Source organism: Protobothrops mucrosquamatus, unplaced genomic scaffold, assembly GCF_001527695.2.
Source record: "Protobothrops mucrosquamatus isolate PMUCROS unplaced genomic scaffold, P.Mucros_1.0 scaffold45, whole genome shotgun sequence".
Classification (NCBI taxonomy): Eukaryota; Metazoa; Chordata; class Lepidosauria; order Squamata; family Viperidae; genus Protobothrops; species Protobothrops mucrosquamatus.
The window spans coordinates 5,960,795-6,032,049 of record NW_015386427.1 but is presented as its reverse complement, the minus strand read 5'-3'; the positions used below and the strand labels follow the sequence as shown (position 1 = coordinate 6,032,049).

The following is a 71,255-nucleotide window of genomic DNA, read 5'->3' as shown; positions in this document are numbered from 1 at the left end:
CAGCTATACAACCAAAAAACACCTGGCAGGTTCTGTTGCAACTACTGCAAAGTAGATGATAAGCTACATTTGCTACATTTCTCCTAGTTGGATTTTTCATGACTATGCAAGATATCCAAACAGGATATAACTATCAGCTTTCCACTGCAAGTATAGTATCCTGTCTTGGATCTGCAAAGCAATCCAAAGAGTACACTATTTCTGAAAGCATCCCACTTACTGCTCGCCCCAATAGGTTTATAAACAGCACTGTGTGCTTGTTTCCTACTGTGACAATTTTATATTTATTTTATAAATAAAATTCATTTTATATTTATATTTATTTTATATCTTTATGGATATGATAAAACTAAAATATTGGTGTTTACAGAAAGACCAAAGACAGAATGGGCACTGTTTAGAGCAAGTAAATTGTTTTAAGTACTTAGAATAATCTTTCATGATTCAGGGATCAAGCATGCCTATAGAAATTATGGGACACAAAATATATCTATATCCACATCTGCTGTCTAGGCGTTTTACCATTCTTGGACTGCCTCATTTGTTTCTGCTGCAGAAAAACTCCTTTCAGCAAAGAGTTGTGGCATCTGTTTCATAGAGAATGAAGAATTTATGCCAACTTCTCAAAAGACAGGTTGAATTTGTTCAACCCATCTTTCAGAAATATTGTTCATACGCCCTTGACAACTTTCTGGTGCAGTTCATCATATGGAAGCATTATTACTTAAAGATGAAATCAGCATATGGACTAACATTGTTGAATTTAATTTAAAACTTGCCATTTTTCTTGTGGTCTTAGCACCATCTGTATTCCAAAGAACATTATAAAAACCATAAAAGCAGCAAAACAAAGGCACTCACTTTGTCCATCTTGTGAAAAGGATATTTTCCGGCAGGATTTTAAATGATGACCTGAGGACCAAAGTTCTTTGTTTCCACCTTCCAAACAGGAATATGAGTATCTGTAATTATGATTTTAAAATGGAAAGAGAAGCATCAAGAGTCTGTTCAAATAATTCCTGTATCCAATAATGCCTACCTTTATCCAATACAAATATACCCAACCATTTTCTCTCTTGCTACTATTCATACACACATACCTTGTTTACACTGCATACATATCTCTCTCCTACATCTGCCATAAACACACATAGCTATCCCACTTTCAGTAACATCCATCTTTAAGACAGGGTTCCCTAACCCCCAGGCTGCAGCCCACTAGTGGCCCACGGCCCATTTGGAACCTTGCTGCATGAATAGTGGGCAAGTGCGCATGTGTGCATGCAGCTCCATTTGCACAAGTAGCGAGCACTCGTACTCATGTGCAAAGCTCCATTTGTCCGAGCAGCAGGTGCGTGTACCTGTTGCTCATGCAAATGGAGCTGCACACGTGCACCTACGACTCACATGGAACCATCCCGTCTCCCTCCACCCTTGCCAGGCCAAGCTGGAAAGGTTGAGGACTGCTGCTTTAAGAGACATACAGACACACAGATAATGGATCTCTCTACCCACACAATCCCTATTTATAACACATACACAAATAATCTTTTAATATAGACTGTCAGGGCCCACTTCAAAACCTCATCCCAAGAAAGCAGGACTCTTGGAACAGTTTCATTCCACAAGGAACTTTTATTAGGAGAAGCTGACAGCAGGCATAGAAGGCAGGCTCTGAGGGTTTCCTGCTCAAATCAATAGGTTAAAGGAGTCCCAAGTAAACCCCACCCCAATAGTTCATCCGGTCAGTTTGAATGGGCCAATCCCCAGGTGTTAAGTCCGCTGTGGGAAAGGAGCTGATAACGGTCAGTTCCCATGCTTGTGAAGATGTTGTTGGGTCTTCGCACCTTCCCTTCCACAGCGAGAGATAAGCTGAGGCACATTGCTTTCTCACCCCAAGATAACATCAAGAGAGAGACAGTTCAAAGAGCAAGTTGGTAGAAACAGTGGAAATGATACATTGTAGCAGAGCAGAGAAACATACCACAGAGCCTTCCCCCCTCCCNCTCTCTCTCTCTCTCTCTCTCTCTCTCTCTCTCTCTCTCTCTCTCTCTCTCTCTCTCTCTCTCTCACCATCTCTCTTTACTACAGACAGGGATATCCTCCCCATCTCTCACACATAAGCAGAAATACACAGAAATTCTTTCTAGCACATAACATATTGTGGATGGTCCTGATACAAACAGATCTCCCTCATTTCAACCATACCCAGCACTTCTACCTGCATCTTCTCTCTCTCTCAGCCACACTTGGATCAAAACTCTTTTAATTGCTTACAATCCCCTCTCACAACTCTGGCCTCTTCACAAAAATACACCCCCTCTCTAAGAAAGACATGAATCTGCTGTCCATCCACCCAAATACCCCAAAGCCCTTAGTCAAGTCATACAGATGCCTTTCTTGTGCTTTCTTCCCTCTGCAGGCAATTACCTTTGTCAGCTACAGATAGATGCACAGCCTCAGTCTCTTAATTGTACACAAAGCTTCTCTTCCTCTCTCTCACTTATGCACAGAACTCTATCAATCACAGACACTGTTTCTTAAGCAGGCCTAGGCTATAATGCCTGGTCTCATCCACACAGAGATTCCCACCCACACATACACAGCACTCTTTTACCCTCAACTACTATTTTTTAGCCACATACCATCTCTAGCTCATATCTGCTCTCCCAAAACTCTCCTTAATGTGTCTCTGGTTCCTCTTTTGATAAGAGGGCATGGTTCTCAACCACAAAGAGCCACTCTCCTGTAAGGAGCATATACTCTTTCAACATACAGATACTTTCTTTCTCTCTTAAATCACTCAGCAGAACACACACACACACACACACACACACACACACACACACACACACACCAAAAGAAGAACAGTCTCCCTTCTCCAAATGACCAACCTGTCCGCTTTCTTAACTACATGTATACAATTACCCCTTCTTGCTCAAATGATTATACAAACACACACACATCAACAACTGCATATTCTTTCTCCAACACCTTATTTGTCCTTTTGGTATAATTTCTGCTAGAGACTATAGCATCTTCTAAAGTCAGCCACCCATAACAGTAAATAGGATAGATTCTGTACTAGCTCCATGATGTCTGGAAGAAGCCATAAGATTTTGTAGGTCTCAAGTGAGGAAATGGTTTTAGCTTTACAAATATTTCCTGTTGCTACCCATTACAGAGATACTCTTAAACAGATACTTCTTCTCACATGTTCTTTTTCTATACATTTTTTATATATAAAAGGATGGATACCCTCTCTTAGACATATACAGATAGCCTCTTTCAATCTGTAACCATACATGCATAAATACTCTTTTTCTCTTAGCTGCATAAAATCTAGCAATGGAAACACACATTTCTTGTCTTTCTTAAACATTTACATAAATCCATTGCACTGAACTACTGATGCACTACAATCTACATATACCTGACCCAATAAGAAGGCTCCACCAGTAAATTTCTCTGAGACTTTGAACTCACACGTAGACATCACCATCAACATCTCCAATAGCTATGATGTCCTGGGATGGGTGGAAGTCAATGGTATTTGCTGCTGCCTCAAAGAAAATGTCTTCAGGAGTATCATGAAGTCTAGGCTCCAGTCCAGGTTCTTTCTCATCTGAATGTACCTGGATGGAGTAGACAATAAGATGTAGTAATCAAATTTTCATAGTAGCTTTATAGTCTCTTACTAATGTAATTAACTAGAATCAAAAGTTGGAATTAAGATTGTTGGGAGAAATATCAACAACCTAAGATATGCAGATGATACCACTCTAATGGCAGAAAGTGAAGAGGAACTAAAGAGCCTCTTGATGCGGGTGAAGAAGGAGAGTGCAAAAGTTGGCTTGAAACTCAACATTAAGAAAACCAAGATCATGGCAACCGGCCCTCTTAATTCCTGGCAAATAGATGGGGAAGAAATGGAGGTAGTGACAGATTTTATCTTCCTGGGCTCCAAGATCACCACAGATGGGGACTGCAGCCAAGAAATTAAAAGACGCTTGCTCCTGGGGAGGAAAGCTATGGCAAATCTAGACAGCATACTAAAAAGCAGAGACATCACCCTGCCAACAAAAGTACGTATAGTCAAAGCCATGGTTTTCCCAGTTGCAATGTATGGCTGTGAAAGCTGGACCATAAGAAAGGCTGAACGCAAAAGAATTGAGGCCTTTGAACTATGGTGCTGGAGAAGAGTCCTGCGAGTCCCCTGGACTGCAAGGCGATCAAACCGGTCAGTTCTAGAGGAGATCAACCCTGACTGCTCTTTAGAAGGCCAGATCCTGAAGTTGAAACTCAGGTACTTTGGCCACCTAATGAGAAGGAAGGACTCACTGGAAAAGAGCCTAATGCTGGGAAAGATTCAGGGCAATAGAAGAAATGGACGACAGAGAATGAGGTGACTGGATGAAGTCACTGAAGCAGTAGGCAGGAGCTTAAATGGACTCCAGAAGATGGTAAAGGACAGGAAGGCCTGGAGGAACGTTGTCCATGGGGTCGCGATGGGTCGGACATGACTTCACAACTAACAACAACAATATATTATATATTAATGTTTATTTATTCAATTAATATCCAGCTTTCTTTAGAAGTTAAATTGTTTTCCATTTTCTCCCACAAGAGGAATCCTGTCAATTCAAGTCCCACCTGATTGGATTGAATTAATTGAACTTTATTTGGCCAAGTGTGATTCAACACACAAGGAATTTGTGTCCGATACAGAAGCACTCAGTGTACATGCAAAACAATAGAATCATCATCATCATCAACATCCCAATAAAAGGGGGGAGAAATGAAGATAATAAGAAAGATAAATAATACTACAAGACTACATAGGTAAATATACATAGGCCTTAAACAGTACTGTAAGAATTAGGTATTTAGCAGAGTGATGGCAGAGGGAGGGAAACTATCCCTGTGTCTAATTGTTTTGGCCTGCACAGCACTGTCCCGAGGGGAGGAGTTGAAACGGTTTATGTCCAGGGTGTGAGGAGTCTGCAGATTATCTCCTGACCCGTGCAATATACAAGTCTTCTATGGAAGATAGGATGGTTGCAATCATTCTTTCTACAGTGTTAGCTAACCATTGGACTCTGTCCTGTTTGGTGCTGTACAAACCAGACAGCTATAGAAGTATAAATTTAAGTCCAATTTCTTAACTTCTAGACCAACTGGCTTTTGAATCTTTCCATCCTCTTCTTTTCAATATGTCATGAGCCACTATCACTGATTTAGCAACTTTTTATTAATGTACTCATATGGTTATTTTCCAGAACCATCACTACATTACATACAATATCATCCTATCCACCATAAACCCACACAGAGAGAATAGAGACGGCAATCAATATGTGAGAACAGTTCAGCTGATTTACCTGTATCTCATAATTTTTACTATCAAATGCTCCTAGAACTATGCAACGTTTGAGTTCTTTATACAAATAAAGGACATTCAATAAATTTATACATACATGCAAGCAGGCATGCATACATACCGGGAAGGAGGGATACAGCTAGAGCAGGGGTAGGCAATCTTGGCTCTTTTATGACTCGTGGACTTCAACTCCCAGAATTCCTGAGCCAGCCAAGCTGGCTCAGGAATTCTGGGAGTTGAAGTCCACGAGTCATAAAAGAGCCAAGATTGCCTACCCCTGAGGCCAGAGTAAGGAAGTCCGAAGAGGGAGCCAGTTTCTGTTTGCCTGGCTCAAGCTCTTCCGGTGCCAGCCTTTCTCTGTAACCGGCTTTGAGTGCCGGGCGCTCCCCATCTTCACTACCCCATAAAACTATACTTGGAACTGGGACTCGGGACAAAGGGGTAATCTACGTCCCATAAAAGACGGCAAAACAGCAAAATAACTAATCACTTTCAGTAACTCTATGCCAGCCCCGTGATAGCCTCTAACACTACATTGCTACCCCACCAAAGCTCCCGCACAGACCCCTCCTGGGTCGCCTAAGCCTACATTTCCAGATCGCTGCTTAATGACACAGGAAGCCGCGCAGACACCTTTCCCCGGCAAAGGGAAGTCAACATGAGGACAAGCGAGCGCCAAGGGTCGTGTGTACTCACAGTGTCAGGCGCAGCCATTTTCACTACAGCATTCTGCTTCGGGGCACAAGCGTGTTGGGAACTGCGGACGCCTGCGCAGCAAAAGGATAGGCGGAGCGAGCACTTTTCCTCTGGTAAGCCAAGGAGATTGAAAAGAGAAAGTGGCGTGCTGATTGTTGAACTGCAGGTTGGCTTTCTGTTGTAGTTATTTTGTATACCGAAGTAGCCATGCAGCATGCACTGTCGATATTGTTTTCTGGGCAGCAGGGATCCAACCGTCAGTAAAGTAAGAAACGACCAAAAGCTGAAAGGAGGATTTTTATTTAATCCTCTAATACCAACCTTATCAAGAATGTTGACTACTAAGGCTTTGATCTTTCCTTGCTCGGAGCAAAGGACTTTAAAAAACAAAAAGAAACTAATGTTCCTGGAGAAAGAAAATGGGAGCTTTTCCTCATATCTGTGGTTTGTAAAGCTCCTTCATTCTCACCCGACAAAGACTGAAATTCAAAGGCAAATATTTATTGCTGAGTCTCAACCAAATGCCACATTTAGAAAGATTCTAATTGATTTGTATAGCTCACATACAGATTGCATCTCTAAAGTCTAACACTTAAAAATCATGGGTTTCTCCCACAAGAGGAATCCTTTCAACCCAGCTCCAATATCATGACATGATACTGATTTGTCAACAAATTTTGACACCAAGGTACAAGTATGGACTTTCATATTATCAAATGCAAAAAAAATCAAAATAAAAAAAAATCCCTTGCTCCACCTCCCAGATAAATTACACATATTTGTACTGCCACTGAGTGCAGGCTATATACATGGGATTTTACAAGTTGTTTTAGCTAAAACAAAAGAATTCCTATTTGCTAATTTTCTTATCTTGACAATGTAAAAACTTTGATTATGGAAATGTAGGAAGTTTATAAAATGCAAAACCACAGACAATGCCTAACAAGAAGAATTTAAACTGTGGCGAGCAATTTATACTGCATGCCATACATCCTTCACTGGAAACAAAGTAGACTGAAGGAGATGGGAGTTTCAAAGTTCAGAAATGATTAGCCCATATGTCCATCTTGACATATGCACATATGTAGTCTTCTATGAAAGCATTACTGTATTGACAGTTTCCTCTTTCAGGCAATTTCTTAAAATTTCAAGCACTTTTTCTAAATAAAAGCCAGAGTTGGGGTTTTTTTTAACTGATCCATCATACCTTTTGTTAACTAGCCACTGTCAAATCAGATCCTATTAATTTTCTTTAGAAGTTTTTTGTGAAACAAAGGAAAACAGGAAGGAAACATCTGAATATAGCCCAGTTGTGTAGCAAAATGATTAATATGAAATGTTTAATATGAAAGTGAAGGTACTGTATAGGCCAGTGGTTCTCAACCTTTTTAATGCCGCGACCCCAACCGGTCGTAAGTCGAGGACTAAACCGGTCGTAAGTCGAGGACTAAACCGGTCGTAAGTCGAGGACTACCCAACCGGTCGTAAGTCGAGGACTTTCCCTGCCCGGGAGCGGCGCACATGCGTGGTTCCGCCCCCTGCGCCGGCCGAGGCGTAGCTGGCAAGCGGCAGAGACGGAGCAGGCCGACCACCAGCTGGCCCAGCCCAAGGGAGGTAAGGCACCTGCCGGAAAAGGGGAAAAAAATGGCAGACAGCCTTGCTTGGCGACCCCCGTGAAATGGTTGATCGACCCCAAATTGGGTCGCGACCCATAGGTTGAGAACCGCTGGTATAGGCTTTATTATAAAACAAAGAGGATAAAATGCCTGCCAGAGGTTTGAACTGGTATCAGATTGTTATGAATTAGTACAAAAGTAAGAATTTATAGACTGGAGAGAGCTAGTTTATATACTGTAGAATTGAACTGTGAAAATGAAAAAAAAACACGAGTTTGGTAAGAATTGTGTAACATACTGCAATTTCAGAACAGGAACTGGTAACAGCTAGTATTGCTGTGACTTTTACAAGGTTGGTAACTTAGTTAAAAAAAGGGTACTGTATATGAAAACCAAGTTTAAGTAAAGCCATGATGGGTGGCATCACAAACACTTATCTATAGGACTATCTGGTGACAACAATGGCATATGGAAGATGGCCATTTGGAATGTGAGAGGTGTATATGGAGTGTGTGAATTAATGAATGAAATGTAAGAAATAAAAGTAGATATTTGTGAAAGTAAGAAAAAAGAAATGGTTACTATGAACATTTATGAAAGTACATATATTTTTGTTCTGATGATCCACCCACATTAGTATATAAAAATATAAAATATATAATCAGGGATACATTTTTGATGACTAATGACAACATATCAGAACAATAAACATAAGACTTCCATACTTGCACCTAATTACGGCACAAATCTGAAAAGCTTGGGTTTGTATTGCGATGTTGTAGCACACACATTTAATCATTTTTGTCACTGTAGTTTATACTAGGCACCTATGACTCTTCTGCTGATAATAAAGAATCAGTGATTAGTTTTTGGCAAAATTGTGCAACATTCTGAATGAATGTGATATGGGTTATGAAATGAAGGAGCACAGTAATAGTGATTGGGCCTTTCTGAGAACCAAGAATGAATGAGAACAATGGAGTATCTGCTTAAAAGAAAAAAAATGTTATAAAAATTACAGCTATTATAATAGTCGGTTTTTTTAGAACTTTCTTGTCTTACAGTTTTATCCCTGAGCATACATTTTGCATTTTATAGATTCTCCCTAGAGAATCCAGCTGATCAACTCTAAAAACCATTATGAGTGCAGTAAGAAAAGTATTAGGCGATGCTTCTGATACCTTGACAGAAGGTTTGATTTTTGTCAAAATTCCCCTGCATTTCCATCATTCCAAGCTTCAAAGCATATTTGGGAGATGTTGGGACTGGTAATTTTTTAAAGTCATGGACAAGTAAGCAGTATCAATACTGATCAGATTATTGCCAGTTAAGATTTTAAAACTTTTCAGTTGTATTCACAATGTAAATTTGAGTTGTTTAAAATAGCAAATGAGTGATATATTCAATTTAAAGATGATTTCACAATTTTGTTCAAATATTTTAGCTGTATTAGTCATAAAGAATATTAAATGTATTTCTTAGAGTATTGAATTATATACCAACATGTATAATATATCAGTATATGATGAACTATGGATTTATCAAGCATGGGTTGTAGCAAAAAAGATCATTCTTTTACAATGGATTTTATAATAAATTTATTACCTTGAATCGATAGTTTTACAAAATGGCTCCTTATTGCATTGTAGATTAATCAATAAAACTGTATAATGCTGTATTTAAATGCTGAGTTTTTAAAACATTATGTTTTGCCCCTCGCTACATCTTTTGTATCTTTTCTTTCTAAACTTTATAGTGTATAATCATAAAAAAGAAGCTCCACTCACTAAGCCTGCCTGACTTGTCACTGCAGAGAAGATATAGTAATTGCTGCTGTCCATACCAGGAAACAGATAGTTTCTATTAATGAGAAATTAGAAAAATATTGCTTAGACTAATATTCAGAACACAACTAATTAATAGATTTGGAATCTTTATAAATTTCCCATCCATATCCCAAATAGATGGTACACAATTATGCCGTTGCTGTGTTTAAATCCCAAAGCTTGGTATCTGAGTCTTCTTTTTTTCAATCCCTTTGTTTGGTACCATATAATTAAAATTCTGCTTTGAAAACATAAAGCTGGCTAAATTACTATTTAGCAATGACCAAATTTGTAGATGGGTCATGAGGTAGAATGGATATACAGTTGATTCTTTCTATTTCTCCTCTAAATATTTAGCTAACCATTGCTTCTTTTCTTGCGATGCACAATGATAATTAGACTTTGACTAAATGCTTCAGTACTGTCCCATTATAGATGATATAACTGAGTCAGAAAAACTCATTTCATTCGCTTAACAAAATAATCTAGTAAAGATACATTCAGAACTGACTTAATCATATCCAAATGTTTATCAAATACATCAATAAAGTCCACTAGATTGTGGTCTAAAATTGTAACAGCATCTATGTCACATGCTTTAACTGTAGACATGAAAGAATAATGATTAAAAGATTGCCAAATTCTGTTTTAATTCATATATATTATGAACATATTACGAATCTAAACGATATAAATTGGGTGATAGTGTTATGAACTATTCCTATTAGCTTTAATGACTTAATTGTGGCAATTTTAATTCATTTAATATTTGTATTTTATTGTTATTTCTTTTAACTCTGGAAGCTTTACAGTATCCAAATATACAGTTAAAACAATTTAAAAATATGAAGCATGACATGGCAACCCAGACTATAAACGACAGTACTAATAAAATATTAAAGTGCTCCAGAGGAACAGAGCCAAGTCTTAAGGGCATTCTGAAATCCAAGAGGAAAGGGTGCTATCTGTGTCCGTGAGGATGCTGTTCCAGAGGGCAGTGTCAGTGGCAGAGAAGGCATACTGTACTTCCTTGGTCCCACAAGGTGACAATATTTAATTGAGGAAGCTTGGTGCACACCCACTCTGTACAAGACAGGCAGAAACTATCGAAATAGTAAGTAACAATGAAGACAAAGGATTTTTCCTAATAGGCAGAATATGCTATGTAAGTTCACATCAGGATGTATTTCAATAATAGCAAATACTACTAACAAGACCATTCATATTACTTTCTGTATAAAGAAAACCTCCCCCTCCCCCCCCCCAATCTTACCTGCCCCATATTGCCATGTATTCAAGGAATACAATAAGAATTCTGTAACATTAACATTTTAGCAGTTTTTATTGCAGTACAAATCCAAAGTGCAAGCCCTTGGGGAACATGAGCTGCAGAGAAGGAAAAAAGCATCTAAAAAGTTTCGTTGCAATCAGGAGCTGCCCTTCATATTCATATGTAAGCAGGAAGCAAGGTGGGCTTGTTCCAGTGACTAGTCCATCAGAATCAAATCTCCACTAGAGCTGAGCTTTTGAAATACAACTGAAGGAATCAAAGCCTCCTGGCAGCGTCAGTATTTTGGTCTCTTCACCTCAACCCTGAAATTATAGACATTTATATAAAATACTGTAATATGGGGCACTTTAGCAGAAACCACGCACAGAAAAAAACATAACAGTACTAAAAACAAACCATATCTAAGAGCAAAAAATGCAGAAGGTAAAGTAATTAACATTCTTCAGACCACACATGTATCTCCTGCCACAAATGAGTAGCAGCACTTTGCTGAATACATATAAGATAACACATAAGACATAGAGATGGCTCCAAGAGTACTTTTCATATCACGTTAACGTTTCATGTGCAATTATACTAACCCATCAGCCTCCATCTTCTTTCTTTTTTCAATGATCTGTAAAGAGAATACAATCACTGTATTGTGGATATGACATTAAAGCATTTGGGTTTTTTGGAGTGCCTAACTTTCAAGCAAAAGATTGTGTGAATAGCACAAAAATTAAATAGATCAGCACATATGAAAAAGTTTAGATTGCTCCCACAATATAAAGAGAACATTTAGGCATCAGAATTTTGATCATAAACTAGATATTAAAAGGTGTCACAATCTGATTGGAAGTCGACACGGAAATGAAAGGACCTAAAATATAGCATATTTCTATGCATGAAACTGAATGAAATAGCAGAACACAATCCTTTCCAAATCTTAAAACCTGTAAGGCGTGTGTACAAAACCGTAAAGAAAACTACTACCCAAGGTGGACAAAACAAATGTTACTAAATAAATGTAGCTTAAGATGCTTACTGCACTAATCTTTTTCCACTGCCGATCCAATTCAGCTTTGTCATTGGTCTCTTTGAAACGACGTGTTTTACGGCCTTCAGACATCTTGATTCCGTATTGGAACGCTGCTCTAAAATAAGAGGAACAAGTACAGATGGGGAATTTGTGATTCAGCTAGTCTGATGCAAAAAACTGAGATCTAAGTTCTGTTATATGAGGCATCTTATGAGGCATTCTGCAAAATGTAGTAGGAATTTAATTATAATAATTTTAATTTAATTTAATTGACTTAATATGTCTGCCCGTTCCAGAAACCTCTGGGTGGGCTATAAAATCCATATAAAGAGTAAAACAGTTAAAAACTACATAAATAGGCAGCCGAGACTGAAACAATAGAACAACAAACAGTGCAAGACAAATAATATGACATGGGTATAACTAATATATTGTACCATGTTAACCCTCAGCCTGGGGACAGAGACAGGTCTTAAGGGTTTTCTGGAATCCTATTACTTATAAATAATATACCCTATATAATACCATCTATCTTCCTACTCTTAAAAACAACTTGCAAACTCACTTGGGTAGAGCCTCTTTGTTATTCATGTACTCGCTATATTCTTCTTGTGTGTCGAAGTCCCAACGACCCAGAGGTCCTTTTTTGTTTCCCTTGGGGAAGGAGAAAAAGACAAATGAAGTAGAATTATGTAGTAAAAAGAACTGTACCACTTTAAGCTGAAAGTAAATGAAACTGTTTTTGAATGCTCCATATATTAGCATACTCAATCTCTAACTTTGCTGCTGAAAAAGTAAACAAAAAATATTAGCTTCCAAGAATAAAGTTTCTAGACTATCCATTATGCTACTTTTCTCCTTTTTGCAGTGGGTATGAACACACATTATACAGAAGAAAGCATTAAAATATTTTATCTCACATAGTAAAATCCATTATAGCACCTTATTCAACTGCAAGTAAAGCTAGAAAATTAAAGCTGCCAGGTTCCTATGAAAAATTTCAATATATATACTAGACAAACCCTGATCCATTGGGTCAGCTTTTCAGATCTATTTCCTTATCAGATTCCTCAATGCTTTCTGCAATGGCAGAGCTTCTAATGTACTGCCTTCACTAGGGGAAAAAAACTTAAATATTTAGGGAGCTATTCAGAGATGTATCTGCTTTGAAAATAGCCCATGTTGAACTGTACAGCACAATTGACCATAGGAGGTGGTTTATGACGTTTTGTATTATGTCATAAAATTTGCAAAATTTCAGTTGCATGAGAGTAAGGATTTTGAATTTTGAGTGCAATCTATAAGTTAGTCCATTTGAGGTATCTCCTATGATGTACTATTTTGCCCAGTTAAAGTTTACACACAAACATGGAGAGTTTTAATAGTATACAGATTCCAAATGACTCATTATGAAATTATTACAACATACAAAAATACTTATTTTAAAGTTATCAATGGTATACCTGATCCATTTTACTATAATCTACTTCTTCATCACTATCCACAGCCATGGCATCCATTCTAAGATAAACACAAAATTGGCAGTAACTGTATCTACAATCCCATTCAAAATTATAGTTTGAAACATAGCAGTAACAAATCTGGAATTCTCTGCTTAGTTTATAGATTCTATAGTATACATGATAAAATCTAAAACTGAAAAATTGGACTTCAGTCACCATCTATAGAAATAGATTATTTCAAAAAAGTTATATTTTCCTAGTCCACTACTCTGCTACTCAGTTGAGTAGAAAATATATTTGTGTGTGTATGTGTGTGTGCACAGGCTGATAGTTGCAGGACCATTTTGAATATCTTCAAACTATTTAACTTCAGATTCTGCTAATGTTTTAGTGTAAAGCCAAACTTTTTCCAAGTTTGTGCATATGACAATGACTTAGCCCTATCAACTTCTGGCCCTGACATTTTAAATAAATAAATGTTTTTTGTCAAAATTATTTGCCAAGAAAATGTGCATGGTCCTTGAGCCAAAAAGGTTTCATATTCCTGGTCTGAATGTTTTTTTTTAATTTAAAATTTATGTCCCACTATTCCAAAATTTAGATAACTTTCTGATGTTAAGTTCTGTTCCTATATCAGTAGTCCTCTGAATGATGAATAAATAATATTCTTACGTTGCAGGGTAGCATTCAGCATAGCTGTTTAGCATTCCAAAGAAGTCACCCAACTGCTTTTTATCTTCAGTTTTTTTTAATGTATTAAAGGATAAGGAACAAAAGTAGTCTGAAAGGGACAAGACTGTCTCTACCTAATAAGCAAGCACCATGAATCCGTATGGGGAGACCAAGCAGAATACTGAAAAGGTCTTAAGCTGTTCAGATCAATATTTTCTTTCTTACAAGCTTTTGTAACAATCATACCAATTTCATTGGAGTCAAGTATCTCTTCCAGTCACTCCACTGGAAACAATAGGTAGTTCTCAACATAATGGAGCCCGGAATGTCTATCTTAAGTCATAACAGTTGTAAGTCAAGGTACCCTTAAGACTGGCCCAATTTTATGACTTTTTTCACAGCAGTTATTAAGTGGATACTGTGGTTGTTAAGCAAATCACTATGTACCTATGGGTGTTTTCTGCTGGAAACTGGACGAAAAGGCATAAAACGTCGTAAATTGTGGTCACATGACTGTAGAACACTGTGACCAGCCACAAAGGTGTGCTGGTTGCCAAGTGCCTAAAATGCAATCGTGTGACCATGGAGGGTATGCCACAGTCAGAACTTTGGAACTGGGTTATACGTAGCTTTGCCAGGGGAGGGGGTGTCTGTCATTTATTAAACGGCCACTAAGTCATTAAGCAAGGACTATTTCTATATATTTCCATAGAACATATATATAATGGCAGTCCTTAACTTAAACAACATTCATACAATGATAATTCAAAATTATCATTTTGAAGGGACTTGCAATTGTGCCCAAACCTATGGCTGTTGCAGCATCCCTGCAGTCACGTGATCAAAATTTGGATGTGTGGCAACCCACCTACACTTACAAACGCATGGGCACTGTAACTCCCCCCTCCCATGTATGTCCCCCAATACCTGCCCTACGCCTCATGGTACAATTCTGACATAGAGGTTAGGGCCTTCAGCAGTCTCAGCCAGCTGTCTCCACTCTTAGACCTCAATTTCAGCCCCAATGCTGCCTCTACCATCAAGAAATGCTATCTCAAGCCCCATACTGCAGCCACCATCATCCAGCACCAATCGGCCCCATGATGTGGGAAATGAAAAAGTCAGAGAAACTTCTGAAGTATTACAAGAATGGCTACTGCCTTTTTCTATGCTGGCATTCTGGGGGAAAACAGCAGGGGGAAAACAACTGAAGGTGAGTAGCGTGCAGAATGGCAGGCCAGTGTGGGGCTTGAGACAGTATTTCTCAACAGCAGCGACAACACTGTGGCTGAAGCTGAAATTCGGGGGTGGCGGCAGCAGGCCAAGATTGCTGAAGACCCTACGACTCTAGTTCAGGACCAATACTGGCGCTGTTACTGAATGCTGCATTGTAAGGCTGGCCTGGGCTGGCTGAAACTTCCTGGAGTGGTTGTGGTTTTGTACTGCACTGTAGCACCTGCCCAAACTAACATATGGCCTGCACAGGCCTTCTAGGGCCTCCCCCGCTCCTGAGGCACCCTTGTATTCCTTATCTGGGACTCCTCCATTTAACAACTTGCAAGATTGCTTATTTACTACAACCTGGAGTGCCAGGATTGCAGTCATTGAGCAAAGCAGTCATGTACGGTCTCCCTTAACAACTACTTCAGTGAAAAACCGAGATTCTGGTTCCAAATGTCACCTTAAGTCTTGGTATTATTTTGGGGCTTTCCCAAGATACAAAAGCAAAGTATTTTCTTTAAATGAAGATTTGAATTTCTGGATAAGATAAATGCTTTACCAAAAACCCTATAGCAGCTGCTAAACGCTATACAGAATCCCTCATTCAGTATACAGATGTAAAGGATATGGTTCTGTCCCTTCCCAGCCAGTAGAACCAGCAAACTTTTCATTGATTGATTTAATCAACTCTTTGGCTGAGCCAGGTCCTGAAAAAAAGAAGAAAGAAATTACTGACCAGCCTGACAGAAATAATACTATATTCCAGCTGAATCTTATTGAAAACTAAGAGGAGATCATAGGAGATCCTCTTGATTGGGTGCCATTACTGTATTGAGATTGGAACCACTAAACCAGGAGGCTACTCCAAAACTTAAGGGATATAAAAAAGCCATTGTTGGCTTATTGTGATATGTAAACCAGCCTTTAAATTTACCACAAATAAGGAGATAATCATACAAAAAAACCAAAATATACGTTTTTAAAAATCTTTCTAGCATGGCTAATCATCAAGCTAAAAAAAAAAATTCCAGTCATACTGTATTAGGTTTTCTAAATATTCAATGGAGATAAATCTCTAGTGATATTGAATGACTGAGATAAAAGTTATTTCTTACATCTACAATTGCACAGATATTTTGTTTAGCAATCATATTTTTCCTGCTTGCAGCCAGTTTTTTAAATCAAGTTTAACATAAGAACTTACCTTTGTCTATATCATTAGGCTAAATGGAGAAAAGAAAACGAACACATTACTCTCAAAATAAACAATCAAAATGAAAGCTAGTTACTTAACATGATAAGCTATGTTTGATTAGTTTAAAAGATGCATATAGTGCAGAATTTTGTCCCCACGTGCCAAATATTGATAAGAAGCCAAAAGTTCATGTACCTTTGCAACTAGCATCTGAGAACTACTTGAGAATAGAGTAAAATACTACAAGACCATTATTTCTACAATTTTACTGGCAATTTTGCACAAATATTCAATTAAATTCACTGTTTCCATTTAATTATTGTAGCCTCATTAAGGTTACAAAAGATTTCAAAATTGTTTTATAATGGTAAAACATAGTCCTGATGAAGAGCCACCAAAAACACAGTATCTGTGATGGAATGTCACCTGCAAGAGCAGTGGGGGAGTGTTTTGGCAACAGAGAGCTTTCCCACATAGAGGACAGGATTAAGAAACTGCACAATCCCACACTGGATGGGGAAGGGGGCGGGGGGGGGAAGAGCTTAGGGTAACCACACCCTAGAATCTCTTAGGATACATCTAGTAAGGTAGAAAGTTATAGTTTTAGTTTGACAAGATCCTGTCCATTAGGTGTAAGCAAGTAAAGCAGGGCTTTTCAACCTTTTCACCCATTGTACCACTTTTAGGATATTGCAATATCTGAGTACCACCAGTCGCCTAGCAAGGGGTCAAAAACTTGATGACACATTAAAAAAAAAAGGAAAAAGGTGATAAAGTACACGTAGTCCTTGACTTACAACAGTTCGCTTAGTGACTGTTCAAAGTTACAATGGCACTGAAAAAAGTACCCCCCAAGCCACAGCCAAGCAAGACACCTGCCTGCCCACCTGGCGGCGCTCTTCCTCCTATCCGAGGTTTTCATTGTTGTGAGCATTTCCGTTGAGGATTGGCAGCGAGAGTGGGGTGGGAGTGTTTGGTTTTTATTCCCCCCGTCTGCTGGGTGGTTGCAGCAGGTTTTGGTCACTTCACATGACCCTGGGACACTGTGACCGTCATAAATATGAATCAGTTGCCAAGCATCTGAATGTAAATCACAAGACCCTGGAGATGCTTCAACATTCCAGCTGATCGGCGCTTCTTCTGAGCTCAGCAGAAGCACCAGGATCAGTGCTGCTTTCCAGCTGATTGGTGCTTCTTCAGGGCTCAGCAAAAGCACCAGGATCAGCGCTGAGCTCCAGCTGGAGCCTGGCGCTGATCCTGACGCTCCCACTGAGCCCTGACAGTCCTGAAGAAGCACCAATCAGCTGGAAAGCGGCACTGATCCTGGCGTTTCCGCTGAGCCCTGACAGCCCTGCAGCTCCAGCCATCTCTCGCTCAGGCTTGTGCGGTGCTGCCACTGGTTCAGCTCATTCCCCTCGCCCGCTACCACTTTTCTAGGATGGTCGCGTACCACTTGCCAGGTGCCAATGTACCATAGGTGGTGCCCGTACCACTGGTTGAAAAGCCCTGAAGTAAAGAACTAAACTTAATTGAATTTTGGGCCTGACAAAGTCTTAATTTTATGGGACAGAGAGATGTGTGCTTACCTCATCATCAGCTTTGGGTTTCTCAAAGTAGCTGTGCCTCTTTTTCTCCTCTTCACGTTCCCTTTCTCTCTCCCGTTCACGATCTCGTTCATGTTCCCTGTCTCTCTCTCTCTCCCGTTCTCGGTCCCGTTCCCTGTATCTCTCTCGTTCCTTTTCTCGTGGCACTTTTGCCGCAGTCGGTACATAATCACCAATATCTTCAAAAATACTTTTCATCAGACAAGCACATATTAAAAAGGCAAAAGATAAAAAAAAAACACCTAAGTCTCAGAAAATGGCATAAAAATCTTGCCTGGAGAATTACTTATCACAAGTTATTCTTTTTTATTAAACACTTTTGCTCCCAAGGTGTAATATCTTCCTTTTTAAACAATTCAGCCCCTGCATCCTGAAGGGGAAGCCAAATTAGTTCACTTGTCTGTTCTTTCCAAACTGAAGACCATGCAAGAATGCAGCAGCCTCCTGAATATAGTTCCAAATACAATGAGAAGGATCCAGCCCTGAAGGATAAGCACTTGACATAGCCATATACTTACTTCATGTCTGCCTCTGGGGGTTTTTTCTCATCCAGTTTCCCTACAAATAGCAAATCAGAATACACTTACTTCTGTACCCATGGGATATTATTTTTTTAGGAAATAAACATATGGTTTTGCAAATGTCTGTAGTATTTCATCAATGGTGCATTTTTATATGATATGGTACCCAACTTATGTTAATCTTTTCACTCTTTGATCATGCAAGTGTCTATTCTTCAGATTGAAAAAGAAATAATCTCCATCTTAAACACATTTTTCATACTAATGTGAAACATCAACCTTTAGGGCAATGTAGAATCTACGTTTTGTACTCCGTTACCATTCTGACATTAATCAAATGTTAACAAAATGTTCATTTTTTAATGCTGTTCATCATGGAAAATGAGATATGCAAGTCTGAATTCTAAAAACATATGCTTACCTTTATCCTTTTTCTTGAGCTTTTTATTACGAGTGCCTTGCCTCAGATAGGAAAGAATCTGAGTCAGTTTACTAATTACAATATCATTTGTAGTCAGTGTGGTCTGGGCCTAGAAGAATAAATCACAGGAATCACTACCCTGATAGCTCATATATGACTGCCTTGCTCATAAAGCAACCACAGCAATTAGGTCAATTACCTCCATGGTTGGGCAATCAGCCTTACTTCTAATCAAGGTTGTGGGAATATCTGTGTCAGCATACTCATCATCAAGATCCACCACATAAGCCATTCGCCCTGGCAGAAAGAGCTCATTCCGCTCATATGCCTTGTTCCTGAATAGCATCCGATAGATGTTACGGCCTAGCAAAAAAGAGGATTCATGAATATGCCACTATTCACACAATATTATATTAAGCTAAACAAACCACAGTATGATTTATGATATTGTAAGAACTAGAACCAAGATACTGCAGCCATTTCTCCAATCAGCCATTCTTCAAACCACATAAAACCAAGACTAGAAAAAAGTATCTACTTTCATCCTCAGGTTATTTAAGAACACATAAAGTCAGAATAAACTTGCTCCGAGTACATGTTCATAACATCTTATTCTAGGTCAGTGGTGGCGAACCTATGGCACGTGTGCCAGAGGCGGCACTCAGAGCCCTCTCTGTGGGCACGTGCGCCATCGCCCCAGCTCTGCCTCCCCCTGCGTCCCCCTCACCAGCAGCCCCCCCAGAGGAGAGTCGTCCCAGGCCGCGGCCCGTGTGGAGCAGCGCAGCCAAGGACATGGCAGCCGGGCAGCAGGGACAAGACTCCGCCCTTGAGCCCTGTAATGCGCAGATGATGCTGCGGGGTGTGGGCGGAGGGCATGGCCACCATGGCACTACAGAGCCACCTGGGTAATCTGCAGCGGGCCATGGAGGCAGTAGGTCTCCCTGTGGATGGGTGCGATGGAGGCGGGGCGGGGAGGATTTTGGGCACTCGGTCTCTAAAAGGTTCGCCATCAGTGTTCTAGGTAAAGAATATGTAAACTGTTGGACAGACTGAGATGATCTAAGTTCACTCTCAAACACAGTAGTTCACTGGGTGACTCTGGATGAGTCACTCTCACAGGCTTGTTGTTGGACAGAAAAAAATGGAAAGAAGGCATTATATATGTTACCACATGCACCTGGGGGGGGGGATAGAATGTAAATCTATTAAATAAATAAAATGTTTGAACAACCTTACCCAAGCGAGTCTTGAATTCAATTTTATTTTCAGGATCTTCATCCTTCCTAGAAAGGAAGCAATGAAATACATGAGAGTAGTGGGGCTACTATTTTTTCAGTCTAAAAGTTCATCGGTCAGAACTCTCTTATCTCTACTTACTTAGTTTCTTTTGGGGGCTTTTCCATTAGGTCTTCTTCTTCTTTTTCTTTGCTGGCAATCTCCGCCCGTACCTGACCAGAAATACATTTTCTTCAAAATGGTATGATTTTATGAATATAGACTCCCAATAGATTAGATAAAATAGGAACAAATTGCTGGCTCCCAACAGCTCTTCACCACTGTCTGCAGATCTGAATCCACTGTTTTCCACTAGCACCCAGCTGGTCAGCCACCATTGTTTTTCCACTGTTATGAGCAGCAGGGAAAAAAACTTCATAACTTAACAGGAAGTTTAAAATATCTCCCTGCATAATAGCCTTGTTCAAGAGCAAGTATTTACTTACTGTTATTAGCAACCAAGAAAAAGTACTCTTCCCTGCCTCAGGATTGCTAAGGCATGGAAGGTTAAGGAGAGGGGGAGAAATAAATAGTGGCAAATGGGAAAAAAGGTTACTTTAGATGTTTAATGCAGGTATTTCGTACATGAAATGTATGCATTCTATGCAAAATATGCAATTGATATAATATACTTTCGTAGCAACCACTGAAAAACAGTGACTTGAAAGCCCTGAACAAATTCTCAGATTTTTCTTGATTTCAAACAATTTCTGCAATGATATAATTGGGAAGAGGAGACATTACAACCCAAGATAGGAAAAATTACAAAAAAATAACTTAGATGGAATATTTTTAGGTACAGCAGCAGCACAAATAAGGGCAAGAACTTCCTTAACATGCACTGTTGCATTATCTGGCTCACCTTTTGCAACAAAGCAAAATCCAGACCCTTCACCAAGTGGGTGTGTTCCATGTCACCACCCAAGAATTTGGACTCCTGAATCAATTGCCGCCTCTTTTCTGCTGCTGATTTATCCCTAGTACAACAAAAACAAATGTTTTAAGATAAGCACTGCTCTGTACTCCAAGTCAGAATGGCAGTAACTGTGACTGTACTCACGCCTCTGCAGTGGGTCCTACTGCCCTGTAATTGGCAGTTGTACTGATTAGTTCTGTTTCTTCATAATCTTTGTTGACACCATCGCGTCTTTCTTTGGCACGGTCTCTGTATTTCTCGGCCAATTCCCTCTCTCGCTCAATTTCTTGTTGGCGTAGTTTTGCATAATAGCTGACATTTTAAAAAAGAAAAAAAAGCCAAAATATATTAAGCAAATAAACCACAATATTCTAAGAATACTTTTTTAACACCAGTAATACTGATTGCCACTTTCCTTTGTTTCATCCTTAACCTAGGCCAGGGGTGTCAAACTCACAACGTCATGTGACATGTCGTGACATATCGTGACTTTTTTGCCATTGCCGACAATGGGGTGGGCATGGTTTCGCTATGATGCATCCGGCCCGCAGGCCGGCAGTTTGACACCCCTGACCTAGGCCTACATTATTCATACAGAGAAATAACATATATATTGTCTGATTCGTGCTTATATTAAGTACTAAAAGATATGCAAAACGATTAGCTCCATTTATCCAGCAATATGATTCTTCCTCCAGTTCAAAAATACATCAACTCTTTTGGAAACTTCAGGAACCAGTCCCTATTACCTTTTTTTCTTTCTCCTGCGAGCGGCTGGATCTTCATCTTCATTGTACTCTCTTGGCATTCTAAAAAGAACAAGAAAATGTTCATAATATCCTATGATTAAACTGCAATAAAATTTAAACTCTAATTTCAAAAAAATATTAGCAATAATGAAGTTTTACTCTTTATTCACCTCAGAGGGAACCAACCCTAAATCCCTTCAAGAAAAATGCTTTCAAAATAATAACATCATGTAGGCAGTTTGTAGAAAGTAATAAATTTTACTTTTCAGGATTGGTACATGGATAAAATGTACAAAACATTTTGTGAATTTTGCAAGTTCTATTTATTCAAATAGCCTAGTCTTGATTTTAGCATTTATTGTGGGTCTGTATTTCAATTATTTCAGTATACAAGTTAAACATGTATTTGTTTTATAGATAACATGAAATTAAGTTAGAACTAATACAAGATAGTTATGCATCAGCTAAAATGTATTTGGTAAATATATTTTTGATAAAAAATACAAAAATTGCATGCTTACTCATGATGGCGAGATTTTGAAGGCGGTGCAGATGTTGGTGTTGCCCGCGGAGTCATAAGAAGCTTACGAAAGTCTTCATTGGTCAATTTAGACCTATCACAAAAACAATTGCTTACAAAAACGCATAAAAACAGAATAAGTATAAGTATCATTATTCATTAAATTTGTATGCCAGCTGACTCCAAATGACTCTGAAAAAGTTAGAAAAATTAAAGCATTTGAAATACTGCAAAAATGTGCAATTTGTAGTACATAATTTATTAAGAAAAATTAAACGCCCCTATATAATATTCAATTAGTATACCCATGTATTGTACATACGGTAGATTTGCCACAATCCCTGCTAGTGAGAAAATTACTTTGTGATGTCTCATGATTTGCCCACTGATTATAGCATGAAAATTGGTCAGAAAAACGAGAAAGATATAGAAAAAAATCAGAATGTTATAGTTCCATTGCACCCTTATTGTTTGCTTGGTCAGGTGGTATTTTATTTAATTATCAAAAGTACACTGGTCTGCAATACTGAAAGCTCTATCTTAAAGTAAAATTAAAAGCTCTACTCACTGGTGAAAAGAATGAGAATCGTCCACATCATGGCCATCTGGGGCTAAAGGGTTGGAGAACGGCTCACCTAGAAAAAGAATTATAAGTAAACATAATATATCTGAAAGATAAATATGCATTTCACTTAAACAACCTTTTGTGACATTTTACTGCAGAAGTAAAATATCTGCAAAGAAATAATATCAAGAAATACCTGATATATAACTGATTTTCAGCTAGTTCCAAAGTGGTACTTTAACAGCGTGGGAAAATTAAGAGATTCAAGAAAGTACTTGTCCAGAACAGTATTAGTTTTCTTGTAGTCTACAGACCATTCTGTGAAACCCAGCAGGAAGATACAGCGATGACAGAAACTATTTCTTCTTTATCTTAATTTTTCCAAATTTCAACGTTCACAAATATAAACTCCTCTCCTCAATTGAATTTTTCTTTACAATACTTTGGTCTTTTTATTTTGTACATAATAATTCATTATCTGTAGGAATATTAATATCTGTGTCTCGGAATTTGTACCAGAAATGTTTCAATTTTTCCCCATTATTTTCTATGCAAGTAAAATCAAGGGACTAGCACAAAGTAATATGATCATTTGCAATACCTATAGTTATTGGGAATCACTTCAGGATTCCTTGAAGACAGAAGAAACAAGGAGAGATTCCCAAAAGTCATGTGTGTAAATCCCACAGAACCACAAGATATACATGCTTAAGAATCTGGCCATGTTTATAAAAATCAAGAGGTAAATTAAAATATAAAAGAGTAAAAAAAAATTCCCATCAAACACAAAACTTTGATTTTCACCAGTCCCTAAAAATGTAAAATAATAAGAATTAGAAACTGAGAGCAGCGAGAACTGCATTTGCACAGTATTAAAAAAAATGAAGAAACGCCATCGGAAGAAGACATAATCAGGAAAATTTTAGATTGTGCAGAAATGGATAGGCTCACGCTGAAAATGAAAAGGAAAGAAGATACAAAATATTTCCAAACATGGGATAATTTCTATAAATAGCTGGAAAAATGGAGTAGAGAGTAGAAATGGAAGTTGTATTACTATTAATGTTAAATATGTGAACCCAGACAACACGTTGTTTATTAAGCACTAAAGATTTGTAATTATAAAAACTTAATAAAAATATTTATATAAAAAAGAATTAGAAACTGACGATGGTGATCATATTCAATTCTGAAATTGTAATTGAACAGGCAATACTTCATGTAAGTAACTCTTGCTTTTCCCTTCATTTTTCTCCTCAGATTTCCCCACTGAAAATTAGCATTTTTATATCTAATATAGTACAGCACAGGGCAAAATACAGAATATGTAATTTAGGAAAAAATCTGGCATGTTTTACAAAAATTTAGCAAACAAATCACAAATAAATAACAATCCATCATCGGAGTACTGTATTCTTTGCCCATCTGACTCCATAAAGCAGGGGTAGGCAAACTTGGCCCTTTTATGACTTGTGGACTTCAACTCCCAGAAATCCTTAGCCTGGCACGCTGGCTGAGGAATTCTGGGAGTTGAAGTCCACAAGTCATAAAAGGGCCAAGTTTGAAGACCCCTGCTATAAAGCTCTCTTCCAAGCTGCAATTAAAATCGAAAAGCACCCGCTCTGTGATCGTCCATTCTTTTCAGGGAGAGGGTCCATCGTTCATTAGGGATTGTTTTACTGTATCCATCAAAAGGGAGCCAAGGAAAAAGACCCCCCTCCCAGCCTCCCCTCCCCCGCCACTCAGGAATAAAACAGGGAAGGGGCGGCAGACTGTCCCAGATCCCTCCGAACATTTATTCGCTGGCCCTTCATTTGACAAGGGAGGCCAAGCAACAAGAAGCCCGAGGGCATTTCACCGACTCCTTCTCATCCCCCGCAGGTTTTAAGGTGACACTCACTGTCTCGTTCCGGCATTGTCGCTTCTCTTGATATAAACGGATCCGGCTGAAGTGACAAACAACAATCCACCGAACTCTGCCTCTTTCCCACAAGGCACCGCGCAGGGAAGGCCCCTTAAACCCCCTAGTGCACTGCGCGGCAACTTCCTGGGAGCTTAGAGATAAGATATAGTTCAATTATAGACTTGTCGAGATAGGCTATTTCCGGGTTGAGTTTCAGAATTAAGTTAGCCTTTCTTTCAATGATCTCTCATTAAAAATATTTGGTTGCTTATAAAAATGTTGGTCTCGCTGTGCTGCCGCCTTTGTTTCTTCATAGATCAGCCGTTCCATCGCTGCTCTTCTAATTTTTCGCTGATTTCTATGCGTAGAAGAAATCCCTAGATCGAAGTACCTCAGAAAGTTCAGAGAAGAGCAACAAAGATGCTAAGGGGTCTGGAGGCTGAACCTTTCCAGGAACGATAGGTAAGGTATATCTTCTAGTATCTAACGAAGAGAAGCAGTAGAGGCGACATGATAGCTGTCTCTTCAAGTATTTGAGGAGGTGTCACAGAGAAGAGGGGTTCAACTTATTCTCGAAAGCACTTGAGAGTAGGACAAGAAAGTATCGGTGGAAGCTAGTAAGAGAGTGATCCAAAGGAGAAATTTCCTGACACTGGGAACAATTAATCAGTGGAACGACTTGCCTTCTGGGGTTATAGGTGCTCCATAACTAGAAGTCTTCAAGATTGGGCAGCCATTTGTTCGAAATGCAATAAGGTTTCCTGCCTTGGGCAGGGATTTGGACTAAACGAACAATCAATCAGAATAGAACTGGAAGGGACCTTGGAGGTCTTCTAATCCAACCCCCCTGCTCAAACAGGAGACCCTATACCATTTCAGATAGGTGGCTCTCCAGTCTTTTCTTAAAAACCTCCAGTGATGAAGACCTCCAAGGTCCCTTCCAGCCCGATGATTCTAGGTGATACATTTTCAGTCCAGAACTTGTGCAGCCAGAAACAGATTTAAATCAATAAAAAAATATAAGTTTTGTATCTCTTCGAACATTTATAGGTCTATAAGCCGCGGCAGGGAATTATGTGTTCATTACCCATAACACCTCGCGCGCTTTTCATCCTGTTCGCGTCATTAAGCGTCGGTCTTCTGCTAAGCGCCGGATTGGCTACAGCGAAGGCGCAGCAACGCCCACTGCCCGCGGGACATTGGGGCTGGCGGTCACCATGGCGGCCGCCGCAGTTGTCCGAACCGTTGGTGGCAACCTTGGCCAGAATCTTAAGGAAATTCGGATCCACCTTTGCCAAAACTCGGCGGCTAGTCAGGGAGTCCGGTAGGTGGAGAGGCGAGCAGGGATCTTATTGGACCCCTTTGTGGAGGGGCATGGAAGCTGTCCCGCTTATCCCTTGGCGTTGCGCATCGCGCGGGCTAAAATGTGGATAGCATTGCCCAGCTTGGCGGTGGTGCATTGTGGGCATTTGAATAGGTTTCATTTAGTACGCTTCAGTATATTTGGCTGTACGAGGGAGCCGTCCCAGAGTAAATGACTGGGAGCACTGGAGGTACTTGGTATTCAAGGTATCGGAGGAAACAAAGGTTCCTTTCAGAAGTGGCTCCTGGCGGTTCAGAAAAAGAAGCTGGCTCTGGCTGCTTGCTTAGGAGTTGCTAAGTGGATAGGCTGGCTGGAAGCAAATAGCGAGGTGCCCTCTGGGCTGCTATTAAGCTTTGTAGGAGAAAGCCCAGGAGGGGTTGATCCTAATCCTTCCTTACGTTTCAAGGCAGACGGGGTTAAAGCAAATCTTGATTTCCTTACAATACAGAGAGCAGAGGAACTTTTAAGGGTGAATCATGATAGGACAGGCAGAGAGGATACATTGTAGCTAAGCAAAAAGGAGAAAAGATGTGTTCCCTGGAGCCTCCCCCCTCCCCCCAGGAGAATGACAGAACCCACAGAAAGAAACCGAAAAGAACAGAACACCCCCCCAACCAAAAGAATGGGTTCCGACAAGCATATTGTGTAATTAATATTTATTAAATTTATTTGCTACCCATATCACTGTTGAGAAACTCAGGGCAGCTTAAAATGTCATAAAAACAGCAATATAAAACATTAAAGTAAAACATTGAACATTAAAAGTTAATCAAAACTGGGTAAGATATGAATCAATACACGTTTTTTGTAGTTTTGGTAATTGAATGGAATAACATTTTTGAACTGAATGTATTGCAGAGATTTCATTGAACAACACTATGTCACATTGAAGAAGGCAAATCCAAACTTCCCCATCTTGATCAGAGAGTGCTCCAATGTTCATCCTATGCTTTGGGCTAGATATGGTGAGTTAGAAAGGGATTTTATGTAAAATATTCTTTTGCAAGCACAATAGAAACAGTTTGTTCAATCTACTCACCAGGATTTGTTATTTATCTCCAAAACATTTTATTTGAAAGATATTATTGTTAAAAATGGGAGGTTTTTCTGCAGATATGAATTGCAGTTGTTTATAAGTCAAGGCTATTTTCACATAAACAATTGATGCCAACAGAATATATGCACATGTTGGCTTAATGTATTAAAAGAAATATATAGTATTACAAACAGAAGGTAGAGATTCAATAGAGACTTTTGTGTTAATTCTATTACATAATATATAACAAACCTACATTGAATTTTACATCCTTGCAACAGAGAGGAAAAAAATTGGCAGGTGCCAATATTGTATAGAACAATTGGCAGAATGGGAAATCTGTTAGAATCATAGACAAAAACAGATGCTACTGTTTGTTTCTTTTACAGAATTTTTACTTATCTTCTAATACAACATTTATTTTAAAAATAATGTTTTAAGAATCTAAGAATGTCTAAATATAATGTATTCAATTTACATTTTCATAGAAACATTTCTGTCACTCATAATTTATATTGAGGCTGATTTTCTATTATCAATTGTCTAATTAAATGGACCTTCCAATGGCCAAATGCTTGAAATGTATGATGTCAGTTCATCACGATTCTTTATTGCCTTCCATAAATATGTGAAAACAGGATTTTAATCCTGTAATGGGAAAAATAATTACTACCAGTATTATGGGGGCATCTTTCTTCTAACTGTATAACAAATTGTGATGACATTGAATCTTTATTTCTAAAAATCTGACCATCAAAATATAGTACAAGGCAGTGAAAATAAGGTCTGTATGGACTAATGATAAAGTTGTTGACTGAACAAAAGTGCTGTATTATTGTTATAGTAAAATGTAATGTCTTTGTGGAGCGAATATATTTGCCTACATCCCTATTAATAGATCTTTTTAAAATTGTACAATCTAGTTGAATTATAAAGCAGGATAGATTTCAGAATTAGATGGGAATGGGAGAAATTCTCTGCTTGCAATGAGTATTGCAAGCTAAAAAGGGCCTTCTGTGATTCATAAATGGTAGACTATACTCCTAGATATAGTCTTTTATTATTTTGATCTCTCACTTGTCCAAATTCCTGGTTTAGAGAAAATTGAACAATTGATGTGAAGCAAAATTAGGAGGGACATGTGAATTTCAGCTCTGGCTGTGTTCATATAATATGCTTAACAAGCCAGCTAAAAAATCCTAGAGGTTGCACTCATGCCATATATACTCTGTGCATCTTGGGTTTTGGTGTCATAGCATGATATGCCAGCTTATATCGGTTGATATTCTGGGCATTGTATGCACCAAGAAGATAGGCAATAGAGTATATATAAATACAATGTATGAAAATGAGTTGTGTATAGACTACAGGCACTCCTCGAGATAGACAGCTCACTTAACATCGTTTTGAAGTTATGAACCCCCCAAAGTTACATACAATGCTGTTTCAAACCTACAGCAGCTGCAGCACTATGATGGTCATTCAGCCTTACAATTGATCACAAAGATGCTGCAATACCCCCACCTCTTTCATCCCATCCCACCCCACTGGGAACTCATAGTGCTTGGGCCTGCTCCCAATGCCTCCTGGCTTGGGGAAATCAGTGCCTATATGCAAAGACAGTAGCTTCAAAGGAGCATCTCAAAACCTTTCCCTTGCTTAACCCCTCCCTCCCCCAGAAACCCATATGTCTTCAATAAAAAATTAAAAAGCTGGGGGGATTTGTTGATCTTTCACTCCCCCCCTCCAATCTCGATCTTTTTTAACTATCCCATTTGCCAAATTTACTGCATGCCTGGAAAAAGGGTGACAAAAATCTGTAGGTTACTTATATTGATGAGTGATTGCCAGGCTGAAGAGTAAAGGAAAGAAGCAAACAAAATCTTTCTGCAACTTGCATTGAGGAGATGAATAAAAATCTCAGGTCAAAATGTTCAGGCGGCTAGAGCACAACATGTGAAGCAAATGGGCAGGGCAGAAGCTGAGCTCTTGGAAAGTTAATTGCTATTTATCTGACTGCCTTTAGAGCAAAATTTAAGTTTAATTAATTTAATTTAGACTAAATTACTGGATCAGGGAAATACTGTCGACATAGTTTATTTAGACTTCAGTAAGCCATTTGACATAGTAGACCATAGCCTACTTTCTTGGTAAGATTGAAAAATGTGAGGTAGACAGTATCACCACCAGATGGATTCGCAACTGGCTGACCAACCACACTTAATGTGTAGTGCTCAATGGAACTACATCTAAATGGAAGGAAGTATGCAGTGTGGTACCTCAAGATTCTGTCTTAGACCCAGTATTCTTCAACATCTTCATAAATGATCTAGACTAGGAAGGGGAAGGGGAACTCATCAAATTTGCAGGAAATACCAAGGGGGAGGGGCAACACCTTGGAAGATAGACTCAAGATTCAGAAGGAATATTTGAACACTGGGCCCTATCCAACAAAATGCAGTTCAGTGATGAAAAAAGGTTTACACTTAGGCAAGAAAAACCAAATGCGCAGGTATAAAATAGGTGGTACCTGGCTCAAAAACAGTAACTGTGAGAGGATCTAGGCATTCCAGTGGACAACCAGTTAAATATGAGCCAGCAGTGTGCTTCAGTTGCCAAAAAAGCCAGTGCAGTCTTAGGCTGTATCGACAGAGGGATTGTATCACGATAATGCAAAGTGATAGTACTGCTTTATACTGCATTAGTAGGACACATTTGGAATACTATGTCCCATCCCATTCTGGTCACAATACAAAAAAGATGTTGAGACTCTAGAAAGAGTGAGAACAACAATAACAACGAAGATTAGAGATCTGGAACTAAACTGTATGTTGAATGGTTGCAGGAACTAGATATATCTAGTCTGGTGAAGAGAAGGATTAGTGATGACATGATAGCAGTTTTCCAATACTTAAGGGACTGTCACAGAAAAGAGAGGGTTGATCTATTCTCCAAAGCACCTGAGCGCAGGACAAGAAGAAACAGATGGAAGATTATTAAAGAGAGATCCAACCTAGAATTAAGGAGAAATGAGAACAATCAGTGGAGAGGCTTGCTCCATCACTGGAGGTTTTCAAGAGATTGGACAACTATTTATCTGGAATGGTATAGAGTCCCTTCCAATTCTGTTATTCTATGATTCTATACTTGTGACCGTAATAGGCAGGCTCCATTATGGTTGTAGGTCGAGGACTATCTGTATTACAGAAAGTGCTGCTGGCACATCACAAAGAAAATATATCTTCATCTATGTATCCTTTAGGAGAAGCCTTTTTTCTCTCTCATACCATTCAATGCCAGCTGAAAACATTTTAGAAAAACAGTACTGTGCATATATATTTTATCCCCATAGGCTTTTCTCTAAGTTGTATTAGCAAATTTTAGGTAAGCAATTCACTTATAAAAGAACTGTAGATTAAAAAACACGATTGTCTTTTGAAATCTTAGAATTATCTTTGAAGTCTATAAGACTTTTTTTTTAAATCAAATTTGCTTTTTTACAGCCTTTGGCCTAGAAAAGAATGTGTCACTGAATAACCTAAATGTGGACCAAGTTGCCAAAGCCTTGGAGAATGCTGTTAATAGCAAAATATGAAGATAATCCTATATTTGTGTTTGATTCTAAAACAATATATATATTCATTTGTAATTTCCATGTAATTAATTGTGATCTACAAATAAAGTCATGTACAATGTGTCCTGTTTTGGTCAACATATGTACCAGGGCAATCTAAGCAGTGTAGTGAAAACATGCAGAGCAAGACTTCTATAATTCTTTCCCACTCATTTACCAGCAGTGGCCAGAAGTTGTGTTCATCTGATTTTTTTTCTACACTTCCCTTCATATTATATCATTGTGTGGGTGTGCACTGGGAAATACATGGTGGATAACATTCACTCCAGTTTGGATCACATCACCAGAAAGAAGGGGAGCTTAGAATGGAAATCAGCAACTTTTGAATTTATGTATTTATTAAATTGCTGTCCAATAGACTCTCCAAAAATGATGTATTGGTGGATTTTTTTCCTAGAGAGGTTTTTTCCACATTCACCAACGCATCCAGTTTATTTTAAACTTGGTCCATTTTTGCTGGCTTCTCTCACCCAACCAACTAAATATTAGAAGCATATATAATAACCAATTCAGTGAAGAAAAATATGTGTTAAATCTGCAGGTTAGAATGCAGGACTTTGGCAAAGTATTAATGATAAATTTGAAAACTACATTCATTATGCTTAAAGTGTAAATCCAAATAGAAATACCTTAAATTCATACAAACTACTACAAATGCTGTCTATATGATCTAATAAACCTGTAACCGCTTTTAGATAAATTCCATTAAATTCAGCAAAATTCACTCCTGAATATTTATCTTATTTAAAACATTTTTATTAATTGTGCTAATTTTTACAGAATTCCTGGAATGCCTTAATACATATACTCCTTTTTTTAAAAAAAATGCTTTGATTTCATTTTTCAGCTGAAGGGAAAAGAAATGCAGGGTGTATGTGAGCACAAATGCTCAGAAAGGAAAGGTGCTGATGGATGTGGATGTCAGTGTGTGTGAGAAAGAGAACACAAGAGCATAGGGATGTATTCTGTAAGATAACCCATTTGAGGTAAATTGGTTCAAAAATTGTTGCTCTATGATGTTTTGCTCAACTGAAGGTTACAATGATGATACAGATATGAGAGATTTAGTAGTACAGTGCTGTTCAAAGGGTTTTGTTCAAAATTTGTTGGCAACAGGTTAATATTCATTTACATATGTCATTGCTTCAATTTTGTAAAGAGGTAAAATGAAGATTTTCAGTTCCAAGGGTATTATTTTGAGGGAGAGCAGTTATCTGGCTAACTGTTTGAATTAGCACTTTGACTCGCTCTTGCAAATGTAGGTTGTCTTGATGCTGCTGTAAGGCGTGTAGTCCAGAATGATTTACAAAGTCAACGGCAGCCTGGCAGAGTGAAAGAACATACACATTAGTATTGAAACTGTTAGTACACCCTGGATTAGAAAATATAATAATACTGTGATACACCATGCATAAAAGTCTACCTTTGGCCAGTACAGGAAGATAAGATGTAATAGTTCTAGATCTTGGCCTATTACTTGGACATCAGAAACAAGAAGGATATTTACAAGAGAAGGAAGAACAGCTTTTTGGTGCAACATTTCACAATAGGCAGCACCCTTGGCAGCTATATTGCACAACACTGTTAGAACCTAAGGAGGAAGATGGAATCAGAAACTAAGATGAGTAACTTCAGTTACCAATATCAATTTATACAGATATTAAAAACTTACCTTAAATATCTTACATTATTTACAAAGATTTCTTAATTGCCTTTCCACTAAGATTCAGGACACAGTATCAATGCATCTGAATCCTCACACATGAAAGCCAACAATACTTTATTGATTAGCCACATATAGTTTAAATTTGAATAAAGCCATAAAAATAAATAAAAAAGAGAAACTGCATTCAGAGGTACTTAGCGCCTTTATAATTTACCTCAATCCGATTTACATATATTTGGCTCTTACCTACATTATTTTATTCGAAAAGGGGCTGTTTAATATTTGTGTTCTGATCACAATAACATGTTTTTTTAAGATAAGGGGTACCAGTGAACCACTTGTCTTATATACAGTTGCAAATAATAATCTCTTTTTATATGATATGTATGTATGTTCATAGGGGATTTTACTGAATCTTCCACTTTCAAATTTCACATGGGTAAATTCCCTAAGATACTTGGGGCTTTTAAAATATATTAAATATATTTCAATTTGAAAATTAATGTATATGTAATTATATTTCTAAGTTCATCCATCCTATCATACCAGCCTTACTGAGAGTAACAATATATACAATATATATTCCTATATTGTATCAGAGATTATTTGTGCAACTATTTTCTGAACTTGATCAGCTACAGCTAAACAAGAGATGGGAAACCTACAATTCCTAATGTAATGTTTCAGCAGTACTATCCAAGTGGAGTCTAAATGAAGCTTAGTTTATTCTAACAGTAACAATTTTGGGAATCTCAATTTCCATGAAGTAATTTTCAACCAATAATTATATTCCCTAATTTTTGAGTGAGTAAAAATGGAAACATTCCCAATTTGGCTCTAACTGCAGCAGTTGGAATCTTTTATCCACACTCAATAAACTTATTTCAGTAGTTTACTTGAAAGGTCCAGAAAAAAAGACAAACATACATAAGCTGAGGTAATCTCCTGGTAACTCAAGAGATGGTAATCTGAGCACATCCAAACATGCTATGAAATTTTCAAATGTGCCCATTAGCCCATAATAGCTGAACATTTCTAATCTATAGAAATAGGAAATTATCTATGATCATTTGTTTAGCAACTGTTTAAAGTTAAGATGGTGGTTACGACCAGTCCTTGGAGTTTTGGCTATCCCAGCACTGCCTTGGTCAAGAGATTGCAATCTATGTGTTGGCAATCACACTTGATTGCCATTTGCAACCTTCTGGCAGAAAAGGTTTCAAGTTGCTGGGGGAAGTCCCATATGCATGTACTCTTCCCCAGTCCCTTTGCACCATGTGTGCACCCTCCCTAATCTATTGGACACCCGTACACAACCCTGACCTGTATTATTCCTCTTGTGCACCCTAATGCACCCTCCCCAACCTGTGCCTCTTGCGCATCCTCCACAATCAATGCCTCTTGCATCCCCTCTTGCACCCTACCTGACTCATGCCTCTCATGCACCCTCTCCTCCTCCAATTCACACTTCTTGTGCATCCCCACACGCACACTCCCTGATTCATAGTGCACCTCTCCTCTCATGCACCTTTCCTAACCCACACACTACTTGCTCTTCCCCTTGCACCCTCCTGACCCATGTTACACCTCTCGCACACCCTTGTCAACCTTCCCCAATACTCTTAAGGACGCCCTCACTCCTTTTGCATTGTCCCTGCATATTGTGTAAAGATCAGTTTTCTGAAGCAGCTATTTTGCCTTGATTAGTGGCAGGGCAATTTCATGTATGTCTTCAACTTAACCTTGCCAAAAATATCACTAAAATATCACTATTCGAATCAAATTGTGAATACGCAGTTCCAGATTTTTCACAATGACAACATTTTAGAAACAATATTTTTACCTACCAGCAACCTGATCACCTGATAAGAACATAAGAGCTTCAACAGATACGGAAAGACTTCCAGGCTGAGCAGAGCAGAACAAGATGTGGTGCTGCGAACTGAGAACAATACAGAAAAATCAGGCATTCATTTACAGGTAGTCCTTGACCTAGGCCATTTGTTTAATGATAGTTTAAAGTTATGATCATGTTAAAAAAATGACTTATGACCTGTCCTTGAAATTATAGCCATCACACACAAACCCCAGTCACCTGATTAGAATTCAGATTCTTGGCAACTAACTCCCATTTACAACAGTTGCACCATCCTGCAATCATGTGATACTGATTTGTGGCCTTCCCAGCTATCTTCCAATAAGCAAAGTCAATGGGGAAGCCAGCAGGAAAGGTGGAAAATCATGATCATGTAATGTCTTGCTTAATAACCACAGTGATTCAATTAATGACCATGGCAAAAAGGTCATAAAATTGGGTGCAGTCCCATGATGCCTCATTTAACTGGATTTTCCAGTCCCAATTTTGGTAAGTTGAGGACTCCCTGTCTGGAAGTTAAGTCATGTCAACCAATTTATTTTTTTGTTGGTTTGAAACATTTCACTGTTTATCCAAGTAGCTTCTTCAGTCAGAGAAAGTTATTCCAACTCCTAAAATTCTTAGGCATCATTAAGTATGGCCTCACTGCTGAACCTGTAAAATGCTCTTAATCTTCTTGGGGACTGATAAGACAGCAGCACAAAAATGGGGGAGAGGTTGTGTCTGAAGTTTCCACTTCTATTGAGGGAAGGCTTTTCAACTAAATGGACACCTTCACTCCTCTCAAGCCATTTGCCATATGTCCCCAAAAATAACACCTATCCCGAAAATAAGCCCTAGCTTTTTTACACGTGCACCCAATATAAGCCCTACCACAAAAATAAGCCCTGGTTTGGGGGCGAGGCACATGCGTAAAAATCAACCTAGGGTGGGGTGGAGCTGCCCCACGCGCCCCACACCCACTTAGGACTGCTGCAGCCAGACTTCCCACGCCCTGACACCTGTCACGCTGCTGCCTGAGTTCTTCTGCGGCCGCTTGCCATGTGGCGCATCATGCTACTGCTGCCACTCAGAGGCTACACGGCGCATCACACAGATGCTGCAAGCGGCAGCAGTGCAATCTGCACGACGAGCCACACAATTTCCTACTGCAAGTGGCGGCAGCGGCATGATTGGCGTGATGAGCCATGTGGCCTCCTGTTGAAAGCGGCGATGGCAGCGTGATGCACCATGTGGCATGCGGCCACAAGCAGCCACAGAATTCAGGTAGGGTGCGATGGGTTGGGGCGTGGGAGGCCTGGCTGCAGTGGTCCTAAGGTAAGCATGTAAGACATCCCCCGAAAATAAGACCTGGTGCCTCTTTTGGAGGCAAAAAATAATAATATAAGACCGGGTCTTATTTTCAGGAAAACACGGTATCTTCTCTGTCCAAAATGTGAATATTATTGTCCTCAAGAATGCCCTTTTTCTTTTAAATGAAGGTATACTGCTGATTCTGGTCCTGTGGTGCTGTTTCTCCTGTGCTGGGCCATTTATGTAGAGCTCTGAACTCCTCACTGCACTGAATTGCATACACTATATTGCTCTTCTTATGTTTTGGTGTCCAGTCTTTAGGGTGGACAAGCCTCTGTCTCAGTGTGTTGGTGAGTTTGAAGAACACATGTATGTGGTGTTTCCCAAATATCTGTTTTAGCTTCTCCAATACATCAGCCATGTAAGGAAGGACCAGATTCTTCTGCTGACTCTGAGTCTCAGCTTGCCTGCCATTCTTTTGTTGGATCCAAATGCTGATTTAATAAAGGCCCAATCTGAATATCCATAAGCCTTAGAGAGCTGTCCTCAGATGCCTGTATTCCTTCTTTTGGGCATCCCTGGAGGTGGGAATGTTTTCTGCCTGTGACGTAATGTCCAGATGACTCCTAGTTTATGTTGGTGGTAGTGGTGGGAGTCAAACAGCAGTTATTGGGTTCTGTGTGGTAGTTTCCTGTAGCTTTCCATTTCTAGGTTGCCATAGGACCCAACAGAAGTGGAGTTCAAGCATAACCTGTCCTCTACTTTTTATGCTGCTCTTTCGTTAGTCCCAGCAAGATTAAGACCTCTTCACAGGTTCTCCAGGGAGGACACACTTAATGACCCCTAAGAATTTTAAGAGTTGGTACATTCCAAAAACTCTGTCTGCTCAGATTACCCCTAACCAACTTGCTCAGACTGAAGAAGCTACTTGGATAAGCAGTAAACCATTTCAAACCAACAAGAAAATAAGTTGCCATGCCTCAACTTCTAGACAATTCTACCTGGATGACTGAAAATCTTCATCGATATATTGAGGACTACCTGTATTTCACTTAGTACATACAGGTAATATGGAGTTGAACAAGAACTGTATTACTGAATCTGAAGTTTACCACTTCTCAAAAACAGATTTTGCTCTGAGCAAGGATGCTCTATCCTTCTACAATGTGCACTGTCTTTATTAATCTGCAATGTTCTAAAATTAGACAGTTGTTCATATTCTAACCAATTCTTTTAACTGAGTTCTTAGTATTATCAAAGCTATTACTCTTTGGAAGAGTATAAATGGCAACAAAAGAAAGACTAGCAATCCTGTTGTTCTCTGAACCAGAACATCCGAGATGTGTTCAGGGGACATACCGGTGAGGTTGTTCATGAGCCACAGACATTCGCTCACAACAAAGGTATGTATGGGGAGGAAATACTGCATAAAGACAAATAAGGCCTTCAGAAGGCACTCTTCCTTTATTAGCAGTTCATCAGTATTTGCTTCATCTTCCACAATAAGATTGCCAACACACCGCACAACAGGGCATATCAACTGAAAGTAAAATAAAATGAGATATATTCAGAAAAAAGTTTCAGAGTCTTAGTCTGGTAAATCCAATATACAGTATTTCCCTTTCACTTTACCAATTCTAGACTCTCAACAGAAGTTGTTGCTATCCGAGAGGACAATTCCAGCAACAGTTGCACTAGGGATAGCACAGTCCTTTGGGAGATCAATAATGAATTGTTCACTTGGCTACAAATAGAAGGAAACCAAAAGATAAGCATTCTGTTTCAGCAACATGGATACAGCCCAATGTTTCTCCTTTCCACTATTGTAATCCTCCCCACATTCATTTTTCAGGAGCACCAGATTTTGAATGTTCACAATCTGAGTGGAAGCCATGGAATGTAAGAAACACAGATTTAGCTACAGTAGAAGCTTCTTAGCAACTTTGATCTATTATCTAGAACAGGGATCCCCAACCCCCGGTCTGTGGACCACATGCCAGGAACCAGTCCTCACAAACAAGCAAAGCTCCATCTGTGGGATGCAGGCAGCATACAAAACCACACACACCCCCGGACCACGGAAAAATCTCTCTCCACGGAACCAGTCCCTGGTGCCGAAAAGGTTGGGGACCTCTGATCTAGAAGCTTGCCTCTTTGGGTTTACATTATCTTATAGGAAAGAAATTAGAATATACCTTCTATTTATTCCAGATCTGTAAAGTAATGGATTTATTTCATATGTTGAAGACTGCATTTATAATAATCTAAATAGAAATTTAGATGTGTGGAAATATCACTTCTGGTATTCATAATATGTATTGATCTCATTCCACAAACATCTATAGGATTCCATTCTAAATGATATGATATATGGTAAATATCTGTTTTCTTATTCCAGAATGCAGGACATACAATAATGGTCTAAAGTTAGAGTAAGACAGATGAACTGACTATAATGGGGTGAATCCTGTTCATATTTCAATACATCCACAGCTTTCATCAAACTGGCATGCCCTCATTACCTATCAATGGGACTATTATAATCTATTCAAAATGGTTGGTGGGTGGAAGGTTACCTTTATGTCAGTAGAGAAATCTGCAGTTTTCTTGGCAACATTTTTGGAAATGTGTTTTGTCATTGCCTCCTTCCTAAGGCTGGCAAGATTGACTGGCCCACCCAGCTGGGCTTGTGTCTAAGGCAGGATTAGAATTCAGAGTGTCCCAATTTCTACACCACTACCTTTAAGTAGTACATCAAACTGGCTTGCTCAGTTCAAAATTGGACTATCCTTATCCAAAATTTTCAGCTAATACAAAATGCAGCCTGGTAATGGGGACCTCCTAATAATATTTCACAATACCAGTACTTCAGGAATTGTGCTGGCTACCAATTTGTCTCTGATACAATTCAAGGTACTAGTAATAAAGGCCTTTATTGCTTGGGGCATAGAGGTATGCAGGGCTGCTTATTCCAAGCACAAGGTGTGCAACACAGGAACCATATTAAAAGTCACTATCCTGCACTCTCAAGGGGCAAGAGCAGGGGATTTAGAAACAAGCATTTTTCTTGATAGGGAACTGCTTTCCTCTGGAAATAAAATCAGCATCCTCACTGTTAATATTTAGAAAACTGGTGAAAACTCACTGTATTTAAGCAAGCATTCAGAAATTAAGATATGTAGCTAGTATGTAGTTGAGCATTATAAATGATATTGTCAATATGACTTTTACTACTGATATTATATGTATGAATGTGTATGGTATTGCTTTTTATTGCACCTGTTTTTGTAAGGCATTCAGATTGTGTTTTTTTCCCCTGGAGCAAAATAAAAGCACTTGTAAATATATAAACCCAGTTCTTTTTCTCCTGATTTTTCAATTGTACTGGTAGCTGGTTCTGTCTTTCTTTGTTCTTGCTCTTTGACTTCAGGCAGATTGGAAATTTCTCTTTTTTCCCCTGATTTTCTGACATAATCATGTCACCTTAAAAATCCAATGATATGATGCCAAAGGACCAACTTTCTATGTTATTTTTTATTGTAAATCAATGTATCCTATCAAAGGATTGTTTTGTTCTGTTTTCTATTTATTGACCCACACACCTTCTAAAAAAACAACAGAAAGGCAACCAGAGAAGTAATCTAGCACATGAACTAACCTCATGTCCTGTTTAAAATAACAATGTTTTCTTCTTCAGGGAAAGCCTGTAACCAAATTGTTTAATGACTAGCCCTGCTACCAACTGTCTTTTGCCCAACATTTTCCCCATCCTTTGTTGCTAAGGAGATTAATTAATTCTTTAATGCCCACTCCCCCCACAATGACACTAGGTTTTTTTTCTCACAATTTATCTACAAGGCCTGGAATGAAAAATTATGCCTACTGCTTAACGTTTATTCCCCTCTATATGCTGACTACTATTTCAGACCTTCATTGTCCACAAAACATATTTACCTGCAAATAATGTAGTGAAGACCCCAGGCACATTCCACTGCAGTTCCTATTCCGTCTTCCAGCCTGGAACAAACCAAGTGAAGCATGTGTTGAGGGAGGGTGGATTCTAAGAGCAACCTGCAGACAAAAAGAAAATCTTATTTAGTTACTAAGTAGAGAACTAAGCAGTCAGATAAGCACTGTCATATCAGAGAAGCTTATATGGTGTGAAAGGAAACACTATACTATGGAGGCCTTGATAAATGCAGCAAGAATTTATATACAATTTTATAGGGATACTACATGTTAATTTTCTGCATTTATTAAAATGTATATAGGTACTGACTAAGGCATCAGGCTAGAAGTGGGGAGGCTCTAGTCCTGCCTTAGGCACCAAGACAGTTTGGTAACCTTGGACCAGTCACTTTTCTCAGTTTTAGGAAGGAGACAATGACAAACCACTTCTGAAAAATCTTGCCAAGAAAACTGCAGGGACTATCTAGGCAATCTCCAAGAACTGAGCATGATTAAGAAGAAATTTTAAAAATGTATTCTTTACCTTAAGACCAAGGAAGATACAAAACAGGGGTCTTCAAACTTGGCCCTTTTATGACTCATGGACTTTAACTCCCAGAATTCCTCAGCCAGGCACGCTGGCTGAGGAATTCTAGCAGTTGAAGTCCATGAGTCATAAAAGGGCCGAGTTTGAAGACCCCTGATATAAATGAAAAGGAAAAAACAGATTATTTCTTTTTTATGGGAGGTTGTGCAAGTGCCTGGCAAGAGGCAGCTTACCAGTGAGAAGCAGCCCACTAGAGGCTAGCCTACTAAGAAGCACCCCACCTCATTTGCCCCATATCACCCAGGACACTGTTGCTGCAGGAGCAGTTTCCAAGAGACATACCTCCTTGAGCAGCCCTCGTGCCCCAGCTTGGCACTGCCAATGTCCAATGAGGGCAGGAGGAACTGAGAAATGGTATTTGGATCCACGTGGGCATCACATAACCACATAAGCATGTAATTCCTAATTTGAATTTCACTTACGGTATGATTTCAGCTGGAGCTTCCTTGGATTGCAAGAGTTGTGACAGAACATAGCCAACACCTTCTTGTATCGTCACATGAGGAGACTGAAATTAAGCAATCCAACTCATCATCCAATAGTTTAGGGTCAAAGAGTCAGTTGGAGAAGGAAGCAGAGAATAGCAACACATGCACAAGAAAACAGATTGTTCTAAATATCTCACAAATTGTGCAGAAATATCCTACAAAATCCTCTTGTTTGGTAGATTGTGCTAAGTTCAATGAAGAAAAAGTTGTAATGCTGACAATTCAGTTGCCTAAATTCAGTAGCATTTCTAACAGTTTTGTGCAGAAAATGATATATTAGACCTGTGGACAAGGTTACCTATACAAGAACTATCTCAAAATATATACTCTTAGAAATACTCAAAAGTTTCTCAATAAGTTAAGCAACTCTTAGTAATACAGTTAACAAGCTATACTAAAAAAAAAAGGAAGCTACCCTCTTTGAAAATTATTTTAATGTCTTAAGTAACTGTAAGATATAGCACATGCTATGGAAAAAGGAGATTCCGGTTTTTTTAGTCATGGAGAACAAAAAATGAGTGCATTATAATAGTTGAAGCATTCAATCAAGACTAGGAATACCCATTTACTCTTGAATGTCATTGCAAGTCCTTGGGCCAGTCATTATTTTTCAGTGTAATTTAAAACCCACAATTATTATAGTAAGAATTAAAGAAAGAAAATCTCACATTTACATCAGGAAGGCCAATAAAAATGTAATAAATAAAAGTAATTCATTACTCAAAAACTGATAGTCAAAAATGGCTGGGCTAAGAATTATATTTGATACTCACCTGGATACAGGATGCCAACACCGGGATAATGCCCTGAGGTAGAAGGTGCTTCTTCACAGCTTTCATCTCAACTACTAAGTTCCCTAATGTGTATAAACACAGCTCCTGAAATACATTAGGAAAGAATATGTTCTCCTAGTCTAACTGCAGCTTTATAAACAAGAGCTGCAAACAAGAGTAAGATTAGTAAATATTTGGAAATTTAGATGCATAACTATGCTATAGGAGTAAAAAGGTAAAGTATATAATTTCTATAGCAACAGAAAAAAACCAAGTATGTTTTATAGCATACACGAAGCATTCCCATTTGGATGTTGGGATCTAGGTGAGATGTGTTTTTAAAGTGTTTTTTAACAAGTTTCTACTGTGCAAAACAACTCATCTAATTTCCATATGATCCTCAGAACCTTCCCTCCTGGAATCAAATGGTCTGCTCTTACACCATCAAAATTGCAAAAAAAAAAAACACCTTGGCTTATCAGATCTGTGCCATACGAACTCAGTTTGTTGCCACTACCTGGTAGATGACCACGAACATTTTGACTTACCTTTTCTTTTTAAAGCAAATAATAGCTTACTGAAAAGAATCATTCTGAAATTACAGTACATTCTATAAGTGGAATTACACAGGGTTAGTAATTTAGTCACTTCTGGCTTACCAGAAGTAAGAACTATTAAGCACAAGAATCCATCTTACCATGAGAGCTACACTGTGTCCAGAGAGGTAAGTCAAGAGATAAGAAGTTGCTGGTAAGCATGCTTCGACCACAGCAGGATCAGTAGACAGTGAAAGTTCGTGTAAACAGCAAGCTGCATCCATCTGCAGGTTGGCTAGATTGCTGGTAAATAGGCCAATCAGCACAGACATACTTCCCTCCAACCTATCAATTAAAACATATATATTCTCCTGATACATTGCATCCTTGTTGGATACGTCTAAGCAAAGGAAAGCAATGCACAGTTGAAAGTAACCTAGAACAGTTACAAGTAATCTGACTCTTGTTAGCCCTTCAGCTAGTTCAGACAAGATGCACAAACTATGAATATTAATATTATCTACATTATAAGGCTACAATAACAAAAGCTTACAAGTCTGAAAGTATTTCTCGCCTCCTTTACTTTTACTTTCCAGAAAACTAGGGAGGATCTAGTTCTTCCTTCTGTCTTTCAAGATCATTCCCACATACCATTACAACCCAAGAGGCCAGGATAAGCAAAAGTGAATAGCATTTATGGAACCAGAACAACAACAAAAAAAACCTGAGTCTCACCAGGAGAACTGGAATAGAATACAACATGTACATTTTTGAACACAAATCAGAAAGTTTAAAGATATGGTTTCTCTTTCCCCTTCCAAATTTGAGTTATCTATTTCAGGTTTGAAGTACATCAGCTAAGTGGAGCAAAGGGGCTGCTAAGTAACTCCCCATTCATAATATTTGTTTCTGAAGCTGTTGATTTTTTCCTATGTAAGAAAAGGCAAAGGTACAAAATTATCTACATTCAAAACACTGAACAGTAATAGGTGCAGTAGTTCATCTTCTTAACCTTTGTATAAATCAGAATTGAATTCCTATAATCTGACCTGCTAAAATAAAATTAATATCTAACCTCTTAGTGAGGACTGAAAGTTAATTAAATTAACCAAGAAAATGGATGCTCCTCTACATATGAAATGTGAATATTTTGTAATTTAAGTGTTTATATACAAACTTAAATTTTCTCCTTCTCTGCCAAGCAAAAGACTGTAAAAGCAAAGACATAAATATTTATGAAGAAGGAACCAAAGCAATGCCTTTCCTACCAAGTAACCAAGAAAGGCAGACTCCTGTTGGTATATCTTTATATTTTTCTTTTTAGGGAGGTTTTTACTACTACTATTGCTTCCTATTCCAGGTCAAATGCAAACACTTGATTTAGAGGGAAAATTAACTTAATCTCCCTTAAGTTCCAGCAAATTCCTTTAAACTCTATTTGCTTACTCAATGACGAATACATTATAATACATATAAAAATGGATAACAAATGCAGTCTTCAAGACCAAATGCAGAAAAAAGGCAGTAAAACTGGAATTCTGTAATATGATGCTCTGCTTTAAAAGACATACATTAAAAGATGCCTTCTGGATTCAACAGGAAAATTTCCTGAAAGCTCTAAAACCAATTGCTTAAGCTACATATACTCTTAAATCTAGACACTGAAACAAGTAATAAGGTAGATGCTCCTGAATCTAGACATTGAAATAATGAGCCAAATCTTACCAAACGACCAAATCAGCCATTTCCCAATGGTTATATGTAGATGTTCACTAGCATATAAGTCAAGATCAAAGCCTTGGAGGAGCCATGTTACCCAGCATGGTACCTTCTGAAAACAGTACAGCTGGGGGGGGGGGGAGGCAGTGGGAAAGGTCTTTTGCCCAGATACTTCTGAAATGTGGCAGCATGAAGTCTAGGTCATCCTATCCAGCCAAAGAAGCAATTTCTACTAGGACAACGGTTCTCAACCTAAGGGTCGGGACCCCATTTGGGGTCGATCGACCATTTCACGGGGGTCGCCAAGCAAGGCTGTCCGCCATTTTTTTTCCCTTTTCTGGCGGGTGCCTTACCTCCCTTGAGCTGGGCCAGCTGGTGGTCAGCCTGCTCCGTCTCTGCCGCTTGCCAGCTATGCCTTGGCCGGCGCAGGGGGCGGAAGCAAGCATGTGCGGCGCTCCCGGGCAGGGAAAGTCCTCGACATACGACCGGTTGGGTAGTCCTCGACTTATGACCGGTTTAGTCCTCGACTTACGACCGGTTTAGTCCTCGACTTACGACCAGTTGGGGGTCGCGGCATTAAAAAGGTTGAGAACCACTGTACTAGGATCATTCTATAATGGAAGCATACATCAGCTAACCTGATAAATTTCTGCTGGATTTCTCTGTACTGTAGTCCTTGTCGAAGAAGATGCATAGAGGCTGTTCTGTCTTCTGTTCCTCTCTGGGTCTTTTTTAAAAGCTGTGAAACCTACCAGTGAGCAATACTGAATCAACACAAAACTTTACAGAGAAACCAAATCTGAGATGGAAGCTTGTTTTTATTTTACTTAGTATGAAAGGCAAAAATAAACCACATTTTGCAGCAGGAGAAACTTTTTTGTCAAGAAAACAAATGGATCATAGAATAAATCAATCCAGAATTTTCACTCAAGGAATAAATGGCCACCCAAATGATGAAAATCAAGATGGGTATAGCTAAAGCATGGATGACTATCCAAAATGGACCAACTGCAGCTGGCCTACCAGGAATAATCGATAAAACTTTTTCTTGCCATCATTTGTAAACCTAAAGACACTCCTCTGTTCAATAGTGAATACAGGTAGTCTTCGACTTACAACAGTTCATTTAGTGACCATTCAAAGTTACAAAGGCTTTGAAAAAAGTGACTTATGACTGTTTTTCCCACTTACAACCACTGCAGCATCCCTACGGTCACATGATCAAAATTCAGATGCTTAGCAACTGCCTCATATTTAGGATGGTTGCAGTGTCACAGGGTCATGTGATCACTTTGTGACCTTTCGATAAGGAAAATCAACGGGGAAGCCATGTTACTAACAACTGCAGTGATTCATTTAACAACTATGGCTAGAAAGGTCATAAAATGGGGCAAAATTCACTTAACAAACATCTCATTTAGCAATGGAAATTGTGGGCTCAATTGTGGTCACACGTCTAGGACAATCTGTACCATCTTCCCACACAGACATAGCTGCCCATACTATCTTTATTATCTTTCTCCTTTCAGGACAAGAATTTGGTTTACACGCCTTTATTGTTTATTTATTGATTAAATTTATAAGCTGTTCATTTGTCACTTTGTTTACTCCATTCTTAGTGCTCCTGTTTATGGCTCTAGCCAGCCTGGAATGGAAAATGGAACAATTTTATAGCCGTTCTTGTTGCCCCAGCACCTTCTTAATCTTGAGTGGTCTCCAAAAGATAAGCAGGGAGTCAATGGGAGACTGCAAGCAGTCTGCAAAGATGCAAGTAGATTGGGAGTTAAAAAGAAACACATCCCAGAAGGCAGTGAAAATACACTTCCACAGAGTTGCCAAGAAAGCCACATAACTAAACTCATGATCTTACCAGGAGCTAAGCTTGACTTGAGTGTGACTTAACCCAAGCCATTCCTGTTCAATCTCTGGGAGAAAAAAGCATCTCAGAAGCTTACAGCCACTTGCTCACCTGAAGCTAATTGATACATAACAAGAGGACTGATGGCTTTCGTGTATGGAAAAGGCCTATTGATCTTACTGAAACATTTAATATCACAAGGACCCTCTTCCTCCATTCATCAATCCTAATTTTATTTCCAGTGTAAAATAACAATATTATTATAGTTTATTTAGAGTAGAAAAGAGAATTACAAAAAATAAAAGTTTAATAACATTAATAAACTTAGCAAATGTTAACTGTTATATCCCAGACAATATGCATTAGGAATACATTCCTGTGCAGCTAGAACACAATTGTACACCAGGTTCTAATTTCAAAGAAGAAAACAAATTGCAACTAAAGGTATTGTTTGCTTAATTTAAATCTGTAATTTACAGGAAATAAATTAAGAAAGGCTGAGGTAGCCCCAGTAAATTAAAAAAAAATAGCTAATCAGCAAAAAAATTACAGTATCATGTTTGTCCCAGAACCCCTGCTTTGTCTAGGACAATGGAATTTTATTATCTCTACCCTCTAAGAATGGAACATCCAACCTCTTAAAATAACTCAAAACAAAACAGAGCTCTAGATGGATAGAGCGATGCCAGACATTCAACCTAGCTTTAGAAAAGCTTAAGGAACAAAAGACAATTTTTGCTAAGTTACACTGGATAACTGAGAAAGTCAAATACCAAAAGGAAATCAATGTTTATAGAAAGATTTTGATTTGTGTCAATTATCTCAAACTGTGGAATGCCCTAAAAAACCTGGAATCCTAGAATATTTCATTGTCTTCATGAAAAACCTATACACAAGTAGTCAGTCTAAATCAGTGATGGCAAACCTTTTAGAGACCGAGTGCCCCAAAACTGGCCCCGCCCCTGCCCCACCCCTGCCCTGCCCCGCCCCACTCCACCCCCTGCCCCGCCCCCACTCCACCCCATCCTGCCTGCCCACAGGGCCACTCACCGCCTCCAGGGCCCGCCGCAGATCGCCCAGGCAGTCCAGCAGCGCCATGGCAGCCATGCCCTCTGCCCGCGCCCCACAGCCTCAACTGTGTGCAGAGTCTTGTCTACGCTGCCTGGCTGAGCTGCTCTGCGTGGGCCATGCTCGGGGGCGACTCTCCTCCAGGGGGTTGTTGATGAGGGGGTCGCGGGCGGAGGCAAGGCTGGGGCAATGGCATGTGTGCCCACAGAGAGGGCTCTGAGTGCCACCTCTGGCACCCGTGCCATAGGTTCGCCACCACTGGTCTAGATAGAGCATGGCAAAACAGGCTGGCTTCAGGTCAGCAAAAAGGTAAGGTAAAGTAAGGTACTCTCCTTTATGCAGAATATATATTGAGGGAAGCTGAATTGGAAGAAGATGGCTGTCATTTGAAAACTGGAGGAAGAAACATGAATATTATGCTGACAAAACTACTTTAAGGAAATGGAAATATTCTGCAAGCTGTCATAATGAAAGTTACGGAACACAGTGAAAAAATGGAACTCAAATTAAATATATAGAAGCTACTGACAACCAGTACAGCAACCAGAAATTCAAAAATGACAATTAAGATATTGAAGTGGTAGATACAGTCTATTTTTTAGGACTATCAATAGTAAAGGACCAACAGTCAAAAATATTCAGATCCTGGGATGTCTCTAAACCTATAAAGATCAGAATCAAGCAGGCAATAGTTTTCCTCTGACACTCTATAAAAACAAAAGTGATCTTTTAAGAAGCAGGGTAAAAAGAGTTTTGATGAATTTTGGTGTTGATATTGGAAAGGACTGTTGTTAGTACCCTGGATTATCAAGAAAACAAACAGAACAAATCAATCCAGAGTTGTCACTCAATATGGCCACTCAAATTATAATTGTTTGGTCTCCTTATGTAAAGACCTACCTCTTTTGAGAAGTCTATAATGCTGGTAATGGTGAAAAGAAAGAGAGAAGCAAGGTGAGCAGACTTGATGGTAGCAATGATGTGTGCACCACTGAAAGACCTGAAGGACCAGGCTGAGGAACTATCACCCTGGAGAAGATCTATCTATGTAGTCATTAATGGTCAAAACTGACACATGTCACATAATCTGATAGCATGTAATCAATCACTCTTTAAGAATGCTGAAGGGAGGGCATTAAAGCAGTCTCTGGAAAATGGCCACAGTACTTTAGGTAAGTTTCCAGAAAGTTGATAACCCAAAGACTGGAACTGAATATACTGCAGTGAATTCCAATTCATTTAGTGAAGTATACATTACCTCTTCCTCTGATAAAAGAGCTGCTGCCTCACCATCCATTTCAACTTCTCCATCTGATGACTTGTCTTCACATAAACGCCGCTTACTGAACAACTGTTTTAGCCTCCGTGCACTTCTCAGAGCTGTAACAAACTTGCAAAATTATCAAAGTGTCCTTGTATAAAAGGAAGACCGAAAAGAATCTTTTAATGTTATTATACAAGATTGCACAGCTGTTCAATTATGTAAAAATGCAATTGACAAGGGAAAGCATAATGAAAGCTTATACAGATGAATCAACTGGAATCTTTTGAGACATTTAGTAAAATTAACCTTTTTTTATCTAAGTTAAAATTTTTGGATGGAATCATGCGAAAATGACAACATTCATTAAGTGGGATAAAAAATAATGAATTGCCTCAGCTCAAAACTAAATAAGGAAATTAGAAACACGAGTTACCTGCTTCTCTCTCTCTCCACCAGGTTCGCAGGTGCTCAACACTGCATCCATGTGAATGATAACAACTTCTCTTCCAGCTTTTCGGACCAGCCGTTCCAGGTACCAAAGCAGCCATCATGCTCGAAAACCCGAGACTGAACGAAAAGAAACAATAACCAAAAATCAGACACAGGACTGTGGCATGAGATGTCGCTCTCTTTTTAAAGTCCAACTCAGTCAGCTCCAGTTCTGATTTGGGCTCTGAGTTTATACATTCGTTTTCTGTACGACTCCTAACGTCGCATTCACCCGACTCAGCAAGAGGCGCTCTATCAACGCCAGCCCACCTTTCCTCAGCGCTTTCGAAGAGAGCCAAAGGGGAAATGGGGCATCATGGAGCAGGTGACTCCAATCATCTTTTCCTGAAGGCCTTTTCCCGGTGCGAAGGGCTACTACTGTACGCCGTTCCTAGGACAGAACCAAAACAAGCAACCTCCCTTCTCCGGCCCACGTCGGCTCCCCGCAGCCTTTTCCCGCGGAGACACACGCTTCACGTAGCCGGGGAACGTCTGCGCAGCAGAAAGGGGCGGGCCGTGTTGTTCGGCCACGCCTGGAAAACGGGGGGGGGAGGGAATGGGAACTGCAGATTGGAGGGTTGTAATGTGGCGCGCGACTGTCCCTGGGGGTGTCTCTCAGAAGGGGGTGGCGGAGCTAAAGTGATATTTTTGGGGGGTGGGGTGTAGAACTTGGATGACAGGTGGGACCCAGGCTTTAATTTGACAATTTAATCTGACAGTGTAATATGACAAGGTGACTAAATTAACGAATAAGGGAAATGCTGAGGACATAGGGTTATCAGTGCATGTAATATAGATGTTTGTGCAGGTAAGAATATCAAACCTTGCTGTCAAGCAAAATCAAGCTTTTAATAGTGAGTGCCATACCAAGTGTACTAATCAGACAGGTGGTAAGGAAGTAAGGGAACTCAGGCACCACACAGGTTATGTAGAAATTCAACATTATGCAAGCACAAGCAATAAAACATAGTCAAACTAGAGTTTTCATTTTCTTTTTCATTGCAAACACAAAATCTGGAAGCAATTTCAAGATAGAAACTAGCTTAAATGTATTCTCATCTTTGGGTAAAAAGGATCAGTTTAACCATCTCTACTTCACATTGCTGTGGGGGATAATATATACCTCTATTGACTCATTAATCTTTATCCTGATTCATATTAAAAGAATCAATAAGGATTCAATTTTTTTTACCTTAAAGGGAGAAAACACTTTCCCTAGTTTTAGTATTTTACTAATGTTAAGCAACACTCAAATATTATATATAAAAGTGAAAACAGAACAAAACTAAACAACAACAACCAAAAGAAAACCCTTCTTCATTTTAAACCCAGAACACAAAACTACATTAGGGCTTTCATAGTTTTACAAAAGGAACAAACAGACAAAGCTAAACAAAGCAAAACATCAGCAAAAAAAAAGAGGGCATACATTTACAAACTTATTGTATACATATAAAGCTACCTTAATACTATATTTCAATACATATGTCAAAACTTATAAAATCCATCCTAATTAAACCATTAAATTTAAGTCACTCCCTCCAGCTTGTCTTCATATAATAAGTTTTTCTTCCTCTCAAGGGTGTCATTTTTCTTCAAGGAGTTCTCAACCTTTAAAATCTCCATCTCTAAGATAAGAATGATATCTTTCTTTCTCAAAAAATTCTCCACCTTGTTGATGTCCATAAGGAAAAATTCCCAAACTTGCCTTCTTAAGAGTTGTAAATTTACTTGACACTCTTGTTTCAGTTGCACTAGGAGGCTTTTATTCAAACCATCATATTAATAGAAACTGGTGTTAGAGTTATATTCCAAAGGTACAGTTAGGTTATTTAAATTATCCAGCATTTGTAGAGTTAACACAGTGAGTTGATAGTTTTCTACAGTGGGTTGATAATCTTTTTTGATCTCCTCTGTATCATTGACACCTTTAAACCTTAGAGAATTTATTGTATATTTGATTTTCTGTATAGACTTTTGAAAAATGTCTTTTATCTCTTTAATTCCAAATCAGAATTAGACGTCTTCATGTTTGACTTCAGCTCCCTTTAGTGGTCAAAAAATGTTATTTATTTATTTCTTCCTTTTATTTCCTCTTCTTTCCTTTTTCTGGCCAATTAGAACTCATAAAAAATGGAAGATATCAACACCAACACCACCCACTACAAATACAAATTATTTTAAATGTAATAAATTAAATGTTACAGCTTTTATCCTTATATTTCACCAGAAAAAGTACTCCTCACTTCCTTCTTTTGGCTGCCTTCAGCAACCCTCTTTCCTTGTCATTTAAAAATCTCAAAAATGGCGAATAGTTTCAAAAAAGAGTATTAAGCTGTAGTTAAAGAGAGCCTCTTTTAGCTCATAAAAATAATAAGTGAATAAATTGATTAAGAAATGAAGGGCACAGCTTATTGTCCATTTGAAAAATAAATTCCAAAACGGCTGTTTTATCCAACTCCGACATGGTTTCTGCCCTGCCCTCCAGCTTCATTTCACCCGCACAGCTTCTAAAATGGCTTGCAGACTTATGCTGTTATCGGAGGATCTTGAGGGATGATTCTGAGACACTCCCTAATCCAGGAGGGTCAAATAAACAAGAGGAAGCCTGTTCCTTCTGTTGTTGAGTTGGAAAAATGATAATCCAGAGAGAGGAGACTCTCAGGGCATGTCAGCTAGCTGGCCATGTCTTCACTAGACAGGGGGTCTGAATATTTTCTGAATGCACTGTAAATTGAGAGCAAACCTGACTCATTATTACCATGTTTTCCCAAAAATAAGACCTGGTCTTATTTTTTTTTATTTATTTGCCTCCAAAAGAGGCACCAGGTCTTATTTTGTGTGTGTGTGGGGGGGTGTCTTTTCCACTCACCTCGCTGCAATGGCAACGATAGCCCCATCCAGCTTGGTTCTCAGCTGCAGAGGCCTTCCAGAAAGGCTTCTGACTGTGAAATGTAGATCAGAGCTCCATTCTCAGCTGCAGAATGAAGCTGCTCCTTCCGCCGCAGAAGAAGTGGGCCGGCGAGGCAAGTGTCTGTCCTTGGGAGGACTGGCTGCAGTGGTAAGCTCCACCCTCCCCATTCCAACCCTAGCTTAATTTTTAGGTGTGCGTCTTGCCCCAAAACTAGGGCTTATTTTGGGGGTAGGGCTTGGGTAGAGTTTATATTAGGCCCACCCCCAAAAACAAGCTAGGGCTTATTTTCAGGGTAGGTCTTTCTTTCGGGGAAACACTGTAGCACTGATGATGTTATTTAGTTTGGGTAATGAAATCTCTGCAAGAAAACAACCAAGCTCAACACCAAGGAACAATAACAACAAAACAACACCAGAAAAACTGCAATTCTGGTATAAAACAGCACTTGTGTTATCCAGTAAGTCAACTGACAAAATAGAAAAGCTGTTTGAGACTGTCTAGTCATAGAGAAGTACCCAAGTCTTGCTTCTAAAACCAGAAAGTTGATCAAATGCTTTCCAGAAAAGGCAAAGCAGCACAAACATAAAAGCCTTGTTGTCAGAATGGGCCAACTCACAGCCAACTTGTTGCAGCCATTTCGCCACAGCCAATTTTCAATGGCCATGTTGCCACAGCCATTTTGCTGCGGCCAATTTATCGTGAGACAACTGGCCATGGCCAACTTGCCATGCAACAATTTGCCCCAGGACAATTCCACATGGGATAACTCAATGTGATAAATATTATCTGTCACTGTTTCTTCAACATTATTTTCATTGACAAAGTCCAAAATTCCAAAGGCAGGAAAACAAATCCAAAATCCACAAGTAAAGTCCGAGGTTCAGAGTCCAAAAACATTCCAAGGTTCAAGATACAGAGTCCATGAAAGCCAAGAAGGTGGACGCCAAGGCAAACAGGTATTCCTAACAAGCACACCTTCCCCAACGTCCGGTTAAATCACTCTTCCCCAGGTGTTCCTTATGAGGGGCGGGCTGTTTCCTTGCGAGCAAACCTCACCAACCTATTCTGTGCCTCCCTCTGCTCTGCTCTGCTCTCCACGCCTGCAGATTGGGCGAAGGAGGTAGCTGTTCTTCATCAGAGATGGTCTGGAGCCTGTCCTCTCCGCTGGCCTTCTGCAGCTGATCTGCTCCTGTAAGTAGCTCTCTGTCCTGTCGCCCCTCCCTCCACTACCAGATGGCCTTAGAACTGCCTCATCCTCAGTCCCTGCACTCTGCATGTTCCAAGGGAACCGTGCCATCCCTGTCAGATGGTCCTAGTTCCAACAGTTCTCCAAACCGGAATCCAACCGAGTCATGACAGGTACACTGGGAAAGGGGAGAAATTCTGGAAGAAAATATTACTACTAGACTGCTACCAATAACATTGCATGGGTGCAACCGTGGAGTCACCAAGCTCGACCTGAAAGAGATGAAGTGCTGATCTGCACAAATAGCTTATTGCAACATGAGCATGGGTCACTGGCAGTTTCTAAAGAACAGGAAACTATGGTGTTATCCACTCCCTACCCCAGTCCACTGGAAAGCAATCCCCACTTGTCACTTCCTACTTTGTTTTGAAAATGTTTTGCATCTTGTGCTGGCACAAGTAGTATTGTACATCTGCCTGCTTTGCTTCATTTTATTGTAGGAGAATAGGATCACCCATAGGGTGCAGTTGCAGAAGATGAGGTATAGTAATATCTGCAGCTTGAGACATTTTCTTTCCACCTCTTTTGTGCCTACAATCTCAGGCTATTCTTCAGATGATATCTGGCTACCACAGCATGGTAGCAATTTGTTTGTGTATAGGGAGGTGGGGGACATAACTAATTTCTGCATCATTTTCGCAAGGAACAGGGAGCCTAAGGGTATTGCTAACCTGAAACTGGCCACAAAGATGCTGGACATCTTTATAAGAACATTCAAGGGAAAGTGCTGTGAAGAGAGTAGCAAGTCCATTTCTGCTCCTGTTCCTGATCAATCTCAGAGTTTGTCACATAAGAGAGAACCAGAGGAGTTCTAGCTGATCCATTATCTATCTTACTGTTGTACTAAAAGAGTTTCAAGAGAGGAATAAAGTTAAGTTAATGCTTCCACTGGGATCCTTATGGTTAAGTGAGACATTCTAGCCACCACCAATTGACTAGGAAGATTTCAGTTGCCTGGATGTTTTAATTCAGTGCATAGGTAAGAAAATAGCAGTGGAAGTGGCACATGGAATAGCACATTTTTAAACAGAGCAACAATAGAGAGGATTTGACCTACACTTCATCACATGTTAGTTGGGTTATTTTCTTCTAGGATGTAATATTTTTCATGAGATTGTGCAGTCCAGGTATAGATCTTCCAAGCCCTAACTGAGGTAACCAAGGGCAAGGGATGCTGGCAATTAGCCAGCATATACATTTAATGAATTATTTTGAGAAATAAAAACAGATGATTCTGGCATTGAGCTTCCTTCCTTGGGTTCTGTTACTGGGTTGTTGTATTCATTTAGGAAAGTTAGCCACTACTGCTTTCAAAAAGTCCACCAATCAACAACTCCACTGAAGTTTCCAAGTCTGTTTTTTTTCTAGACCTTCTACTTGTCTGGATTTAATTTCAGTTTATTCTTCCTCATCTAGCCCATAAGAAACTGATTGGTATAAGAAGATAGGGAGAAGATTTTTCACTCCAAAAGCTCTGAATTTTCTCATTCAGCAGTTCCATTTCAGTATTAAATGGCACAGAAGATGTCAGGATCTTGTGGGACACTATTTTCTGTACATATCCCAACTGGAAGAACTACCGCAAAATGAAGACAGTCAAGGTCTGGAGCCTTCAGAGGCCCTAACTAATACCATAAGTGATAGTACTGAAAGCCATCAGGAGGTCCAAAAGATCTAGCAAGGTCATACACTCCCCATCTATTTTAAAGAAGAAGAATCAGAATAGAGCTGGAAGGTCTTCTAGTCCAGCGCCCTGCTCAAGCAGGAGACCCTATACCATTTCAGACATATGGCTGTCCAGTCTCTTCTTAACAACCTCCAGTGACGAAGCATCCACAACGTCTGAAGACAAGCTGTTCCACTGATTAATTGTCCACACTGTTAGGAAGTTTCTTCTTAATTCCAGGTTGCTTCTCTCCTTGATTAGTTTCTATCCATTGTTTCTTGTCTTGCCTTCTGGTGCTTTGGAAAATAAACTGATCCCCTCCTCCTTGTGGCAGCCTGCTATCATGCCCCCCCCCCCCAGTCCTTCTTTTCTCTAGACTGGTCTTTCCCAAATCCTGCAACCGTTCTTCATATGTTTTAGTCTCCAGGCCTTTAATCATCCTAATTGCTCTTCTTTGCACTTTTTCCACATCTTTTTTATAATGTGGTGAGCAAAACTGGATGCAATATTCTGGATGTGGCCTTACTAAGGCTTTATAAAGCAGTACTAATACTTCATGTAATCTATGCCTCTGATTGTATTAGCTTTTTGGGCGGCGGCTGCGCACTGCTGGCTCATGTTTAAATGATTGTCCACTAGGACTCCAAGGTTCCTCTCACAATTACTGCTTTTGAGCAAGGTTTTGCTTAATGTGTACCTGTACCTTTGGTTTTTCTTGCCCAGGAGCATAGGTCATCCATCAGGGAATCCAATGTAGAGGACATAGGGAATGGCCCTGAAAGAGAGGAGAAAGAGTTGCTACCAACTCTTCAGTCACATAAGTAGGATCTGAGTCTGGGCCAAGAAAAAATACTTAGAAAAACACCTCAGATTAGCCCCTTTCTAAAAAAAAGTAATAAAGTAAGGGAGGGGAGAAGCACATTCAGACTTGCAAGATTTGTTACTATTCTATTGCTGTTACAATAAAAGTAGTCCTGACCTATACGGCATTGCTTTCTTAGGTGCACCTTGTGGAGATGAGACCCAAGTAATCTCAGTATTATATCCCAATGCAGTTTCAATTAAAATGGATTTAAATAATGCTACAGCTAAGCTATGGAAATTCTGTCTTCTGTCCATGTCTATAATTGACAGCAGGGCTTCTGTCAAACATCTGAGATAGTGTGATTTGAATGCAGAAATCCTGATACTATATTGCCTCTTCTTTTTATTGCTAACTTTCATTTTCTTTCTTACACAATAGTGTTGCAACCGTATCCTGCAGTGGGAGTTTCTCAAATGGCTAGTGAAGAAACATCAAGTACTCATAAATATGTTCATAATTTTTGAAGTGCAATTCAAACAAGAAGTATGTCAAAGTGGACTGTTAAGAATATTCTATAGTTGGTAAAGTAAAAGCAATTTATCTTCCATCTTTATTGTACCTAGAAAGAAGGGAATAGCATTGTCAGTAAGTATATAAGAAGAATTAATTTTGATTCTCTACCAAACTGGACATCCTGGTAGCAGGAGGAACTTACAGATTGTGCAGAAACAGATTTTAATATCCATAACATTTGGTAAGTAGTTTGTTTTATTGTTACAGTTTATTTTTCTCTTACCAGTTTTTCTCCATCAGAACTGCATGCTTGTGCATATTCTCTAAAGTATTGTAATCTCTTTTTTTTTCTAAGGCTATATAATATGGAACATACACCAGCAAAGTTATGTCTCCAATGTAATTTGTGAAACATTTATGTTAATCACATTTGCCAATGAAGTTTGTTTTATCTCTTGAGAGAAACCCCAGGGAAAATTAAATATCCTATCCCTGAGTGTTTCCAGAGATCTGTTTCAAATTTTATATTAACTCTCCCATCATTGCCAGGAAAATATTTCAGGAAAGACAAGATATAAAACTTGAAATATTTGTTAATACATGTTGTTCCCATGTTTACAGACCTTTTATTCCTATCCAGGCAGATAAGGATGGAAAGATAATCATCCATTGATTAGAAAATCACGCAGAGGCTTTTCTCTTTTTATAGGTTTCATTATCATGTGCAGATTTCAGGCCTTCACGTTCTTCCTTCTTCTGCAACTGAAGCTTCCCAAAGCAGAAGGCAAATGTATCTTTTTAGAGGTCCAGCAGCGCTGCACTTGTTCACTTCTAAATCAGTCAGAATTAAACAATATTGCTGTATGCCTTTTAGCTGCTGAGTATGAACTCAAAGGAGGAAACCTGGAACAATTTTCAGGCTTTTCTGAAATGAAGCCAAATTCAAATGTAATTAACATCCTGCAAGCTCTGCAGGTAAGAAAGCTCATCTTGACTGACCTCTTTGTGCCGGAAGTTCTGTTACCAGGTGCCCTGGAATTTATTTCCTATACAAGTCTTGTTTCAGAACTTGAATTTGTTAATTGCACTTTCCTTAGACTTGTACACTGGCAATATATAAGGCCCTTGAATCTAAAAGTTACCTCTCTGCGTTTCCACAAAGTGATTGCTGCCCCTCTGGATGAAAGATTTGATATAACCAGTCTGAAGAGATGGCTGGAGACCCTGGAGAATCTGACACTGACAGAGTCACAAATTACATCTATTCCTTGTAAGATTGGCAGAATATTCAGAGCATTACGTTTTTTGGATATTTCAGGAAATCATTTTCAGGATCAAAGCATAAACTCAACATTCTGCAAAGGTGCTTTCCCACAGCTCCAAGTATTAAAACTAAATCACAATAATTTGACTTCTTATGAGACTTTGTGCAAGACTCTTAGTAATTTTGATATGCTTACTCTCTTAGATTTGAGTCAGAATGACTTCTTGCCTGGAGCCTTCCCTTTCCACTGTATGTGGCCACAATCACTTCAGATTTTTAATTTGTCTAACACGGGATTAGAACACGTGGATAGATTACTGCCTCCCAACATTAAAGTATTAGATCTGAGTGCCAACAACATCTTTACTCTAGATGTCTCACATTCTTCTTTGAAAGAACTTTATTTGTCCAATAATAGACTACAGACGTTCCCATCAGTCCATCAGCTTCCTAATCTGGAGGTCCTGAATTTAGATGGAAACTGCATGTCAAGGTTACGGAGCAAGGATTTATTGTATCTGAAACATTTACAGAGCTTAAAGGCTGGCCACAATCTGTATAACTGTTCTTGTACTTACTATATCAGGGAAATCCAAGACTTAGCAGCTAAAGAATCATTGCTGCTTGATTGGCCTCAGAATTATGTATGTGACTCCCCTCCCATTTATCAGGGCTACCTGGTAAGAGATGTGCCTCTATCACTACTACAGTGCAACAAGACTCTGATCAGTCAAGGCTCAGTAGTCAGTCTATTGATGTGTCTTTCCCTTGTTCTTCATTTGCTTCTAGCATAGCTATGAGAATGCTAATTGAAGTGCTTGTATTCAAAATCCAGTTTAATGTCATATAAATTGAAGAGCTGGATTTATTCCTATTTTTCAGAAATCATAACAATAGAGAATGGTAAAGAGCAGCATGTTTATTTGAAAATATTACATGTTGCCATTTGTTTGTCATCAAGATTCACCAGCTTCACTACCAGTCAATTCTCCTCAAAGTCATACGGGGTGTTTGAATGGATAGTTGGAACTCACAACCCTTTTGTCAAAGAATGGAATAGTACTTTACACTTCAACATGGTGAAGTAACTTCCAAGTGGTTAAAGTGAAATATAAAAGTTTGTGTGTTGGGGCAGAGGAAACACACACAGAATAAAGTGGGATGGAATTCTCACAATGAACCTCCCCATCCCTCTGGTGATCTGTTGCCTATCAGTCAGGTCATTTTTAACACAGGAAAATATTCAAAGGATTGGGGTGCATATTTTCAAGAACATTTTAAAAACAGTTTTCACATGTACAGTACAATATTATTTTATAGTTGACTTATAAGCAGTTGGTAATGTGGAAGCAACTCGATTAATATATTGTAAAAATCAAATAAGACGGCCCCATATTCCAATTAATACCCTGAAGTTACCAATGTAGGTGTTTCACGAGACACTATTGAGTAGAAATGTGACATAAAGAACCGGCGGGGGAAAGGCCAGCCATAGCAATTTGGCCTGTCACTAAGCTGCTGACAGCCAAAGTTAAAATCACTTTAAAGTAACATGGATGAAACTGGGTGAGATCTGATCCTCTCTTTAAGACTTTAAGTATTTTTTCCTGTAAAAGCTGCCCCAAGTATTTTTCCCCTTGTGAGGAGAAAGGGAAGGGAATTTCTACCCCACCCTCTAAGAAAAGCAGCGACTAACTACCCAGGGGAAACAGAGCAACTATAAGAACAATTTTAATCTAATTGGATGTATATGCTTTTGAAACTTGGGGTCTAAAAGTGTTCCTTTTCTTACTGGAGACATTTGTTTTTATCTAAAAAAGAAATAAGACTTGAAAAACTATCATAAAAACTTTGGACTTAAAAAGCTTTAAATGGCGTCCGTGACATCTTGTGGCGAAGTATCGTATTACAATTTGTTATTGCCTAAAAGGGACTTGGCTTGAAGCCCAGACTCCAGAAAAAAAAATTCCTTGACCCAGACAGTTACCACCTGTGAAAAATCCAGTTGCAAAGAAGGAACTTCTGGCCGGCATATCTGGCTTGTTTGAACTATGAATGTAAATTTTTACTGACTTTCAGAGCTATACTTGGGGAATTGCTTTCCTATTTCTTTACATGAGAAGCATATGATATTATATGAGATGATGGAATACCTTGGACTATAAACTCTTACTTGACAAATAATTTCTACTATAAAGACCACCTATTATATGTGAAATAGATGTCCCATACCCAGCTATAAAAAACAAAAAAACTATTTTTAACATTTGATTCTAAAGTCTTCAACTTAACATATTATCAAGAGAATATGGATGAAGATCAGGAAAAAATCCTTTCTATATTGAAATCAATACACGAAACCATTCTTTCAGCTTGTGACAAAATAAGATGCAACATAAAGTAACAAGATGCCAGCTTAAATATACAAACCCTGATCTTGACTCCAATCAAAGAACTAACAATGCAGAAAATAACAGGAAAAGTGGAACAACTAAACACTAAGACAGAGGACCCAATTGACCAACAGACCCAGCCAATGGAAAAATCAGAAAAGGGAGTGACAACATTGAAAATGAAAAAGACTTTACAAAAATCAGAAAAAAATTGAAGAAAAGGAAGAAGAACAGACTGAATGGAAGATAAACCTATCAGGACAATTGTGGGAAATTGGAGTAATAGGGAGGTGATCTAATGAATACAAATGGGCTAGTTCTTCCAAAAAAACTTCAACTAAATGGTCTTTCTTATTCCAAATAATATATATAATAATAGAGGGAGAACTATTTGATGATTCAAAGGCACTGACATGGAAGGTTAGTTAGCAAAGGAAGAAAGCCAGAGTAAGACTGAAGAAAATAATGGCTCTGATTTATTAGAGGAGATATCATATTACTAACTAGAGGGTTGAATATGGTGGAAAATAGATAATTTTTAGAAAATAAAGTAACATTATAATTGAATAGGTAAGATGTGTAACAAGACTAATAGACTTTGGTATAAAAAGAGAAAAAGGGAGAAGTTGAGATAAGGGAAATTTTGGTCACCTAATATAAAATATTTGGAAATCATAAATAACAATGTTTTTTTCCTTTTTTTGAATATTGATGGGAAATTAAAGTTTATGTATAGGCTAAAAAGTATTGATAAACGTAACAAGATTTTTTTTTAACTCAGTTGAAAATAAGAAATAATAGATATTACTAGAAAAAGAGAGGGAGTATTTGAGCTTCTAAAAACTAGACCTAAACTTATTTATGTATATTACTGATTTATTGGTTAACCCAGACAATACATATAATGGTTTTGAGTTATTAGAGGGGATACCATATTATTAATTAGATGGTTTAATATGGTGGAAAATAGATAACTTTTAGAAAACAGAACAAGACTATATTCAAATACTGTAGATAAGGTGTATTTAGAATATTAGATTTTGATATGAAAAGGGAAAAAGGAAGAAGTTGAGATAAGGGAAACTTTGGTTACCTAAAGCTTGGAAATTATAAATACCAAATGTTAATTTGAATATGGATGGGAAATTAAGGCTTGGTAAAAAAGCAATAACAGGACATTGATTGTATATAAGGATTAAATGCAAACACAATTAAGATATGTATAAGCTAAAAAATATTGATAAATGTAACAAAGATGTTTTTAACTCTATTAGCTAATATGAGTTAGTAGATATTAAGGGAAAAAGAGAAGAAATATCTGATGTTGTAACTTGAAATTTATACTAAAGACTTATGTATGTTATTGAACTATTGATTAACCCAGTCACCACATTGCTTTTTAAATATTTAATTGTAAAATTAGAAAATTAATAAACTATTATATTAAAAAAGAATCTAATCTAGAGAGTAGTTGAAATTTGTATGGCCAAATCAATCTTCTGGTTTTTCCCCAAGTATGTTATGTAGCTTTTGCTAATCTATTTGATCAATTGTATCGTATCTTGGAAATATTTGTCCCCGAACCACCTCCTGAAGATTTACTGCAATTTGTGATTATTTCTAAAACATAGGTGTCCTTGCCCTAAAATACTATGTCCACCTGAATTAGGAAAGATGTTTTCCCACACGTCATGTAAATAATAGGATGGTGGGAAAGATCCTTGCCTGTAGGCACACCCAGCTGTAAAATGAGGCATTATTCTGATAAGATATTCATGGTGAATATGAGCACCATATAGTCTGCTTTCACCTCACTCATTCTTCATACCTCAGCCTCTCTTTCTGAAATATGCATTTATCTGGTAGCCTTTTCTTGCACACACTTGGAGAGGCACCTAAATGGTAATGATAATGGTAAACCAATCTCTAATTTGGAATGTCCTTCTGATAATTTTAAATTGATCTTTGGAAGGAGTTATGGGATTATTTTTCCAAAACACTAAAATGATACTTTGCAGCTTAACATGGTGATTTAACTTTATGAATGATAAAATAAGGCTGAAAATGTAAAGATAAAAGATCAGGAAATGTATGAACTCATTAGAACTCACCTAAGAGAAGAACCATAATCTAACAAACTATTCACTTATGAGAAGCTATTTGTTTTTCCAAGTAGAGGAAGAAATGCAACAGAGAAGATTTAACCTGTCTCAAATGTCAAATATATACAAATATATATCTCCCTCTTTAGTGGCCAATTTTTTTAAAAAAGTACTACATTTTATTATAAGATAAAAATACAAAAGGAAACAAAAGTTAGAAAACTAAGAGGAAAAGAGAGAAGGATACAAAGAGAAAGAAAGAAAAAAGGTAGTGACTGCCAACTTTTTTCAGGGCCATAACGTACAAAAAAAGTAATTGCAACCTCAACCTTTACATTTCACAATATCTCAAGTCATTTCTATGACAACAAAATCGATCTAATCATCAAAACTTAAAATCAAAGTTTCATTTTTTTTCAGTTTCAAGCAAAAAGTCCAGTAGTTTCCAAGTAGAAACAAAGTTAGATAAATTCTCTTTAATTAAAACAGTCAGTTTTGTCATCTCTACCAACTCCATTATGTTTATCATCCATTCTTCCTTTGTGCAAATTAGCATGACTTTCCATCTTTGCGCATATAAGATTCTAATAACAAAGTTCCAAATTTTCTTTCAAGTTCTTTGTAAATAATACCTAAAAAGAAAATGTCTGGTTTAATTTTTATCACAAGTCTGGTAGAGTATGAAAAAGTGCCCCTCTTTGTATTTACTTTTCCAATATACATTCATTCATTGTTTGTTTCTGGGCTCGTGAAAGTTTTGATAATTGTTGTTTTTATAGATATTCATCTATCTTTTCCAAATTCATGTCTTGTTTTTATACAAGTTGGAATAAAAATGATAAAAGGACATTTAGTGTCCAATTTTTTAAAAAATTCAACATAGATGTTACTACTGTAAGTGCTGTTTGAAAACAAGCTTCAGTGAAGCTTATACTGTAGCTGTACCTGAAAACAGCTTCTCCTAAGTAGCCTTTGAAAGATAGTTTGGTGATTGATCAACAGTTTACTAGACAGATGGAAGAAGAGATAGCTTAAAATAGGTTTTATGGGATGTTCCAAACGGAATGATTTGAAATTAACTTATTGCATACACTTCATATGAAGAACCAGCTCAAGCTAACATGGAATATTTTAATGGTAAGTGAAAAAAAAATTAAGCCAGTGTAGTCTAGTGGTTAAGGGACCAGGCTAGAAACCAGGAGGCAGACAGCTTAGGTATGAAAGCTAGATGAGTGATTTTGAGCCAGTCATGCTCTCTCTCAGTCCAATTCACCTCACAGGGTTGTTGTAGTAAGGAAAATTGGAAGGCAGGGGAGTATTAGGTATGCTTGCTATCTTGAGTTATTTATAAAAATAATAAAAATGAGATTTTAAAAAATCTTTTAAAAGAACTTGAAATGCATCCTATCCTTCTGAACAATAGAACACTTGTTTTCCATTATATAGAAAATATATAATATAGTGTTCACTGAGGAACACCTAAGAAACCTACTAAATTATTAGCTTTTAAATAAATGAACTAAGCAATATATTTTGTTTAACCCCACATAGGAAAATGTACTGTATACTGGTTCTGGATATACTACTCAACAATGTTTTTATGTTGTGTGTATTGCTATAATTCTTTATCATATATAGATTCTTTTTAAGAATGAGAAATATTCACAACTAAGAAAGACCAGGTCGCATTACACTTTTTTTCAAAAAATAAAGGGATATAATTAAAGGCGTGGCTTGTGTAGTTTGGCAATAGCTTAGATTACAGCAGTATAAAAACTTTTATTAGATATTTTTAAAATCTATTTTACTAGTGATATATGAGAAACCTTTTAAATATTTCCTTTTATCCTCAACTTTTAATGGTGCTGCAGAGCACAATCATTTCCAATTTTAGAAAGGTCATAATGTGCATATCAACTAATTTCTTTGATAAAATCTTAGTATTCATTTATATTTACTAATGAATATAATGAAACTTGAACTTTCGTCTCTTATTCAAGCACCTTATATTGGATTTATATGGGGTTATCAAAAATTGGAAAGTGATGTAATAGCTTTAACCATTATAATTCAACAATAATTATATTTTTGGGTATTGACAATATTCCAAATTTGGGGATATTGTAGATTCTTTATGCTGTCTGTAGCTGGCTTTGATTGAATATAAGTTTCCATATATTTTGACCAGCAATAAATTTGGCTTGTTCAGCTCCTAAACCACAAATGACATGTTGTTTCCTTTTTAAACATTTGTGATGACAGAGAGTTTCTATAACCTTTCCCTTCTAATTTGCTCTTACAGAACTGGAGAATGATAAACCACAGACAAGAAGTTTTTTTCTCCCTACTTTTACAGGAAGGATTGTATTGTGCAAAAGTAAAGATTTACTTTTCAAAAAAATCTATATCCATTTATTTCTAGGGTTTATTTCTAGTTGCTTTTTAAAAATTCTTGTATCTTTTATTTTTTTTCTCAGACTTACCTCTTTTTCTTTTTTTCTTTTCTTTTTCAACATGGCTCACTTGGCTCACAGGATAGAATGGAAGAGGGGGCAGAGTGCAGACATTTTCTTTACAGGCAGGCCTGGTTTAATGAATTGGAGGCCCACTGCAATAACAGGCTTGGAGTCCAACCTATGCCCCAGGTCTAGGCAAATGGATTCCTGTAAGACATCCAAATTCTACTCAAAACAGAATACCAGCAGAACTGGAACTAATGCAGGGAACAACTGGCTACAAAAGTCACCAAAAGTTTGATAATCCTAATTTGCAGAATAAAAGTACTGCAAAGAACTTTCAGAAGAACTCCATTTCTTTAGTTATTTAAATCTATAGACTACTAAAACTCTAGTTTTTATTACATTTAATTGGGCAAAATGGTGTACATAGGATGATTTTTGAACCAAAGTACCTCAAATGGTCTATCTTAAAATGTGTGTCCAAAATCTAGGATCCATGACTCTTGAGGGAATTAAAGTTAGAGAAGTTGTGGTTGCTTCAGTAATTACTGGCTGCTGCTGCTGTCACATGATCTTCATTTCCAAAGTTCTGTGACAGTTCCCAGCCAGTTTTGCAATTCCTTGCTCCCTCCTCCATCTAGTAGCAGCCACTTACCTGTGTTAGAAGAAAAAAAACCAGGGGTTTGCTTTCCAGCCGGGAGGCTGTACCTGTAAGAGAAAAGGGGGAAAAAACATGAAGCCGCTGCAGTTTGAAATGGATGAGAAGCCGGCTGCTCAAGAGATGTTTATTGACAGAAGTGAAACCGCGCCCACCCTTGCCGGGAATGGGGAAAAAGTCACGATGTCATGCAACGTCATGTGACGTCACGAGTTTGACATGCCTGGTCTAGAGCTTCTGGAAAGCTATTTCTGTAAATTAACAGGCTGCATTATTTTTGCTTTCACAACAACTAGAGCAGTGGTTCTCAACCTGTGGGTCGGGACCCCATTTGGGGTCGATCGACCATTTCACGGGGGTCGCCAAGCAAGGCTGTCCGCCATTTTTTTGTCCACCATTTTTTTTGTCCGCCATTTTTTTTCCCTTTTCCGGCAGGTGCCTTACCTCCCTTGGGCTGGGCCAGCTGGTGGTCGGCCTGCTCCGTCTCTGCCACTTGCCAGCTACGCCTCGGCCGGCACAGGGGGCGGAACCACGCATGCACGGCACTCCCGGGCAGGGAAAGTCCTCGACTTACGACCGGTTGGGTAGTCCTCGACTTACGACCGGTTGGGTAGTCCTCGACTTACGACCAGTTTAGTCCTCGACTTACGACCGGTTTAGTCCTCGACTTACGACCGGTTGGGGTCGCGGCATTAAAAAGGTTGAGAACCACTGAACTAGAGCCACTCAGACCTCTGATTGCAACATTGTTGCTTTTTCTTTAAGCTAACGTCAGAGAGGCTATTTATCTGACAGCTTCGAATGAGAGAAAAAGAAATGGAGATGGTGTTACTTTTTACCTTTGCTGCTTGTGCAATTTTACTTGGCTTTTCTATGTCTTAGAAGACTTTGTTATAAACAGGGCTTTTTCGGGGAGGGTTGCGTTTTCGTCCTACATCATCTGCTTGCTGGAAAGGGAAGGGGAAGGAAAGAAGGAACAGGGAAGAAGAACAGGACCATAAGGACCTGCCCCAGCTGTACCTCTCAGGAAAGCATGACTCTTGACTCCAGGTCATGGGTAGGCAACCTTGGCTCTTTTATGACTTGTGGACTTCAACTCCCAGAATTCCTGAGCCAGCCATGCTGAGGGAGAGGTTTCGAAGCTGAGCCATGCTGGCTCAGGAATTCTGGGAGTTGAAGTCCACGAGTCATAAAAGAGCCAAGATTGCCTACCCCTGCTCCAGGTGGTTAATCAAAAGAACTTTTACTGAAAGAAAGTGTTTGCAATAAAAACAGGCGGGATCTAATAGTTCCACACAAACCTAACCCTCCTGACCAGTCCACCAGCAGCCAATAGAGTGCCACAATTTTGAGAGCACTGAGGTACAAGTTTGATAACAGGTCATTCTCAGGGCACAGTGCCTTGGAGTCAGGCTGGAACCAGCTGAGAGGGAGTCCATCTTGTCTCCGCAAATGATCCCTCTCCCTAATTCCCATTCAGTTACAGCAAAAGTGAAAGCATGCAAAGAATGCTCCCCCCAGAGCCTCCTCCCCCTTCCAACAGAATGGCAGGGCACCCAAAAGGGGACCAGACACACTTGTCACCCCAAAAGAAAGGGATTAAACCTGCAGACCAAAACATAACAAAAGGGGAGAAAAAACAATATTAAAGCATTCATTTAAGTTTGTCAGGATATTGATTATGAAAACATTTCACTAATCTAGGGGCTCTAACATGCCTATGATGAACCAATCATTCTGGGCAGTAGGGAAATCTTTCCATGCCATTAAATATTGAAGATTTCCCCTGTGCGTGCTAGGGTCCAAACTTTCTCTGACTTCAAAATGCTGTTCCCCCCTATCATGAATGGCTCAGGGACAAGGGTAGGTAAAGAGTGAGATAATTTCAGGTTTTAATAAACTGCAATGAAAAATCGGGTGGACCTGGCAAAGAGATATAGGCAAGTCTAATTCTATGGTAACTGGGTTAATAATACGTTTGATGGGGAAAGGCCCCACAAACCTAGGGCCCAATTTCTTTGAGGGTTGAAGCGACTGTAAATAATGTGTAGAAAGGTAAATTTAGTCTCCCACATTGAAAGGCTTAGGCTCAATCCTTTTCATGTCAGCTTGGGCTTTATATGCATCTTGAGCTTCTGCAAGGGCTTTTTGTACAATAGGCCAAGTACTGTGTTTACCCGAAAGTTAAGACCTAACCTGAAAATAAGCCCTAGCTTGATTTTTGGGGGTGGGCCTACTATAAGCCCTACCCCAAAAATAAGCCCTAGTTTTGGGATGAGATGCACGCCTAAAAATCAAGCTAGGACAGGGGTGGGAGGTGGAGCTGCCCCATGTGCCCTACACCCGCTTACTGTTGCAGCCAGACCCCCCTTGAATTGACACTGGCCCATTTCTTCTGCAGCACCCCCGTCCTGCATTTTGCTGTCAGAGGCCTTCCAGAAAGGCCTCTGCAGCTGAGAACCGAGCTACGAATTCAATCTGTAGTTTGGTTCTTGGCTGCAGAGGCCTTTCCGGAAGGCCTCTGACAGCGAAATGCAGGATGGGGGGCATCAGGAATTCTGGGAGTTGAAGTCCACGAGTCATAAAAGAACCAAGGTTGCCTACCCCTGATCTAAGGTATTGTTCCAACACTGAGTTTTCTAGTTCACACCTCCCATTCATTTGGTGATGACTGGAACTGAGTCCCTGTTCAGTAGCAAGTAGATCCAAAAAGGCCTCCAAAACTTAGAGGTAAACTGCACCTCTCTATCTCAAAGGTCACCAACCTTTTCATGCTGGCAGCCCCGAGGGAAATGTAGCAGCTGTTTGCGCATGCATGCAAACACTAGCCACCTGTCTAGCGCCGCGTGCATGCACGAACAGGCCACACAACCCACATGGAGCTAGCATGAACTCCCCATGAACTCTACCAACTTGTGCCATCCTCCTGCATTCCTACGCTAACCCACATACCTCTTGAGCACCTCCACACATCCTCCCTAACCAGCACTGCCTTTCTCCCACCTGCATTTCTGACCCATTCTACACTTCTTGGGCACCCACACACACTCTTTCTAACCCAAGCCACCCCCTATGCATTAATTTTTATAGCCATCCATCTCACAAGTGACTATGGGCAACATACAAAGATTAGACAACAACGAAAGAAATAATCCATGCACCTGGAGAATAATATCTTTCTCATAAAAAGCATACGAACAAGGTGAACCTAACCTACTGGCCTGAACCCCTGGGGAGACTTACAAAAGGCAAATACCTGATTTATTTGTTGGCTAACATGGAGCAATATTAATGGGTGGACTTACAGAGATGAAAACCTTGTTGGCTTGCAATGGACAAAATAAGTTTTCCCAGGGAGGAGCAATGGAGGCAAGTGTGGCCTCCTTGCTTTTATGCCGCTGTTTGCCCTTTGCTCACTTAAATCTGCCACTATCCTTAAAGGACCCCCACTGTGTATTATGTCAGGGGGGAAAAGCATTCCAAGCAACACAGCACTTAACTGGTGAACGGGATTAGAACACAAGGGGTCCTAAACAGTTCTCCCTCTCTCTGCTCTCATGCTTAACAAAAAGTTTAAAGTAGTTTGTGCTACAGAAGGGAAAAAAATAGAGATTCCAAAATGATAGCGACACTTAAATGAGAGAACATTATATTGATATTGATATGCAAAAGAGAACCTGATACTGAGTGACGGGGACTGATTTGGGTCAGATGCATCCACTGTGGATCTCTTGGATAAATCCCATATCCCATGTACCAAGGGAAAGATTGCATTTATAGGCTAAATCAGTGTTTTCAAACTTGGCAAATTTTTAAGACATATGAGTGGGCACTTTGGCTGGGGGAATTAAGTCCACACCTCTTAAAGTTGCCGAGGTTGAGAACACTATTTTAGGTGATGATGCAAGTAAATATCATGGGGCTGTTGGCTTCCAGTAGTGTATTTGATAAGTATCAGGTTTGCTTCATCATTCCAAATTTTTAAACAACTTTTGAAGCTAAGCAAAAGTGCTGGGTGATAAAAGAACCCCATTGTTATTAACCATTCATTGATCAATTTCACATCATTATTATTTTATAAAATTCTTAAGTTTCCTTTATAACAAATGAAGAAAAATACAATTCAAACAGTATTTTCATATTCCAGTTTAGATATTGTTTGGTGACGCTGACTTTGACACTGAACCAAACCATGTTCAATCCTATCAAGTTTTTAAAAAATCCTAGAAGTGACAATTCCACCCATGTGAAAAACACAGCTGTGAAAAAAATATATCCCATTTTGATAAGTTTACCAGAGATCCAGAATGCTCTAGATAAGCCAAATATTTACCAAAGAAAGAAACATCACTTTATTTTGGAAATCTACACTGATGGCATCTGGAGAGTATAAACGGAAATACTGTATAGCCTTATTTGTAATTATTGATTGTCTGCAGTTATTAATTTGGCTACAGGACAGTACAAATGCTAATGATATCAGAATCACATCAGATACTCAAAATAATAAAAAATAACATGAGGAAGTTCAAAACTACTTGGCAAAAAAAGAATATAAAATATGACTACATTCTATGAGGTAACAATAAGGAATTGAATTTAAATAAAAACATTTCTGAGCATCATTTAGAAAAGCAAGTACATATATTATTGGCTTAAACTTGTGGTCTTAAACATGCTAAATATTTAGCAAATCCAGGAAAGAAAAATTAGGCAAACTTTATGGAACAGAAAAGAACTGTGTTTTGTTGTTGCTTGTGCTGTTATCTATTCTTGGGATCTGGTAGCAATACATTCTTTATAAAAGCAAAAAATACAGAACCACAAAACCAGCTTGCAAAAGGCAGTTAACCACCATAATGTTTATAAGACATTTGTATTAGAGTAAATCTCTAGAAAAGAACAAAATTCAAACTTGGCACTTGGGTGAGCCTACCCTTCTCCAACACAACTCCCAGTATGATAATTTTTTTAAAAAAGCTGCAGGGATAGAGATGGGCATCTTGGAGACAATATTCTAGTGCTACTTATAAAAAAAAACATAAATCTTTCTCTTCTGAATTTTCAGAAATCTGGCCATTAGGTAGCCAGAAAATGAAAGATTGCTTTCTAAGGTCCCACTTTCTTACTATCGTAATATTCTTCAAAATCATGGCCACGCATTAAAACAAAACAAACAATCTCTTAATGTTTTTAGGAATGGAAGATCTGACGGACAATAAGAGTGTTCCAGGCAAAAAAAAATAGGCTTCTATACAAGAATCTGCTTTCATCATCAGGGATTAACGAGATTAAAGATTGAAACAGAACAGAATCTAAGGTAAAACTATTTACCTTAGAGAGGGATTATACTTTATGATAAACCATTCCATTCATAGTCATTTTTCTATGCTGTATATTAATATCAATAATTTTTATTTACAGCCAAAAGTGTACACACATACACACACACACAAAACTGAACAACCCTTTGGGCCACACTACATGATATGTCCATTTTCCTAGGACAGATAGTTTACAACAGAAAACTGTAACGTAATCCAGTGCTTGTTGAGGTGCAAGAGCTTTGTGAAGGTGTAGATCCATATCAACAGGTGTCAAAGTATATAGAAAAGAGAGGGCATACATTCCGATGCTACTTTGGACCACCACAGATCATGCACCCTGTATCTGGCAGAGGGTCTTGTACGAAATATAACTGAATTACGTAAAATCTGATGCTTTATTTGGGCCTGTTCCTCCCACAGTATGCTTTGAACTATCTCAAAAGACTTGATATCTTGCACAAAATTTGCTGCCATCCAGGGTTCATCCATATTTTGCAGCTTAGATATAGTAGCTCTATGCATCTACAGATATTTTGCAGAGAGAAACCAGTGCAAGAAGTCACCAAATCTTTGTTGTCATCTACTGTGTGTGTTGCAACCCAGTTATGACAGCCCTCTTATGTGCATACACGTGTGCGCGTGCACACACACACATACTTATTTAGTGAACAGATTTACTATATAATAAATATACTCAAATGAGACACCTTCTAGGAATCTGGCTTCTTGATAGATGAATTACCACATTCAGCAAAACAAAAAAGAAGATTAAAGTGTAATGGTGGAAAACTGATTAAAGCAGCTCATCAGAAGACTTTGGGACAGTCACTCTCACATAGCCCATAGAATTGTTGTGGGGGGGGGAATGCCTAAGTAAAAGGTAGTTTAACAAGTAAACAGATATGTGAAAAAAGAAATTTCTGGAGATTAAGATTTTGTGCCTTCGGCAGTTTCACTACAGATAACTGAAATGTCCCAAAGCATGCAATTTAGAAAGATTAAGTGAGGTTAGGAAAGGTTAAACTGAGTGACATGTAGCCATCTGTCAAAGGCAGGTCATACAGTGAGCACTGAGGGCTTCCATCTGCATACAAGGCTCCTGAGTATAAGTACTGAAAGGGTACTGAATCAGTCTTTGGTGCAGGAGGAAGAATTAGAATACCAATTGTTTCTTTAAAGCAGTTAAAAGTAAAATAGAGGTGGCAAAGAATCTAGCCATTAAAATTAAAAAAAAGTAGTATAAAGCAACTAGAGATAATAAGTCAGGATCAGCAATACTCACTTAATGAATACCAAAAATACAACAACAAAAAGACAACTAATATTCAGAGATAATTTTCAGGATGTATAGAGAAAAGAGAAGCACCTTTTGTTTTTTAAAGAAGAAATCTACACTATCTTTGTGGCAAGTAGATGCTGCACAAATAAGAACTCA

At 38.7% G+C, this 71,255-nt stretch overlaps 6 protein-coding genes across 6 annotated transcripts in view; 2 read left to right on the top strand and 4 right to left on the bottom strand.

Moving 5' to 3' along the window:
- WDR55 (WD repeat domain 55) overlaps positions 1-6,127 on the bottom strand; it is a 12,203-nt gene extending 6,076 nt beyond the window's left edge. Inside the window, exons 1-3 of the mRNA XM_015811601.1 lie at positions 6,077-6,127; positions 3,487-3,635; positions 862-962 (exon numbers count right to left, since the gene is read on the bottom strand). Of these exons, the coding sequence (XP_015667087.1) occupies positions 862-962; positions 3,487-3,635; positions 6,077-6,094 (268 nt within the window). The 5' untranslated portion in view covers positions 6,095-6,127. The remainder of the gene's footprint in view (positions 1-861; positions 963-3,486; positions 3,636-6,076) is intronic.
- A 4,714-nt stretch (positions 6,128-10,841) lies between these two features.
- IK (IK cytokine) lies at positions 10,842-24,977 on the bottom strand. Its single transcript, XM_015811598.1, has 20 exons — positions 24,853-24,977; positions 22,956-23,022; positions 22,389-22,481; positions 21,868-21,927; positions 21,263-21,430; positions 21,065-21,179; positions 20,305-20,375; positions 20,164-20,210; positions 19,127-19,290; positions 18,928-19,036; positions 18,504-18,543; positions 17,968-18,175; positions 16,391-16,409; positions 15,815-15,893; positions 13,966-14,046; positions 13,294-13,351; positions 12,396-12,484; positions 11,837-11,945; positions 11,391-11,425; positions 10,842-11,111 (listed from the first exon to the last, which is right to left on the bottom strand). Exons 1-20 carry the CDS (start codon positions 24,866-24,868, stop codon positions 11,084-11,086), a joined length of 1,656 nt encoding a protein of 551 aa, XP_015667084.1. The 5' UTR covers positions 24,869-24,977; the 3' UTR covers positions 10,842-11,083.
- A 1,063-nt stretch (positions 24,978-26,040) lies between these two features.
- NDUFA2 (NADH:ubiquinone oxidoreductase subunit A2) lies at positions 26,041-30,949 on the top strand. The gene is made up of 3 exons (XM_015811600.1): positions 26,041-26,179; positions 27,077-27,183; positions 30,758-30,949. The coding sequence occupies exons 1-3, from the start codon at positions 26,073-26,075 to the stop codon at positions 30,847-30,849; spliced, it is 306 nt and encodes a 101-aa protein (XP_015667086.1). The 5' UTR covers positions 26,041-26,072; the 3' UTR covers positions 30,850-30,949.
- Positions 30,950-31,084: 135 nt separating this feature from the next.
- Positions 31,085-48,917, bottom strand: TMCO6 (transmembrane and coiled-coil domains 6). Its single transcript, XM_015811599.1, has 13 exons — positions 48,744-48,917; positions 48,418-48,551; positions 47,979-48,100; positions 44,433-44,542; positions 42,237-42,420; positions 41,540-41,644; positions 40,701-40,786; positions 39,678-39,794; positions 37,356-37,467; positions 37,083-37,263; positions 34,402-34,496; positions 32,312-32,479; positions 31,085-32,210 (listed from the first exon to the last, which is right to left on the bottom strand). Exons 2-13 carry the CDS (start codon positions 48,533-48,535, stop codon positions 32,034-32,036), a joined length of 1,575 nt encoding a protein of 524 aa, XP_015667085.1. The 5' UTR covers positions 48,536-48,551; positions 48,744-48,917; the 3' UTR covers positions 31,085-32,033.
- A 7,420-nt stretch (positions 48,918-56,337) lies between these two features.
- Positions 56,338-57,675, top strand: CD14 (CD14 molecule). The gene is made up of 2 exons (XM_015811544.1): positions 56,338-57,229; positions 57,278-57,675. Exons 1-2 carry the CDS (start codon positions 56,338-56,340, stop codon positions 57,673-57,675), a joined length of 1,290 nt encoding a protein of 429 aa, XP_015667030.1.
- Positions 57,676-70,242: 12,567 nt separating this feature from the next.
- LOC114922288 (SLC35A4 upstream open reading frame protein-like) overlaps positions 70,243-71,255 on the bottom strand; it is a 4,854-nt gene continuing 3,841 nt past the window's right edge. The window contains exon 3 of the mRNA XM_029283262.1: positions 70,243-71,255. This exon is cut by the window's right edge and continues 618 nt beyond it. The gene's annotated coding sequence lies outside the window, so the exon portion shown is untranslated.

Excerpts from the sequence above, each read along its gene's own strand:
- IK (XM_015811598.1), bottom strand. Across the intron at positions 21,928-22,388 it reads TCAAAATCTCGCCATCATGA|AATGCCAAGAGAGTACAATG; the intron begins GTAAGCATGCAA and ends TGTTCTTTTTAG. Across the intron at positions 11,112-11,390 it reads AAGAAGATGGAGGCTGATGG|GGTTGAGGTGAAGAGACCAA; the intron begins GTTAGTATAATT and ends CTATAATTTCAG.
- NDUFA2 (XM_015811600.1), top strand. The coding sequence starts at position 26,073 with ATGGCGGCCGCCGCAGTTGTCCGAACCGTTGGTGGCAACCTTGGCCAG. Across the intron at positions 26,180-27,076 it reads GCGGCTAGTCAGGGAGTCCG|AGATTTCATTGAACAACACT; the intron begins GTAGGTGGAGAG and ends AATGTATTGCAG. Across the intron at positions 27,184-30,757 it reads TATGCTTTGGGCTAGATATG|CCTTTGGCCTAGAAAAGAAT; the intron begins GTGAGTTAGAAA and ends GCTTTTTTACAG.
- TMCO6 (XM_015811599.1), bottom strand. The coding sequence starts at position 48,535 with ATGATGGCTGCTTTGGTACCTGGAACGGCTGGTCCGAAAAGCTGGAAG. Across the intron at positions 48,101-48,417 it reads GTGGAGAGAGAGAGAAGCAG|CTCTGAGAAGTGCACGGAGG; the intron begins GTAACTCGTGTT and ends AGTTTGTTACAG. Across the intron at positions 32,211-32,311 it reads TCTTCCTGTACTGGCCAAAG|GCTGCCGTTGACTTTGTAAA; the intron begins GTAGACTTTTAT and ends TCACTCTGCCAG.
- CD14 (XM_015811544.1), top strand. The coding sequence starts at position 56,338 with ATGTGCAGATTTCAGGCCTTCACGTTCTTCCTTCTTCTGCAACTGAAG. Across the intron at positions 57,230-57,277 it reads CATTAAAGTATTAGATCTGA|AACTTTATTTGTCCAATAAT; the intron begins GTGCCAACAACA and ends CTTCTTTGAAAG.